This window comes from Panicum virgatum, chromosome 5K (genome assembly GCF_016808335.1).
Source record: "Panicum virgatum strain AP13 chromosome 5K, P.virgatum_v5, whole genome shotgun sequence".
Taxonomy (NCBI): Eukaryota; Viridiplantae; Streptophyta; class Magnoliopsida; order Poales; family Poaceae; genus Panicum; species Panicum virgatum.
Window position 1 is genome coordinate 52,617,915 of NC_053140.1, and position 70,382 is coordinate 52,688,296.

The 70,382-nt window shown below is 48.1% G+C and overlaps 5 protein-coding genes and 1 pseudogene across 37 annotated transcripts in view; 5 read left to right on the forward strand and 1 right to left on the reverse strand.

Annotated features, from left to right (window-relative positions):
• Positions 1 to 253: 253 nt before the first annotated feature.
• On the forward strand, positions 254 to 6,680 carry LOC120708464 (translation initiation factor IF-2-like). Of its 32 annotated transcripts, XM_039993713.1 has the most exons (8): positions 254 to 1,087; positions 1,166 to 1,290; positions 1,366 to 1,425; positions 1,941 to 2,764; positions 3,660 to 3,726; positions 3,806 to 3,894; positions 4,136 to 5,127; positions 5,786 to 6,674. In XM_039993713.1, the coding sequence occupies exons 1-4, from the start codon at positions 355 to 357 to the stop codon at positions 2,289 to 2,291; spliced, it is 1,269 nt and encodes a 422-aa protein (XP_039849647.1). In that variant the 5' UTR covers positions 254 to 354; the 3' UTR covers positions 2,292 to 2,764; positions 3,660 to 3,726; positions 3,806 to 3,894; positions 4,136 to 5,127; positions 5,786 to 6,674. The 32 variants fall into 32 exon arrangements, with proteins under 32 accessions (XP_039849647.1, XP_039849652.1, XP_039849648.1 ...); XM_039993718.1 differs by having other exon boundaries at positions 1,941 to 3,726; positions 4,906 to 5,151; positions 5,786 to 6,680; XM_039993714.1 differs by having other exon boundaries at positions 1,941 to 3,726; positions 4,906 to 5,127; positions 5,786 to 6,680.
• On the reverse strand, positions 6,037 to 11,047 carry LOC120708467 (annotated as a pseudogene).
• A 2,149-nt stretch (positions 11,048 to 13,196) lies between these two features.
• On the forward strand, positions 13,197 to 15,670 carry LOC120710232. The gene is made up of 3 exons (XM_039995881.1): positions 13,197 to 13,215; positions 14,839 to 15,402; positions 15,498 to 15,670. Exons 1-3 carry the CDS (start codon positions 13,197 to 13,199, stop codon positions 15,668 to 15,670), a joined length of 756 nt encoding a protein of 251 aa, XP_039851815.1.
• Positions 15,671 to 25,343: 9,673 nt separating this feature from the next.
• On the forward strand, positions 25,344 to 28,697 carry LOC120708468 (cation/H(+) antiporter 15-like). Its single transcript, XM_039993741.1, has 4 exons — positions 25,344 to 25,885; positions 25,968 to 26,966; positions 27,050 to 27,461; positions 27,630 to 28,697. The coding sequence occupies exons 1-4, from the start codon at positions 25,355 to 25,357 to the stop codon at positions 28,568 to 28,570; spliced, it is 2,883 nt and encodes a 960-aa protein (XP_039849675.1). The 5' UTR covers positions 25,344 to 25,354; the 3' UTR covers positions 28,571 to 28,697.
• A 23,690-nt stretch (positions 28,698 to 52,387) lies between these two features.
• Positions 52,388 to 53,777, forward strand: LOC120708470 (protein LURP-one-related 8-like). Its single transcript, XM_039993742.1, has one exon. It carries the CDS (start codon positions 52,797 to 52,799, stop codon positions 53,412 to 53,414), a length of 618 nt encoding a protein of 205 aa, XP_039849676.1. The 5' UTR covers positions 52,388 to 52,796; the 3' UTR covers positions 53,415 to 53,777.
• Positions 53,778 to 68,729: 14,952 nt separating this feature from the next.
• Positions 68,730 to 70,382, forward strand: part of LOC120708471 (2,3-bisphosphoglycerate-independent phosphoglycerate mutase-like) — a 5,146-nt gene continuing 3,493 nt past the window's right edge. Inside the window, exons 1-3 of one of the 2 annotated variants that reach the window (XM_039993743.1) lie at positions 68,730 to 68,895; positions 69,228 to 69,401; positions 69,930 to 70,057. In XM_039993743.1, coding sequence (XP_039849677.1) covers positions 69,240 to 69,401; positions 69,930 to 70,057 — 290 coding nt within the window. In that variant the 5' untranslated portion in view covers positions 68,730 to 68,895; positions 69,228 to 69,239. Of the gene's footprint in view, positions 68,912 to 69,227; positions 69,402 to 69,929; positions 70,058 to 70,382 lie in introns of both variants that reach the window. The other variant, XM_039993744.1, reaches the window with a different exon arrangement.

The following is a 70,382-nucleotide window of genomic DNA, read 5'->3' on the forward strand; positions in this document are numbered from 1 at the left end:
CGCCAAATTTACCAAATAACCCCCGCAGTCTACCAATTTTATGAAAATCCCCCCGGACTTTTTACAGTTCAATTTCTTAAAATAAACCTGAACTGGAGGGCATATTTCTGCGCGGCAACGCCGCGCAATGTTCTAGTGCAGTCTTTGACCGCAGGCTGTGAGAAAAATAATAGTGAAAAAGTACCCTTCTCTAGTACGTGCAGATAAATAACTGTAGATCTAGAAAGAAAAGGAATCACTTATACGAATCTCTAACTTACGAAAACACTGTGATTCCCGGGCCGTGGAGCGGGTCCACGTCGCCCGTAACCCGTTAACCGTCCGATCCACCTAACTCGCTGCCTCGACCGTCCGATGCGGCTCGGGCCGGGTCTGTCGCCCGTTATTCCACGCATCCGGGCACTCGGGAACCTTCGCGAACCCGCTCCCAGGCCGGCCTATCCCCTCCACGGCCGCCGCCTGCGCCTCCCCACACCTGCCACGCCGGCGCAGCGGGCCCCAACGCTGGCCCTCGCCCACACTGTCGTCGTCTTCCACCGCGGCCGCGACGCTTTGCTTCGAGTTTCGCCGACGCAACGACAACCTCCCCTACCTCTCCTACTGCGTCCTGTTTCTCGCCTGGGTCGCGGCCATCCTCCCCGTCGTCGGTCGGCTCCTCGCGCTGGCGGCGGCCCGTGGCCGTGGACCCCCTTGCGGCCGCGCCTCCTCGCACCGGGTGGCCGAGGCCAGGGCAGCGCGCCACCTCCGGCCGGCCCCCAGCCACTGGCCACCGCGAGGGGAGGGGTCGCGCGCCGCCACCGGCCAGGAGATAAAGGTGAGAGAGGGGGGGAGGTGCCTCGGCCAGGGGCCAGCCCCTCGCGGCAGCGGCCGAGGGACCCGCAGAGCTCGCGCCCCGTTCGCTGGCGTCGCCGCTCCGCGCCGCTTGCCCCTCCCCTGCTGCGGCGGGCGACGTTCCGTGGCAGCGCCTACCGCCTCCTCCCCGTGAAGCAAGCAGGCGACATAGCACGGCTTCCCAGCCAGGCGGCAGCGCGGGGATGGCTGGCTTGGCTTGGCGCGGCGGTCGGGGGCCCAACCTCCACGGATTCAGGTTTCTGCAAGTTTGACAGCGGCCCCCCTCCCCAACCCCTCCATCGGCTCTCTCAAAATTATTCCATTTTTCTTGTAGATCAAGAGGCCGATGATTGCAGATACAACCGATGCGAGCAGGCTCCTCCACACCTACCATCTAGAGTCACGCCTAAGAGAAGAGCGGGAACAACGGAATCGTTTTATGCTTGTCTGAATCTCACGGTGAGAGGAAAAACTCATTCATTCATGTGACTAATACTGGTGGGTGCGTTTCATCTTTGTTTTTCTTTTTTGCAGATCGATTTCTACCTCCAGGCTGGGCATAGTGGATCTCTTCAGGCTGCTATCTCCATGCAGGTAATCCGTTTGATGAAATGCTTCTGAACACTAAGCATCCGCTGGCTGTGCACTACTGCGCGTGTGTGTGAGGAAAGCAGGAGCTACTGCTTTGGGCTTCAAAAATTTCAATTTTATACCATGAATGTCTAGCACACCTCACGAATTTGATGCATGAACCTTACGCTGGCAAGTTATAGTTCAGAGTGAGGCTTTTTAGTTTGATTTTTATGCATACTCTATTTTGATTCTATGCCATTTTGTTTAGCGTAAAAAATCACCATGATTCAGACTCTTGCAGTGTTGTATAGCATGGAGCCATGGACTATGCTAATCATGTGAAGATAGCTGTTCTAGAGTTGGCATACAACTATGGAGCCACAAAATGTAACAAAGGAAACACATATGCTCATGTCAAATTTAAATAAAGAACAATCAATCTGATCTTGGCCTTGATTTTGCATGCTTTGGGAATATGAATTCAAGAATCATTCTAACTGTTCTGCACCTTCTCCTCCTGCGCCAAACACTGTCAGAGACGCCTCCTCGTCCTCAGTAACATTGCTCACCAAATTATTGAGGATTTGGCTTGTGTTCATGCGAATTTCCTGTTGCTTCTATATTATTTTAGCATCTGCTGGGGCGACAAGCCAGCACAGAGCACATTTGGTGGCCGCCATGGCTCCTTTGGACGTGGCTTTGGAAGCCACCGGAGCAAAAGAAGAAGCCTTCTTGATGCCAGCCCCTACTACAACAAGAATTCCAGAATAACAAGAATTCCAGATGTCCGATTGTGCAGCATCTCTAACTTACGAAAACGCTGCGATTCCCGGGCCGTGGAGCGGGTCCACGTCGCCCGTAACCCGTTAACCGTCCGATCCACCTAACTCGCTACCTCGACCGTCCGATGCGGCTCGGGCCGGGTCTATCGCCCGTTATTCCACGCATCTGGGCACTCGGGAACCTTCGCGGACCCGCACCGAGGCCGGCCTATCCCCTCCACAGCCGCCGCCTGCGCCTCCCCACACCTGCCCCGCGGCTCGCCGCTCTCCCCCACTGGCTGGCCGAGGCCCCCCTGTGGCTGGCTCCTTGCGGCGACGGCCGAGGAACACGCAGCCGGCTCCTCCAGCAAAAAAGCAGCGAGCGCGAGGGGAGGCCCCCCCGCAGCTGACTCCTCGCGTCGGCGGCCCACGGCCACGCCACCAGCGGCTCCTCCAGCAGAGCGGCAGCAAGGTTGGGGGAGGGGACGCAGTCTCCCCTGCCTTTTTCTCTTGCCCAGATCTTCGCAAGGAACTCCGAAGGAACACCGTCGCAAGCTCTTCGCTGGGAGCCTGGTACCCAACCACCGCAAATTGTCCAGGTAATTTGTTTTCCTCTCTGCCGCCTAGCTGTTAGAGATCACTGCGGCTGCCCTCCGCTTAGTTTAATCTGTATAAATTAGTACTATTCAGTTAATGTGTAGTAATTTCGTAGCCTGACATGCAAATCGAATTTAGTGCTGCGGCCTCATCTCTGTTGTGTATCTTTGGTTAGATTTGTTCTATCCTGTAGCACTTCACTGGAAACCAATCACTAATTGTAATGCGTGTTTATCTATACTTACAATAACAATATAATAATTCAAATTTGCTTTGTACTTTCAGGAAGCCAAAAGAACAACCTATCCCGAATTAAAAAGAAATAATAGTTAACAGCTATGTAACATAAACAAGTTTGTTCTTGATGCATCATGAAAAGATAAACTGTTGAATTACTATCGGTAATCGTGTTGGTGCTGTCATTCAACTCAAACAGGACAAATGAAATATAACTTCCAAACACTCGAACTCGAAGTAGTATGCAATAGTCAACTTTGATCTTATCTTACTTGTGCTTCTGTTGTATGTTCCCTGCCACTCTTACCTCAGGCTAGGAATTATCGAGGAATTTAAGACTTCAGTCTATGTTGAAAATTATGACCAAGAGGAGGCTGAATTTCACAAGCCAACAACATATTTATCATACTTTTAAGTTTTAAGCACTTATTCTTTTAGTTAGATGCATCCATTACCAACTCTAGATGATTCATTGCCTCTGGTATAATGGCTCATACCCTATTGGATGAGGCTCACCACCTACCATGATCATTGAAGTTGTCTAAAGTATGTTGTTCAGTTATGTGCTTATCAAAATCTTTGTAAGATATCTTTCCTATATCCAGCAATGAAATGTTTGCGTAGTAGTATCTGACACTAAGAAGACAAGTCTTTTGACAGTATATTTAGGTTCCTGGAATTGTCTTTGCAAGAGGACCTGCATTGCTGTGTTGATTCTACTGAGCAGGTATAATATCATGATTTAGGGCACATAGATGATGTTCAGTTAGTAAATTCTTCCATTGACACAGCTCCTAAATTTCTAGGTTAGAGTTATTGGAAATTTTGTTTGGAACCTCCAACTGGAATGCTAGATGATGAAAAAGGTGATTTGGTTGGCACCGCAGTCTGTGAGGTTAGCAACTTTTCTTATCCTAATCTAACGAGTATTTAAGTTCAGGTATTATTTTTAGGGAATAAGTCAGGCTTGTTGGTCCTGCCTGATATTGGTTCACATTTGACATACCACAATATATCATTGTTGCTGTCATATTTCCTACTTGAACCTGCAAAGCATGATCTGTAACTGCTGACTGGTTAAAGAAAAAACTGGTAACCTTTTTTTCAGTTTGCTAACATCTGATGCAATCATGCAGCTTCTATTCCAGAAAAGAATTGTCCGAGTAGGCCGGGTAACTCAGTTTTGCCGGAGATTAGGCAACATTGAGTAGGTAATCTTTATTTGGAATCTTACATGAGCATAATTTAGTCCTCTTGAGAGGCTAGCCCTGCAAGATCGGTGCTGGACTTGGGAGCGTCGGCGACGCCACAATCTTCAGCAGTCAGTGGAGTGCGCCCTCTGCGCGCAGGAGGACGAGTCCATCGACCACCTCCTGCTTAGTTGCGTCTTTAGCAGGGAGGTTTGGTTCAGGACTCTAAACCCGCTGGGTTTGGCCGCTCTAGCTCCCTTGCCGGTAGATTCACTTGCAGATTGGTAGCTTGCAGCTCGGAAGCAGGTCCCAAAGGCGCATCGGAAAGGGTTTGACTCCCTTGTCACCCTCGTCTGCTGGTCGCTTTGGAAGGAGCGTAATAGTCGTGTCTTTGAGGGTAGATCGGAGCAGCCGTCTGTGGTTTGCTCCAAGGTAGCGAGCGAGATCTCAGTGTGGGTCTTAGCTGGTTTTGTGTCCCTTAGGTCGCTCAGCGTTGTTGTGTAATTAAACCTTAAAGATAGGGGGCGGTGCTCGGCACCGTGTAATACTCTTAAGTGCCAGGATCACTTAGGTGATCTTAGTACTTGGTCGCTCTCTTTCCGCTTAATGAAATAACGTGCTTCGTCACGTTCGTGAAAAAAAAGATATGAAAAATGTGACCAACTGTGATATGGAGCATCAACCGAATTACAAGTTGCTGATTTTTGCAAATTCAGTCTGTAGCTGCATCTGCCAACATTCCTGCAAAGCTTTTGATTTCGTGGTAAAGTTGGAAGGGTTAAAGCATCATGCTACTTGGCATTTCTGAGAAGTTCGCTTGTAGCGGCAGCCATGTGGTTTTTAGAAGTGCCGGGAAGCTTTTCCGAGCTTGACGGGAGCCACCGACCACCAGGATGCCAGCAACATCGACGTCCACTTGCCCAAGCTAAAGCCCCAAGGTGAGAGAGGGTGTGGACAACACGGTTAGTCGATCGACTGCAACGTCTGTGTATTATTTGCTTACAATACAAATAAGTATGGGGTCTCCTGCGAGAAACATCTAGAGTACTTAGCTAATATTATATATGTTTGGTTTATTCTTTCCGGCAATCTAATTATTGGATCATCCACTACAGAATACACAACTCTCGATAATTCGTTGTCATTATTATAATTCTTTCGATCAAGTGGATGTTAGTGAACAAGCATGGTAAATAGCCATTCATAATACTGACCTCCATAAAGAAGATCAGATGTTAATAACATCCTTGTCTGTTGAAATGTCCTTTTTATTTGTTTATTAAACTTTGTGAGACACATTCAGTAGGACTTTTTATATCATGGGGGCAAGGCCTCAACTACACAACTAAATACAATCAGCTTCCGTAAATATACTATGTCTCTACTGCCTGTATAGAGTGAATCTATCTTTCTTAAACTCAATTCCTATGTATATGTTGGTTAATTTGGGAATAGCAGATAGGACATAGCAACTACAATGCATAGCAGTTTATGTAGGCAATATGTTCAACCAAATGCCTTAAGCTAAAAAGATTTCCTCTTCTCCATAAGCTTGCCGATGCCCTCTATCTAAAACAATGATCTTTTGCATGACAGGGGACTGCTCCACTTCCTTGCCGTGCGCAGGGACAAGGCAATGCTGTGACAATTTCCCCTGCGCGAGCCATGCCAGGAAGATATTTGTCGATATGGATAAAAGAGGTTTATATATGACAACTGTATGCACATTTCGTAGTAATGAATTTTGTTCTCTGTTGGACTCTTCAGTTTTATACAGTATTGGTGGTCAACAAGATATATGTTGTTAGTAACATAGCTGTTGTTTGAACAAATATGACTACTGAATATGCATGAAACTCACTTAAGAATCTCAAACTTGAGCCTTCATATTTGGTTTCTCTATGACTTGGTTGTGTCAGCTATATCTATTGTATCGTGCTCTGCTATACAAATGAAAGTTTGGTTTCAGGAGCTGCGCCTCCGTAAATTCACTCTTTATTTTCCCTCAAGGTTACACACGGCTTAAATATTGGTCCATGCGGCAAGGCCGCTTGGTCTTTCTAGTATAAGAACCGTGCTTCCTTCTAATCTGTTTTCCCGTTTTCACTGTGCTTCCTCCTCCTGGACAGGGTTTTCACCATCCCCTTGAGTATCTTCCAGAACCAAAACACGTTCATTACTGCCACGGCTGATGGAACTGCCACCAAGCTGTAGAATCCTAAGGTGAAGATGGACCTCGCCTGTGACACAAGAATGCCAGAAGCATTATGATAAGAGGATGAAAAAATTAACAAATTTCTGTACAGTTTAAACATAACGCATTTGCTCTTTCTGTTTTTTGTTTTAAGAAAACACCAGTAAAATGGCAAGGGCAGTGGAAAATTCACACTTTGTTGTGTTAACAACAAACTTCCTGTAACCAGATAACTAAAGTTCGGCACAGCAGTACCTGATGATATAATGATATAATGATTACTGGTATAAATAGTAATTTTGCATGTTTTCTGTGGCATGCCATCATTGATAAACAGATAATTCTATAACCGCAAACATTTTCAGCGGAGTAGTAAATCAAATTCTCCGAATCTGAATCCCATAAATAACTACAAATTCCTCAAATTTCAGAGTGACCTTTTCACCTTTTCACTGAAAAGTCTGCAAATTTATCAATATTTTTTTGTGTCATAAGAAATACCGATGGCACAAATATAGTTCTGGAATAAATGGACTTACATTTCTGCCCTGCCTAACTTGTTAGTACAAAAACTCATAACGAAAATACATATGGGTGAACAAGTACGCAAATAAGATAATCCGAGCAACCTGCAAGCAAATAAAAGATGCGTTAATAATTGCATATTCACCAGAGCTAATCAAATTCAAATAAAATGGTATTTGGAAAGGGGGAGTCAGCATCTAAATCTGATTTGAGCTGGATAATAAAAGTCCTAGACCCTTCCCTTTAAAAAAAAGCCAAACAGGCCCTTGTTAGATTCAAATCCAAGTCATCAATAAGGCAATAACCATTGTCTCCCTGGCTATATTAAAGTTTCAAAACAATTCAGATGCATAGCATGGAAGTTGCAGGTTGCTCAAAAAAAAAAGCATGGAAGTTGCAGTAGCTCCTCCAGCACACATTTGAGAATGCCAATTGATTTGTAATAATGAAAAGCATATAAATTCCTCTTTCCACCAGAAAGGAAGACACAAGAAAGGGGGAAAAGGTAACATATTTCCACCAAATCTGGTTCAAACCCCCAAAACTAAGATATGTGATTAACAGGGCTATTTTTTTGAGATATGTTGTGTGTGCAGACAAAAGAGTAAAAAGAGTGAATACAGCTGACGAGGAACCTAACTATACAATGTTCTAACATTTAGATAAAACTTCGTGAATTATATGCATTATGACTGTATAGAAAACTGGTTTAAATAAAATGATTGTACAAAAAAGGTCATCAGTCATGAGCGCAGCTTCTATACCAGCCATCCAATAAATAAAGCCACGCCATTGTATAAGTAAAGGTTACAATTCTTCTGGCCAGAAACATCCAGATACCTGCACAGATCTTTACAATTTTAGAAAACATGTATGGTAGTCTCAGTTCTTACTAAGCACGATCAACAGTAAAGGATGTTGCATTACCATCTGAGGTTCACAAACGGAGTGGTGACTTCGGTGAAGAGGACCATGAGTATGTACATGTGAGCTTTGCCACTCAACAAAGCAAGACCAATTGCATACATGGAAAGTCCATGATGCAACAGCTGAAACATCAATGTTACAAAAATAATTCCTGATCTAGAGGAAATCACAACAGGGTAATTCCACTTACAGCAAGAACGTGTGCTACAACAGAGTGATACTTACATACTCCTTTCCACCCAAAGAAGGAAAATACCAGAGGATCATCGCCAAGTCTATCAAAAAATAACCAATCGAAGCCTGTAGAATCATATGGGAGGTCAATGCAATGTGTTCTACAAATATGCACGCAACAGCTGTTATCATTAGTATGTCATGCAGTCATGGAGTAAAGAAGCAGAACCTAGAGAAATCAAACACTTCTTATGATATTTCTTGCTAACAAATTAACAAATTGACTGTCAGCAAATACAAGGGAAAATGAAGTTGAATGCACAGCTTACCCCGAACATGGCATCAGATAACCATGACTTTCTATCAATTATTACGCCATTATTGACATCTTCATTAAAGAGGTCTGAGATCACGACCAAGTAAAAAAGAAATGGCTGTAGCAACCAATGCATGGAACGTAGAGAAACCCCTAACAGAAGGTGGCAACATGTGTAATCAGACTAAATAAAATGAAAACCAACAGCAACAGCCACGATAGCTAAAATAAGAAAGTTGTGCCACAAATATCTCACCTGTTATTCCACTCAACCTTTTGCATGTGACTTAACCTATTGTAGCCTTTGAAGCATCGAGAGCTAACCTTACGAGTCATCTCATATACCTATAAGGATTGGAGAACAGTCAGTGCAATTAAGTATTGCAAGAATCATCGGAATCAAAAACACACTCTTCTTTAAGCTGAAAACGTTAGAAGTAGAGCAACATTTTCAATTCAAAGATAGATGGGAACATATCTAGTGAAAACTTGTGTAAACCATGGCAAAAAAGTCATCTAAATTCACCAAAAAAATCACACATGTAGATGATATGATGATACACAAGCTTGAAAAAAAATCACACAAGGTTGTGTATCATCATATCATCTACTCCCTCCATACTCAAAAAACCTGACGTTTAGGACAAGGTTTGAGTCAAACCTTGAGAATATAAATCATGAATAACTCTCAAGTTGTTGAGTTTGAAAATATAAAAATTATATGAATAGATTTGTTTTGAAAAATACTTTTATAAAAGTATACATATATCACTTTTTGATAAATATTTTTAGAGGAATAAGAAGTCAAAGTTGTGTTTTGGAGACCGTGTCGCTGTCCTAAACGTCAGGTTTTTTGGATATGGAGGGAGTACATGTGTGATTTTTTTAGTAAATTTAGACGACTTTTTTGCCGTGGTTTGCACGGGTTTTCGTGAAGATTGTAGTTTCCGCCAGATATGTTCCCAAGATGGTAGTTGACAAAGCAAGAGCAAAAATAGTCAAGACTAATTGTTCGAAAAAAATATTCAAGATTATTATGTGGGATGTGACCTAGACCACTCCCTCTGTAATCAACAGAAATTTAATTCTTTTCCATACTCCTTTGGTCTGAAGGAAGGATTATGCTCTTCGTGCAGAAGGGACTGCCTAATTGTACCACCCAGTATTTTTTTAAAAAAAATACTAGCACTTAATCTTAACAATAAAGTGCAAATTTAATGAGCTTAGACTTAGGGGCTCATTTTCATCTTTTGCTGATTTCAGGCAGTTTATTTTCCTCCTGGAACCTCCATCAAGCTTTTTTTTTGTGTGTGTAAATTCCAGCAAGTCATCTGAAATCTCCCTCTTCTTCTTGTGGAATTTTCTTATAATCAATAAATGCCTAGAAACATTAGGGGAGGAAAATGCGTTTACACACCACAAGTAATCTCCACATTCGAGTATTTGTCTATTTAAGGAATTTACTACCTTGCTTTTATAACTGTCGTTGCAAGTTTGTATAATATTGATCGTTCATAACTATCGTAACCAGAAAAGTTTATCTTGACACCCACCTTTTTTTATATAAAAAATAAATACTTTTTTGCGCGCCAACATAGAACACGACAAACAAAACAAAAGATAACCGGCGAGTTGCAATGCTACACAACAAGGTCGACATCAAAGTTATTGCCAAGTGTCGACGAGCCTTACCCCTGACACTAACGGCTCACTTCTGAACTCAGTAGATGAATCTGTAGTGACTAGCACATTTCCGCACAAAACTAGATACAGAGTTTTCTCCGAAGCTTCTCATCCTGTTTAAAAAGTTGAAATAATAGCTCTTCTAGAGAACCATTCAACGCTACATTTTCCACGAACTTGTATTGCGCCTATCGTCTGCCATTGTACAGGAAGGCGACTGGCACCTAGATGCATCATCATTGACCAGCGCTGATACGACCGACATTGACCTTTACCCGAAAAAGATAATGCCGCTGATCAATTCTGTTCACCTACCAAGACGGGGTTGGGGGACCCCGGATTACACAAGAGCAGCAGGCACAACCAATAATATCGCAAATTGATGAGATTGAGGAAAGCAAGCTAAGAGAGTTGCGGGTTTGAAATTCAGCTAAGAGAGAAAATGAAAGAGGAGGGGCCAAGTGACAGCAGAGCTTACAGCGCCGCACATGACGGCGCCGGCAAGAACCGACGCCGGCCACAGAATCCGCTCCTGGGGCCCGAAATTCTCGTCCATCCCTCCTCTATCCGCTCCAATCGACCAGCGCGCCGGGGAGAAGTGGAAGAAGCAGCAGCAGCTCCGAGACTAGGCACCACCAGGCCCGCGACACGCCTCCGCCCTCCAGAGACCTTGCAACTCCCAGCCTCGCCGTCTTCAACCTTCCTTCTCTTAGCTAGTTAGCTTGCAGAGCTCGACAGAGGTTCACGAAACAGAGGTCGTGATAAGCTTCGAGATTCAGTACCTGGGTGGCTGGATGAGACGACGGATTGGGTCGATGGGTCGGGACTTGGCGCGAAATCGTCGCCGCTGTTGCTCGCGCGATGCGCTCCTCTCCTTCGGGGTTTTCTCTGATCTCTGCGGCTCGGCCTCGCTCCAGCCTCCAACCTCCAAGGCCCGCCTCCGGGTTTTATAAAAGAGAAATTTGGCTACAGCACACCTCGAAAACGTGATTTTGTGCGCGGTACACCGCACTCTCCAAATTAGTGTGTAGTACATCTTGAATGTTTGATTTTGTGTGTGGCACATTGACTCCATTAAACAACTCTTTTACAATCTGAATGGTGGGAGAATATGAAAGAGAAAGACCAAAATGCCCTCAGAACCCGTGCCCGTGCTAGTGGCCGCGCCGGCCGCCATTGCCAATGGGACGGAGTCTCCTCTAATAGGCAGCTCAGAGTTCTACCACTTCCACTAAGCCGAAGACCTACTCGACCACCACCGCTTCAGCACGAGCTCCCTCGTCGAGGACTTCTCCGCCAGCCTTGACGCCGCGTTCCACGGCCCCACGAAGAAACCGCGGCGGTGGCGCAAGGCGTGGAGCCTCTGGGCCTGATCCACCGCCGTGCCGCCGGGCGCCACTCCGATGCGGCAGACCGCGCATTCTCGGAGCCCTGGCCGGAGCTGCGGGACCGCGGGTACAACTGCCGGATGTAGCGGTGCAACAGCAACGTGAGCGCGCGGAGCTCGTTCAGCAGCAACAGCGGCGGGCTTGGCAGCTCGCGGTGCAGCTGCGGGGACGCCCACGGCAACGTGAAGCGGCGACTCGAGGAGTGCGCGACGCTGGAGCGGAACCGCGTGCGACCGCCCCATCCTCCGCGCGCGACGGCGGCGCTCCGCCAGCCGCGCGTCCGCCCCAGCCCCCGCGCGCGCAGGCGGTGCCCCGCCGGCAGCGCGTCCGCGCCATCCTCCGGCGCGACGGCGGCGCACCACCAGCAGCGCGTCCGTGCCATCCTCCGGCACTCCGCCGGCCGCACGTCCGGCCCAGCCCCCGCGCGCGAAGGCGGCGGCCCGCCAGCAGCGCGTCCGCGCCACCCTCGGCGCACGACGGCGGCGCTTCGCCGGCCGCGCGTCCGAGACCGCGTCGCCCCCCGCTCCGCCGCGCGGAGTTTCGGGGCGGCGTCGCCCCCCCCTGGCCCGCGGCTCGCCGCCGGTCTGCGTCGCCGCTGACCCGCGCTTCGCGGCAGACCCTCGCCGCCGCTGCGTCTCCTCTGCCGCTGGCCCGCCCTCGCGCCGGACCCTCACTGCCGCTGGCCCGCCCTCGCGCCGACGTCCCACACCGCCGCCGACTGCGCCGATCGCAAGGGTCCACCGGAGGCCCGGTCGCGCGCTCTGTGCAAAATGTTTAGTTTATTCAGTGTGGTGTGCAGCAGACCAAAACACTCTTTTACAGTGTACTGGATACTAAATCGAGTTTGGCGATGTGTGATATACAAAATCACGTTTCGTTGTGAACAAATTTCCCTTTATAAAAAACGGGGGTGGCCGGTGGGTACTCTGCTTCTTCGGTTCGTCCCCGCACGAGGGGGCGACGGGTGGAGTGGACCAGGCGAAGGTCCTCTGGAGGGCCTCGGGCTCGGCTGGTTGGGAGACGGGACCGCGGCCAGTTGTGTCCGCCCGCCAGCCGGTCGGGTTTGGCTGCCCTGCACGTGTGCGGTAGGGGAAAAAAACAGAGAAGGTTCCATGATCCGTATGTCAAGAACGGCGCGCGCTTACGATCAGACGTTTCGTGAACATCTAATAACGTTCACGAAAACGGGCGGTGCGTCACGTGATTTTCCCCCCCTCCAGCCAGCAAGCTTCACGGCATATCCGATGCGTTCCGTAGATCGTTTCGTTGCAGGGAGGGGACAGCACCGGGGGCCGATGGGGCGAAGCGATGAATTCCTGCCTGCCTAGAGCATGCGACGTGGTAAGACGTGCCAGTGTAACAGTGTTGTAGTCGCATGTGATCGTGTCGAGTGTTGGATTTGTTAATTTGACCTCCACCAACCTATAACCAACGCAATCAGAGGGATTATCTATTCCCCATATCTCGGACTCGGGAAACAAATCCCGAGTCCGGTTTTGCCGTGATCGGGAGGCAAAACCCTAAGGCCATTGGGCTCGGCCCCGGGCCTACAGCGTGACTATAAGTAGAGGGTCAACCCCATAGGGTTTCCCCATTCCAAACTCTTGTGATTCTCACGTAGTCCACCCTAACCGATCGCTAAGCACGCTGGAAGGCTCGGAAGCACGAGCACCACGTCCGGGGCAGTGCTAGTGGCGCCCTGAAGGACGCCGCTACCCCGAGAGATCCCTCAAGGAACAACTACGTTATGTCCCCGACTCCGCTCTCATCGTCAACGACATCACTACTGCACCGACGACCATGGACGCCACGGCCGCCGGTACAAGACCGAATCTTTATGTTAATCCGCATTAGTGAAGTCAATGTGATCTACTGTGTAGACTAGATGATCTTGTTAGAATGTTCTAAGTTAATGTTTTACTAATATTTGGTATCAGTTAGCCTAGATCTAGTCTACTTAGATTCATTTCATGGTTCGGTCAGTTAAGCAAAGGTGATGCCTAGATCTAGTTCTTCATGTTTTAGTTACTTTTAATTAAGTCAGTATGATTAGCACACTAGATCTATCGGTTTTTAGTTAGTCAGTAAGTTTCGAATGCCTAGATCTATAAGTTCATTAAGCTTTCTAGGTGTTCATCATTTTTTTTAGATTAGATCCGTTAAGCTAGGGTTAAGAGTAAGCTCAGAAAAGGGAAAAGGATTGCACGAAACACCGAATCACTCACTCACACACACACGCAAATCATCCAAACCCTAACCCTAAGTTAAGCACTCTACCTGAGAGCCAGCCGTAAGTGGGCTCACACGGGCCGCGCGCGCGCAGATCCGGCCATCAGTTTGGCCGGCCTCGCACGCGACCCGTCGCATCCGGTCGCCGGCAATCCATGAGCATCAGGGGACCGCCGTGGAGGTCCTCGACGGCCGCGCGCTCACCGCGAGGGGAGCGCGCGCCGGCGAGAGCCTCCGTGACAGTCCCATCGCCCCGAGCCGCTGCATCGCCATGCGCGCCGGCGAGCGAGCTCGAGCCGCGGCTGTGTTGTGTGTTCGTCTCTCTCCCTCACTCAGATAAGCACGGGGGAGGGGAAAGAGTGGCACGGCGATGCGCGGCAGCGCACGCGTCGCCGGTCGCTGTGGCCGACTGCTGCTCGCGGTCGGAGAAGATGAGAACGACGGCCGCGTGGAGGGAGAAAATGATTAGGGTTTTCAGCCCTCCCCCGTCGATTTCGGTCTTTTAAGGCCGCGGCGGTGAACGCTGGCCGTCGATTGAGATCGACGGCTGCGAGCGCCCGGCGCTTCCGCCTCCGTGCGCGGCGTCCGCGTGGGCCGGTTTGGCGGCCCGCTCGTTCGCCCTCAGGCCGACTTTCGGCTGGGCCGCCGCCTCCGCGTTGCGCGCGCACGCGTTACGAGCCGCGCTGGGCCGCGTCCGCGTAAGTTAGCTGGGCCGTGCTGCCGCTGCTGCTGCTGTGATGAGTCGGGCCGCCGCGTGATTTTGGGCTGCGCATTTAGGTTTCCAGATCAGCACGCGATAAGAATTTTTCTTTTAAGTTTTCAGTGTATTTTGCTCCATCTTAAGCACAAATTTAATTAAGTCTTTTGATTCAGTTTTTTTAAAGTTCCTGTTTTCAGTAAGTTTATCATTATTTCAGTACATTTATTTTCAGATGTTGGTGTTGTATTTAAATCAATCACTATACCTTGAGATGCCTCTAAATAAATGGAACCAACGAGAAGTTTGTTTAGAGTAAACTTGTGATTATTTCTGACCAACGTTGTTTTAATCATGAGTATTAAGATGAATTTCGATTGCTTTCCCCAATGGTGATGCACTTTAAAATTTAATTGCATGCTTTTAATCAGACCAACGTAGGGTTATTATCATGCTTTTAATTTGCATTTCATTGTATATGCTTACTAAGTTAAGTTTAATTGATCTTATTTTCAGCTACTAATGTCAATGTTGTGGCCTCCTATCTGAACAACATTGAGCCGCTCAACGGTGCAAACTTTCATGAGTGGAAGGGCAAGGTCATCACATGTTTGGCTTGGAATGATCTTGATGTTGTTCTGAGGGAGGATAAGCCTGCTGCGCCTGCTGCTGGAGCTAGTACAGCTCCAAATGAGAAGTGGGACAGATCTGATCGCATGGCTCTCATGGTTATGATGCAGACCATCAGTGCTGGCATCAAGGGCGTCATCCCCACTAAGAATGCTCAGGGGGTTGATCTGAAAGCTAAGGAGTACCTGGCCAAGATTGAGGAGAACTTTAAGAGCTCATCTAAGACTTATGCTAGTACACTTATCATGAAGTTGGTGGGTTCTCAGTACAATGGTCAGTCTGGCATAAGGGAGCACATCCTCAATATGTGTGATATGGCTAACAGGCTTAAGGAAATGCAGATGGAGATCTCTGAGGGTTTTCTTGTGCATTTCATCATGACATCACTGCCTCCACAGTATGCTACTTTTAAGATTAATTACAACACCAACAAGACTGTTTGGTCTATCAGTGAGTTGATCAGCTACTGTGTTGAAGAAGAAGAAAGGTTTAAGACTGAAAAGATGAAGGATGTTATGAACATGGTTGCAATCTCAACATTTCAGGCACTCCTAAGAATCAGCATGAGTCAGGTAGCAGTAAGCAAGGCCAAAGAAAATATAAGAAGACTGGGAACAAGAACTTTGGGCCCAAGAACAACAACAACAAGTTCAAGCGTCATCAGACCAAGGGCGGCAAGATGTTGTGCTCTTTCTGTGACTCGCCCAAGCATCTTTAGAAAGCCTGTCCTGGATTCAAGGAATGGCTAAAAGAACAAGGTAAGTGTGATGTTGTTTCGTTCATTGATGAGTTATTCTTAGCGGATTTTTCTCCTAATACTTGGTGGATTGACTCAGGTGCCACTGTGCACATCTCTAATTCATTACAGGTATTCCGCACGATCCGAACTATAAGAAGGGGGGAGCAAAACCTAAGAGTGGCTGATGGGACTCCAGTTGAAGTTGAAGGCGTTGGAAGCTTCCACTTAGAGTTGCCGGGCGGCTTCCAGCTTAATTTAGATGATGTCCTTTATGCTCCTAGTTTAAAGAGAAACTTAATTTTTGTTTCAGCATTAGATGATTTTGGTCATTTTTGTGAGTTTGGAAACAATCAGTGTGTGATAAAGATAATTCAATAAATGTGGGTCTTGCTGTCAGGCAAGGCAAACTTTATATGCTCTCTCTTAATCATGATTCTGTAATGAATGTTAGTAATATTTCGCATAAGCACAAGCGATTTAATGAGACATCTTCGAAATTGTGGCATTATCGTTTAGGCCACATTTCGAGGGGGAGAATGGAACGGCTCATTAAAGATGAAATACTTGATAAATTAGATTTCTCCGATTCAGACCGCTGCATTGACTGCATTAAGGGAAAATACGCTAAGACTATTAAGAAAGGCACCACTAGAAGTTCGGGCGTGTTAGAATTAATTCACACAGATATCTGTGGTCCGCTCTCAGTGACATCAGTAGATGGCTATGATTCTTTTATAACGTTTACTGATGATTATTCTCGCTATGGACATATCTACCCCATTCGTAAGCGTTCAGATGCGTTAGAAATTTTTAAAGTCTATAAACAAGAAGTTGAGAAACAGCACAACACTTCCATTAAAATTGTAAGATCAGATAGGGGTGGAGAATATTATGGTAAACTTGGACAATATGGTCATATTAAGGGACCATTCGCCAAGTACTTAAAAGAAAATGGCATAAGAGCACAATACTCCATGCCGGTAGAACCACAGCAAAATGGAGTTGCTGAACATCGCAACCGTACGCTAATGGATATGGTACGGAGCATGCTCAGTTATTCTAGCTTGCCTGTGGAATTGTGGATGGAAGCATTAAAAACAGCAACTCATATAATTAACCGGGTTCCATCTAATTCAGTTCCCAAGACGCCATTTGAATTATGGAGTGGGAGGAAACCGTCTCTGAATTATCTAAAAGTATAGGGCTGTCCTAATGAGGCTAAGTTATTTGATCCACATCATAAGAAATTAGATTCTAAGACTGTGAGCTGTCACTTTATTGGTTATCCTAATAAGTTTAAAGGGTACCGATTCTACTGTCCTGGTCGCTCCACTAAGTTCATTGAGACCAGACAGGCTGAATTCTTAGAAGATTTGAGAATTAATGAAGAGTTTCCAAAGAGAGATATCAGTCTCGAAGAACTGCGAGTTGAGCTTCCCGATCCAGTAGTTCCAGAGCCTACGATGGTATATCAGTTTGTACCACCAGTTATTCCTCAGATGAGCAGCACCGTGGCAGCTGCGGGGGAGCAGGCGCCACCTCCAGAGGCTCAGGCGCCACCTCCAGAGGTGCAGGCGCCAGTCGCGCCAGTGGTGCAGCCTCATCCCGCTCCTCAGCCAGTTGATCAACAACCATTAAGAAGGTCAACTCGGCCGAGGAAACCAGCTCTTCCTGACTGCTATGAGACATACTTAAGCAAAGATTTGTATGATGTTGGGAAGATTAATGACCCTGCCACATTCAGAGAGGCAGTTGAAAGTGAGAATTCCACTAAATGGGTTGAAGCCATGGAAGAGGAACTAAAGTCTATGAGTTCTAATCAGGTCTGGGATTTAATAGAAATTCCTGATGGAGTCAAAACAATAGGCTGCAAGTGGGTCTACAAAACCAAATGTGATTCCAAAGGGAAGATCGAAAAATTCAAGGCAAGGCTCGTAGCTAAAGGGTTTACACAGAAAGAAGAAAGAAGGGATCGATTATAACGAAACCTTCTCTCCTGTGTCCACCAAAGATTCATTCAGAGTTGTCATGGCACTTGTAGCTCATTTTGATATGGAGTTACATCAGATGGATGTTAAGACTGTGTTCCTAAATGGAGACTTAGATGAGACAATTTATATGGCGCAACCGGAAGGTTTTGCCATTAAAGGTAAAGAACACATGGGATGCATATTAAAGAAATCCATTTATGGACTTAAGCAAGCGTCCAGACAGTGGAACCTCAAATTCGATGAAGTTATTAAGAAATTCGGATTTGTGGAAAATGATGCAGATAGATGCATCTACATTAAAGCTAAGGGTGGAAAACTAATAATTCTAGTATTGTATGTGGATGACATACTGTTAGCCTGCAACAATAAAAACATGTTGCTTGAGACTAAGAATTTCCTCTCATCTCATTTTGATATGAAGGGTCTTGGTGAAGCCTCGTATGTACTTGGCATTGAGATACACCGAGACAGAGCCCAAGGCGTACTAGGATTATCTCAGAAAACTTATATTGAGAAAATACTTAAGAGATATAATCTTGATAAGTGCAATACGTCACCTGTTCCATTGCAGAAGGGCGATAAGCTAAATGGAAGTCAATGCCCTAAGAATGATTTTGAAAGAAGTAAGATGAGTAATATTCCATATGCATCAGCTGTTGGAAGCTTGATGTATGCGCAGGTCTGTACGCGTCCAGACTTAGCATTTACAGCCGGAGTACTTAGCAGATATCAGTCTAATCCAGGATGGACTCACTGGGTAGGCGTTAAGAAGGCATTAAGATATTGTCAAGGCACAAAACATCATATGTTAACATATAAGAGATCAGATAACCTTGAGGTTGAATGTTACACCGACGATGACTTTGCTGGTGATGAAGTTGACAGGAAGTCTACTTCCGGTTATATTTATACACTAGCAGGGGGAGCGATATCATGGAGAAGTTGTAAGCATGGTGTAACGGCTGCATCTACAATGCAAACTGAATTTGTGTCATGTTATGATGCCACGGGACAGGCAGTGTGGCTTAAGAACTTTATACCGACATTAAGACTTGTTGATAGCATCTCGAGACCTATCACAATGTACTGCGACAATCAGTCTGCAGTTTTCTTTTGCGCAAACGATAAACTAAGTGGTGCTTCTAAGCACATAGATCTTAAATATCGTGTCGTGAAAGACAGAAACCGGGACAATACACTTAAGATTAAGCATATAAGTACTAAAGAAAATATTGCGGATCTGCTCACAAAAGGCCTACCACCAATCCTCTTTCAGAAGCATGTCCTAGGCATGGGTCTGGTGGGTAGCCTGGATCAAGTCCTGGTTCAGGGCCATTAAATTTCCCCAATTAAGAATAAGAGTTCTGACAAGGTTTCTTAGTGAGACTATGAGTAATATTGTCCCAGTATGCCATTGTGATGCTGATGACGCATTGGTCTGGTACTTACTGATTTACTAAGGAAGGACGTTAGTTTAGATTAGATTAAGTCATTGACCGAATAGTCATTAGTTTAAGTTTAAGTTGTTGACCTTCGGTCAAGGGGGAGAATGTTGGATTTGTTAATTTGACCTCGGCCAACCTATAACCAACGCAATCAGAGGGGCTATCCATTCCCCAGATCTCGGACTCGGGAAACAAATCCCGAGTCCAGTTTTGCCGTGATCGGGAGGCAAAACCCTAAGCCTATTGGGCTCGGCCCCGGTCCTACAGCGTGCCTATAAGTAGAGGGTCAACTCTATAGGGTTTCCCCATTCCAAACTCTCGTGATTCTCACGTAGTCCACCCTAACCGATCGCTAAGTACGCTGGAAGGCTCGGAAGCACGAGCACCACGTCCGGGGCAGTGCCGGTGGCGCCCTGAAGGACACCGCTACCCCGAGAGATCCCTCAAGGAACGACCACGCTACGTCCCCGACTCCGCTCTCGTCGTCAACGACATCACTACTGCACAGACGACCATGGACGCTATGGCCGCCGATACAAGACCGAATCTTTATGTTAATCCGCATTAGTGAAGTCAATGTGATCTACTATGTAGACTAGATGATCCTATTAGAATGTTCTATACTAACATCGAGTAGGCACGAATGGGCGTCACATTTTAGCTGATTGCATTGGAAGTCGACCATACAGTAGGCACGCATCATCTCTCTTTCTCGGGTAATGCCCGGCCCACTCATCAGTCCAGTAGTCACTAGTCCGCGGGAAAACATTATCTGTTTAGTTAGATGGATCGGGCAACGTTGATAGTGAGAATGTGAGATCTTGCGAATCCAAACTTTGAACCAGCATCGTAAATTGTTTATTGTCCTTTCGTTCGTCCTTGTGATTTCGATGATTGTTGAGAGAACCGAGCGCTGAAATAATAATTTTCCCGCAATAATTAGTAGTGTCCGACTAGGAGGTTGGTTGTCTGGCCTGTCCCATACTACTCCCATTACAGCATTACTTCACGATCGGTTCCTTCGTCGCAAAATCAAAATCAAACAACACGATCGTAATTAGCCTGCCGTGTCGCGGCGGTTGTCAGTTTCCGTCAAGAACGGATAGATGGACCTCGACTTCCTCCCCTCTGGTCGCTCTCCCTCATAAATAAACCACGCTTGCGCTGATGCCGACGGTAATCTGTAGTCGCCCAATTAAGGAGCGAAACAGAACGTTGCACGTTCCGCTCCCAACCACGTTCTTATTTTCTTGCCCGCACGTAAGCCTCCAAGGGGTTTGGATCGACCCTCTTGCGAAATCGCTCCGCCCCTTGAATCAGACCGTGGATCGAAGCGGGCTGACCCCAAAATGGAGAGGAGTCGCAGGGTCGTGACCCTATTGACCCTTGGAGACCCTAGGATCGACCCTCGCATCGCTGCTCATTGCCGCTGCCTGGCCTCGAGAACGATTCCTGCTCCTTGCCGCACGTGGATCAACGTGTTCTGGGCAACGATCCTATTGACACGTAGCTCTCCAGACTCTTACACTTGCACACGTGGATCAACGAGATTGAGCACGTAGCTCTCCAGACTCTTGCACACGTGGATCAACGTGTTCTGGGCAACGATCCTATTGACACGATCAACGTGTCCAGAGATTCCTTCTCCTTGCCGTCATGTGGCTACTACTGCAGTCTTGTCCATGTTGATCGTGCGACCTGCAGCATCGCACTTTGCGCCGCGCAGTAAGGAGGTTCGGTTCGGGGTGCCCCTTGGATTGTTCTGGGCAGATGAGAACAAGGGCGGGCCGATCCTTGATCCTGTTTTTGTGCAAGCGGAGCAGCGGGGCGCGTGCAGGGGCACTCTGATGGGCGCGATTAGCTATCGCTTCAGGTGACGGTCCCGCCAACCGTCGCCTGAAGGCGTCGAAAATTATTTCTACACGGTCATCGTCAAACCTCCATCAATCTACTACGGTCCAATCAAATTTTAACCCAATCAAAACTCAACATGCAAGAAACATCTATATACAGTGAGCTCATGGACATAGACATGCACATGCAAAAGAAACAGATTTCTTTACGTCACTTGCATGCAAACATGTTGAAGATTTAAAAATTAATAAGTCTTAAACCGTCTATCTAAATAAAATTCTGATTGCACCAGTATTTTTCTTATGACAAGATCTTCAAAACAAGACCACACTTGACTATATTTGCAGAATATTTTTGGAAAAAAATTTAACACTAAATAATTATTTTCGAATACTAGGAAAAAATATTTTAAAACCACGAACAAATAATATTTTTTGCGAACAAAAAATTAAACATAGAGAACAAATAATAATGTACAACAAACAAAATAATAATCATCACGAACATTTGATTGTATAGGATAAATAACGGAAAATAAATGTTGCGAACAAATTGATCAACGTCTTGGAACAATTTAATATACAAAGGGAACAAATAATTTGGCATTGCGAACAAATTAGTTACACGCAGACAAATAATTTTGTATGAAGATAAATACATCTACTATACAATCAAATATATATAACATTCAATTTATGAATCAATTCACATATGAACAATTATTTTTACATGTATATATATACGTGGTAAAACAAGTTAGCATACAAAAGAAACAAATCATTTCACACACCAATTTAGGAATCTAAAATACAAAGAAATAAATCTTCATACGGAAAGAAATGTACTAAGTAAACAATAATAAATATACTAAGTATCGTAGTGATAAGATACATAATTTTATAAATCTGCATGCTAAAAAATTAATCTAAAAATATCAACATAAAATACAAGGAAAAATTTGAAAGCAAAAAGGGAAAAGGAAATAGAAGAAAAAACGTGTTAAATGAGTGAAAGCAAATAACAGAAGGAAAAATAAAAGAAAACATATGGAAGGAAAAATGAATAAAATGAAAAACAAATATGAAATAGAATGAAAAATAACGAACATGTGAGGTACACTCCTTTCCCAAAGAATTATTTGTAAATTTATGTAGATACAGAAAATAAAGAAGAATGAAATGGATTATAAAATAGAGAAAACATCTACGTAGGAATAGAAGAAAAGAATAAGTAAGTAAATAAAAGAAAAAGAAATAAGACCCAAAAGATTTGTAGAATGGATAAAAGAGAAAGTGTAACCGAAGAAAAAAAATGGACGGTCGAATGAAACTAGTAACATAGTAAACAAAAGCAGAAAAGAAAGCAAAATAAGGAATAGCAAGCCGCCTAACTGCAACGCTAGTAATGAAACGCTAATAACGCAGGAAAAAAAGCAGAAACGAAAAAAATAAGCTCCGGCCTAACTACATCACCGAGTGGCAGCAACACAACACATGGAGCAATTTTATAGCGCACAAATATCGAAGTCTAGTAATTCAGCATATGGAGTTGCAGTATAATATGGAGACTTGAGGCTCGGATTCGTATTGGGCTCTAATAAATAAAAGAAAAAAACGTACGGCAACAGATCAGAATTTGATAATGGGTCGAATTCATGCTAGTTTCCTTCATACCATGGATCAACTTTTTTAGCACGCGCGACATATAGCTGCTGCGCACTCCGATCCGCTCCCTTTGCAGGCTGACCCGCACGGCACAACAGCAACGTGTCAACAAAATCGCAATCACAGGTTAACGTTACGTACGTAATAGGCGAAATCCTCCTGTACTAGCAGTCTGGGCCACAAACAAATTACAAAAGGACGTTCAAAAAAAAAAGGCAGGTTTCGAACACTGCAGCCTTGCAGGGAAGCCATGCACGCATCGGCCTGCCGGGTTTCTGGCGACGGGCCAGCCTGATGGGCTGAAACCCGGGCTCGACAATAAATATGACCGATCCTCCAAGTTTCCTCTTTGCTTTCCCGTCCCCCTTCCCCCTCGCCCTCCGTCCATCCTTTCTAGAGTTTGTGCGGCCCCGATCCCAAATCCAGAAGAGCGAGATGGCCGACGCGATCCCCGGCTCGCCGAAGCCGGAGGTGTTTGCCGACTGGATGCTCCTGTTCCCGTTGGGCCGCCTCCACTGCTACGACGACCCCGACGCCGCGGCCGACGCCGTGGCAGACGACGCCACCGCCGTCGCAGTTGATACTTCCACCGGCGAGTCCGGCTTCTTGTCCTTCACACTGAGGCATCCGTCGAAGGTATCCTACCTCGACCTGCACTGGCCGTACGGCATACCCGAGTCCCTGGTCGCCATTCCCGCGACTTCCTCGGCCGTGAGCTCCCACGAGAACCTCGTTCTCCTCAACATCTACTCGCCCAGGATGGAATACAGGGTCTGCGCCCCCGATCTGTTCGTCTACACGTTCGGCCCCTCGTCTCCCCCGCCGTCGCTGCGGCGCCTCCCCGCGTGCACGGCGACGACGAAGGGCTTTGCTGGCGGGAGAGTGTTCTTGATGGCGAACACCAGTGTGGGGATCCTGTGTCGCGGCGGCGACCCAAACAACTACGTGGTGGCAGACCTCTTCGTGTCCTGGAAAAGTAGCAGCTTCCATGATGAACGCGACTTCACCACCAACCTGCCTCAGATGTTCGCCGTGCTCGGCACATTCTCCCCCAAGAAGGGGGATTGGACGGTCAGAGAGATGCTTGCTCCGCAGCCGCATGGCCAAGGCCAATTCCCTTACCTCTGGTACTGCGACAGGGTGCTCCCCTTCGCCGGTCGTTTCCTGTGCTGGGTCGACCACTACAGCGGTATAGTGTTTTGTGATTTCTCCGATGAGGACTCACCTGTGCTCAGTTACACGCCTGTCCCTGGCAACCAGCAATTTCCCACCAAGTGGCTGATCGAGAGGTATTGCCCAGAGTCATTCCGGAATGTGTCTGTCAGCCAAGGCATGATGCGTTTCGTTCACATCGACACCGACAGGCAGGGCCTCCAAACAAGTGACCGGGCGATCACTGTTTGGAATCTGATGATGATGGGTGATTGCTGGAGCTGGGAGATTCATCGTAAGATCAACCTTGAAGACCTATGGGTGCAACATAGCTACAGGGTTCTTGGTCTGCCGCCCCTCGTGCCTGAGTTCCCTTTTGTGACCAAGAATGACCCGGACGTCCTGTGTGGTGTGCTGAGGGAAGACAGGTTTTCTGGGAAGGTGTGGTGTGGATAATTTATGTTGACCTGAAGCAGCTGGTGGTTCTCTCATGTGTCCATTATATCAATGAACAGATTGTCTGCCATAGAGATGCTTTTGATAATGAGGAATATAATAACTTCTTGCCTCCGGAGCCCTGGCTTCCCAGTTATATCCCAAGATACCTGAACAGACCACAAGGTAATTAGAAGGTCATAGTGTTCATACAACACCGGCCTCTGTTTAATTTTTTGTCCTCCATTTAACTGTTGCTTTGCTCGTCTGCCTTGCTTCGTTAGGCAATATATATAAATGCTGCCAGTCTAGGGAATATGATTTGAAGAGGTGTGGTTCACTTTAAATAGCTAGTGTATACTGTGTGCTGGCTGTTGGGATCTCTTCAACATATTTCCATTTGAAAAATCTGTTAGCAGCGGCCTCCAGACTAGTCATATTATCATGTACTATTAACTGATTTACTATTTTTTCTCAGTGTCTCATATTCTTTGAGTTCTCTATTGCATCACATGATTGTTGAGTACCGAGCGCTCAAATAAAAATTTATCCGTATCAGTAGTATCGTACTAGCTAGGATGGTGGTTGTCCCATACTACTCCCATTTCTTCACGATCGTCGGTTCCTTCGTTCCGAAAGCGAAATCAAACAATACGATCGTGACTAGCCAGGAGCCTGCCATGTCCGTGTCGCGGCGGTTCTCAGTTTCCGTCAGGAACGGATGGATGGTTCTCTTCTCCAGGCTGCGTCTGACGTCGGCGGTAGCCGTATGCTACCCGCCGACCTCTTGTTCCTCCCCTCCGGTCACTCTCCTCATAAATAAGCGACACCTGCGCTGATGCCGAAGGAAATCCGAAGTCGCCCAATTAAAGAGCGAACGGGACGCTGCACATTCCGAATTTCCGATCCCAACCAGTTCTTGTCAGTTTTCTTCTCCGCACGGAAATCCTGATTCCTGTAGTACTCTGGCAGTCTGGGCCACAAACAAAAGGACGTTCAGAGTCGAAGACTTCTTCCGGAAACCTGGATGCCGCCCATGTGTTGCGATAGATTCTGCTGGATGCTGGTGATAATGGGCCGCGTGCGAACATCTCTGGCCCGCTAACTTTGGTGCATCATGGCATGCAGCTCACCCGGATGCGGACCAATCACGAGCAGACACGCTTCAGTTCTCCCAAAGTCCCCGGGCAGCCGGTCAAACGACGATACAACGCCGCGCGCGATCCGTCGCCTCTGTTTCTGCCGTTTGACCCATTCCCCCCCACCGTCCGGGAGCGTCCACGCGCGCGCCCCCAGCGGTCAGGCCTCGCCCTCGCTGCCACCACCGCCCCCCGGAACCGCAGCTCCGGTGACCGGCGAGGGAGGGCCACCGTGCCATGCGCCAGCAGGATGGACGCCATGCCGATCTCCGACGGGCTGCCGGGCAACGTCACGGCGCAGCTGCACAACGTGACGCGGCCCAAGGCGTCGAGCACCGTGGTGTGCTACTCGCCCATGATGATCACCACCAACGGCATCTGGCAGGGGCTCAACCCGCTCGAGTTCTCCCTCCCGCTCTTCATCCTCCAGACGGCCATCATCGTCGCCACCACCCGCTTCCTCGTCCTCGTCCTCAGGCCCTTCCGCCAGCCCCGCGTCATCGCTGAGATTCTCGTAATACTCGCGCGCTGACCGTGCCTCTGCAAGCTAGCGATCGAGCTTCTCGTATTGATGCATGTCTGCTGCTTGCGCGCAGGCCGGCGTGCTGCTGGGGCCCTCGGTGATGGGGCAGATCGAGACCTGGGCGACCATGGTGTTCCCGCAGCGCAGCCTGCTGACTCTCGAGACCGTGGCGCACCTCGGCCTGCTCTACTTCCTCTTCCTGGTCGGCCTGGAGATGGACATCGACGTCATCCGGCGCTCGGGGAAGAAGGCGCTGTTCGTCGCCATGGCCGGCATGGCGCTGCCCTTCTGCATGGGCATCGCCACGTCCTTCATCTTCCGCCACCAGGTATCGCGGAACGTGCACCAGACCTCCTTCCTGCTCTTCCTCGGCGTCGCGCTCTCCGTCACGGCGTTCCCGGTGCTCGCCCGCATCCTCGCCGAGATCAAGCTGCTCAGCACCGAGCTCGGCCGGATCGCCATGTCCGCCGCCATCGTCAACGACATGTGCGCGTGGGTCCTGCTCGCGCTCGCCATCGCCATCTCCGAGGTGGACAGCGCCGCCATCTCCTCCCTGTGGGTGCTCCTGTCCGGGGTGCTCTTCGTGCTCCTCTGCTTCTACGCCGTGCGCCCCGCCATGTTCTGGCTCATCCGCCGCACCCCCGAGGGCGAGGTCGTCAGCGACACGGAGGTCACCCTCATCCTCACCGGCGTCATGCTCGCCGGCGTCTGCACCGACGCCATCGGCATACACTCGGTCTTCGGCGCCTTCGTCTACGGGCTGGTCATCCCCACCGGGACGCTCGGCGTGGCGCTGATCGAGAAGATCGAGGACTTCGTCACCGGCCTGCTCCTGCCACTCTTCTTCGCCATCAGCGGCCTGCGCACCAACATCCGGAGGGTGAGCGACCCCGTCACCGTCGGCCTTCTCGTGCTCGTGTTCGTCATGGCCAGCTTCGCCAAGATCATGGGCACCATCATCATCGCCGCGCTCTACACCATGCCGTTCCGCGAGGGCATCGCCCTCGGCTTCCTCATGAACACCAGGGGGCTCGTGGAAATGATCGTGCTCAACATTGGAAGAGACAAAGAGGTCAATACATTAATGATTAATGATTATCAGCACCCTGCTGTCAATCGAACCATAATTATTAACGCCATGTCTGCTGTATATAGGTGTTGGATGACGAGTCGTTCGCGGTGATGGTGCTGGTGTCGGTGGCGATGACGACGCTGGTGACGCCGGTGGTGACGGGGGTGTACCGGCCGTCGCGGCGCCTCGTCGGGTACAAGCGGCGGAACCTGCAGCGCATCCGGCACGACAGCGAGCTCCGGATGCTGGCCTGCGTGCACATCACCCGCAACGTGCCGTCCGTGCTCTCGCTGCTGGAGCTCTCCAACCCGAGCAAGCGCTCCCCGATCTTCATCTACGCTCTCCACCTCGTCGAGCTCACGGGCCGCGCCTCCAACATGCTCGCCGCCGCCGCGGCCTCCGCCTCCAAGCAGAGCCGGAGCGGCACGGGGTCCTCACTGCCCCCAGTGACCGAGCACATCTTCAACGCCTTCGAGAACTACGAGAGGCACACAGGTACGGTCAGTGCACTGTGTGACGATGCGATTGTATGGACACGCCTCCTCTTAATATAGCATCATTTTCACAAGGATATATATGATCAAAGGGGAAATTAATATATAATTTCGTTCTATGTGAAGCTGACGCGTTGTTTGCATTGCATTGTGTGACACACACGTACAGGAGGCGTGTCCATCCAGACGCTCGCGGCGGTCTCGCCGTACCAAACCATGCACGAGGACGTGTCCGTGCTGGCCGAGGACAAGCACGTATCGCTCATCGTGGTCCCGTTCCACAAGCAGCAGACGGTGGACGGGGGCATGGAGCCCATCAACCCGCACGTCCGCGGCTTCAACGAGAGCCTCCTCTCCGCCTCCCCGTGCTCCGTCGCCATCCTCGTCGACCGCGGCCTCAGCGCCGCCGCGGCGCGGATGGCCACCGAGCACCACGTCGCGCTCTTCTTCTTCGGCGGGCCCGACGACCGCGAGGCGCTCGCCTACGCGTGGAGGATGGTCGAGACCCCCGGCGTCACCCTCGCCATCGTGCGGTTCCTCCCGCCGGACTACAGGGCTCGGTCCGTCTCGTCCTCGACCTACCGCCCGTCGGCCGTCGGCTCGGACGCCCGCGCCATCACCATCAGCACGGAGGGCAGGAGCGAGCTGGAGATGGACGAGGACTACCTCAACGACTTCCGGTCGCGCAACCACGGCAACGGAGCCATCTCCTACTCCACCAGGACCGTGGCCAACGGCGAGGAGACGGTGGCCGCCATCCGGGGCATGGACACCAGCCTGCACGAGCTGTACATCGTGGGGCGGCGCCCCGGCGAGGCCGGGTCGCCGATGACGGCGGCGCTGGAGGACTGGATGGAGAACCCGGAGCTGGGGCCCATCGGGGACATGCTCGTGTCGTCCGACTTCTCGATGACGGTGTCCGTGCTGGTGGTGCAGCAGTACGTGGTGGCCGAGGCGCCCGACCCCGTCCCCGCGCCGGCCGCGGGCAGCGACCCGGTGCGCCAGTACGTGAGCAACGCCAACCAGCGGCCGGCGTCCGGGGCGTACCGGCCGACCGCGACGGCGGCCAATAGCAGGTGGTCTGGCTCCGGCGGCGCCGTAGTCTACTGAGCAGGATTAATGTACGTTCCTATAGATTTTTTAAGGCATAAAGTAGCTAGGTCCTTGGCCGTTTTGATTCAGGAGGTTTATTGTTTGTGTAGTGTGTACTGCTGTATTTTCGTTCGTTTGATTCAGGAGGATTTGTATCTCATCAGTTCTGACAGTGATCAACTAGTAGCTCTGAAGTCTAAACCACATAAATCCCTCGGGTTATACGTTGTTAACGTTTTCTCTACTGCAGCTCGACCGAAAGCTCATGATGATTTGATCCACTCAAAATGTCATAGAATTCCCCACGTAGCAAAGGAATTTGACTCGAAATAGAGACGTAGCATTTGACTCGAAACTTGTGGAGACTGGAGAGGGAAAACTTGGCAACTGTTTGTAGTTGGAAAAAGTCTGCTTTACCTCCCTCAACTTTCACGAAAGTCTGATTTTCCTCCTCTAACTACAAAACCGGATATATTTACTCCTCGAACTATCAAAACCGGTTCAAATGTCCTCCCTGACAGGTTCTGACCCCGGTTTCATCCTTAAAAAATCATAGTAAATTATAAAAAAAATCATTCAATGGAAAATTTAATTTTGTTGGACTCCAGATAAGTAGATCTATACAGTGAACATATGATATGGTATATTTTAGTACAAAGTTTTTGCTATACTAAAAATTTCATGCTCATTGGATCATGTATGCCTGAGTTATAGATTGGACCATGTAAACTATAGCTATGAATTAATTATAAAATAGTATATATCTAAAGTATAGCAAAAATTTTGTACTAAAGTATATTATATAATATATTTACTGATCTACTCATGTGGAGTCGCATAAAATTGGATTTTCTATTTTATGAATTTTTTATAATTTACTATGATTTTTTTAAAATATTCAGCCGAAATAAATATTAAAAGAAAAATAGAAAAACCGCCGGCACGCCAATCCCAAACCACTCAGGGAGGACATTTGAACCGGTTTGGATAGTTCAAGGAGTAAACATACCCGATTTTGTAGTTAGAGGAGGAAAATCAGATTTTTGTGAAAGTTGAGGGAGGTAAAGCAGACTTTTTCCTTTGTAGTTGGTCAAACGAGGCCGGCCCGATCAGTCTCTTGGTGGCCCATTATCTATTGGGCTATTTTGTCAGGGCTGGAACTGGAACCCTGGGACCCCAGCCTATTTTAATTTGTCGCTGCCGTTAAGCGTATTATGCTCCGTCCGTCCGTCACGCTTAAACAGAACATCTTCTCATCACCAATCCTGCGGAGTCACAATGTTTGATGCATTGTTTTGTGTTATGCCTATGATGCCGCAGTCTTTATGCACGTTGCGAGCTTTGTGTCAACCCTTTATAATTTGTTAATTAAACCAAACTCCACAAGATTCAACAGCACATGTACACTGAAAACCTCCTTTTTGTGTCCATTTCAAAGGGAATCAAATAAAGTCACCTTGGTAATAACTAGTGCTTTAGCACTTTTTGTTTTATCGAGCCCCGCAAGATTAACCCCGACATCACGCTCGCACGTCGTCCCAACGATTAGTGTTATAAATAAAACTGACAGCAAAAGATCTCACAAACACCATCACAAAGCAAGAGCTACATTACATGCCCCGAGCAGCAGCTACCCTACCACAGCCCAGAAAAAAAAATCCCCAGCAAGAGATGCTCTGCTCCTATCCATCCCTGCGGCAGTGCGGCGTCGCTACTGCAATCTTTCTCGGATCGCCAACCCCCCCCGGTCGCATCATTGCCCGGCTCCCACATGGCGTGTCCTTCTCCTCCCCGAGCTGGGCCCAGCCAGCCGCAGCGGCTGCAGCAGCATCAGCAGCCTGCCCGCGCTGTGTGTGATGCGCAGGGCCGCAATGTGCTGCAATGTGCGACCGCCCAGCCGAACGGCCGATGGGCCGTCTCCCGCGCCGCGCTCGGTTCGGTCGCGGAGGGCGACGGTGTCGGGGCGGAGGCCGAGCCGCTGGGGACACCCTGCCTGGTTGTCCGCGCCGATTGGAGGCGGCGAGCTGCACTGGCGGGGATTGGTGGGCACGCACTTGATTAGCTAGGGCCTTTGGGCGGGGGGAGGGGGGCCTGCCACTGCCAGACAGGCTCGGAGGACACCATGATTAGCGGTGATGATGCGAGTTAAGCTGTGCGCATTAATCCCCGTGTCCCCTCCCCGTCCCCCATGTCAGCTTCGAGCGACGTAGTACGGGCGACGGATCGGCAACCTATCACTGCGAGTGCGAGGGTGAGGGCGAGAGAGCGACCTTCTTGTGGCGTCTTGCAGCTTCGCGTGCCATCATGGTGTCGGGTACATGGCAGCGCGCCTATGGTCCTGCATGCCCTGGCCGGGAGGGCGCCCGCCGGTATACCCAACGCTCGCTGGTCCTGACTCCTGAGCAAAAAAAAAAAACACTTAGGATGGGGTGTTCATGATTCGTGAACGTACCGTACCGAGCGTGATCAGCAAAGGCGCGGGCTTGAAAACTAGTACATGCATCTTTCCGGAAAGGTTAAAGCCATGAAAGGGGACACCGGTGTGTGCTACCGATACTCGAGCAGAGGGTCTACATGCTCCGATAATGGCCAGCAAGGGATGATTTTTGTAATGTAGTGTGCATCATGCATGGGAGCTGTGCTATTTTAGGACCTGACTTTGCGCTTAAAAAAACAAGGTTAGTGGGTAGATGTGTCTCCTTAAGTTCAAGCAGGCAGTTGTTTCAAAACCAGGGCGACCTTTGTTAGGGCTACACAGCCGGCATCTGTAAATTATAGAATCTGTATAACTTTAATATTGCGTTGTGCAACATCAACTTCCATCTTCAAGACACCACATACAGCATGTGTTTAAGTTTTCTCAGCTCGCGCAACATACTACTTTGGGGAAAAAACAATTGAGTTGTACATAGCAAGTAAATTTTTCGGCTGTGGAAAAAAAGAGCCTCATCAATTTCGGATATAATCACCCCGAATTAGGGATGAAAGTGGGACGGAAAATTTGCGTACCGACCGATCGGGAACGGTATCATCTTTGTATTATATATGATACCGTTCCCGACCGTTTCCATTTTTTAAAATATAAAAGTTAACATTTGCAATTAATTTTATAGTTATTTTTTTTACCATATTGATTTTTATAAATTTCATAAATACGGGATTTTCCCGACCCGACCGCTTTCATTTTTCGTGTTGTAATACCGCTTCAGACCATTCCTGATCCTTTTCATCCCTACCCTGGATAGATCATCAAACTAGCTAGCTAGGTCCCAGTAAACAATCAGCTATAATGGCGTGTTTGTGTATATTCTCCATCTAGTCAGACAACAAAAAAACTTTTCAATCATATTCTCCATCCGGTCAGACAACAAAAACAACCATGAAACAATAATGTTTCCCTCAGGTGAAACGAAAGACCGGAGGCCGGAGGGAGTACATGCTTATGCTGCAAGTAAAACTGCAGAAATGGAAAAATAAATATTTTGTGAAAAGTTAGTTAGCTACAATTCTATATAGGCAACGTATCTAGTGCAAACCAAGGACTTTGTGCAAACCTGTGCAAACCTACTAAACAAAGTTTCAAAAAATTCTGAAAAAAATCATGAATGTGCTTCTCAGATTACATCATCTATATATAAAATTTCATGGTCAAATTCGTCTTACTCTAGAAGTTACAAAAAAGACAAATTTGAGATGCATTTGAACCATTATTGTTGTCAGAATTTTTGTCTTTTTTGTAACTTTTAGAGTAAGATGAATTTGACCATAAAATTTTGTATATAGATGAGGTAAGTTGAGAAGCACATTCATGATTTTTTTCAGAATTTTTTGAAACTTTGTTTAGTAGGTTTGCACAGGTTTGCACAAAGTCCTTGGTTTGCACTAGATACGTTGCCTTCTATATAAGGTCAATAATTATCTGCCACAAAAAAAATCAAATAGACCTTTGTACTTCCAACTCTATTTCTTGCGTCAGCCTTATTGATATCTTGAAATACGGTAGTTTGATTAGATTCTTCCAACACACCCTCTTACATCATATGGCCCTTATAATTCGACTAATCGTATGCCTGAAATTGTGGACAAAAAATATTGTGCAAGCTAGCTGTGGGCACGAACTGAACTACACCAACACTGTTGGCTCATGTCCATCGTCAAGCATCCTGAGCTACTAGCAGAGGACTGCTCAACCTTTCGATGGATGGGTGGCACGTCATTATACGCCGTCTACCTGCTGATGCTGGCATGATTTGGTAGTCCTCTCCTGTTGCAAACACTAGACGCTGCGATGGACATATATGCATGGGTTGAGAGAAGAACCAGTTCATCAGAACAGACTCCTGAGCTAATTAAATTAATCGTCATGTATAAAGGACAAGCGCAGAAACGTGATATCCGGACCTTGGATCGCGCAACGTGAGTTTAAACAATGCACGATGTCGATGGCAATTTCTTCTCTTGGTTCCTTTTGTTTTGGCCTTGGATGTAATTTCTTTTCTTGGAGGACGGATCGGAGCTAGCATACATGCATACGGAGGAAGAGTAGTTGTAACGAACATATCATTATTTATGTCATTTCGAGTGATTTTGGTGATCGATTAATAAAGCAATCAATGGGATTAATATTTTTGTTCAGTGAACATTTCTAGATCCCGGGGATCAAGTAGAAAGGCCATGCAAAGCAAAACACGAAGAAAGAACTCAAAGAAATGCTGAATTGAACCGATGCCTAAGCATCGGTGCATCCGATGGTTGTCGGAAGATCCGACGCCCTGGTGTTTGATGCAAGTCTGAGCGTCTCTGAAGCTCAAGTAAAGATCATGCGAGGCACCGGTTGAACCGACGGCATCACGACAGGCATCGGTGCATTGGGCATATGAAGCGTCCCCTCATAAGAGAAGACTAAAATGTGTTACAAACATCAATCCCAGGAGGCTGATGACACATTTATTACATCAGATGGTTCATTACCGTACAACTCTACGCGGTAGTGAGCAGAGAAGCGCCACTATCGCGAGGATTACAATCCACACACACGCAACGATATTAAATATAAAAAGAAAGTCATCAGAGTCTTGCGCCATGCGGTAGCTCCTGCGGGTGAACCTAATCCACAAGCAAGGCTGGGTGCAGGACGGTACCCCTACTCAACGTCGTCGGGTACAAAGTTTGGATCTTCTTCTGTAAAAATAAAGAATGGGGTGAGTACAAACATACTCAGCAAGTCCAACCACACCCACGGAGGGGGTATAAACAGAGTAATATGCACAGGGTAATTCAAGGATAAGGTTAGGGTTTACTTTTGCGGAAAGCAATATTTTATGCAAGGGTTCATTTGAAAACAAGTATTTCTAAAACCAGTTTTCTTGTACCGAGTAACATGAGGGGTTGATCCACACATGATCCAAGTTTTAAGCTGCTACCGGACTCCTCATCCGCCGTAGCACACGGCACAACTGCCGGACACTTTTCCAAAACAACTCACGCCAACCCATCCGTTCCCAGATGAAACACTAGTTGTGAGACCACACCGTAACTCGCCCTGTACCGTGGGCACGGACTAATCGAATATGTTTCAACTCTGCAGAGGTGTGCAACTTTACCCACAAGTGGGGTACCACAACACGATCACCTTATTGTCAGTGCAGATCCCAACAAAGCCCTTACCCACCTTAGCTAGACCTGACTAGCCACCACGGGATCCACCAAGGGTCCATTGACCTATCTCTGAGGTTTAACCGGGGCCTAAGTCACACAGAACATATCCCTCCTCCTTGGTCACCTGTTGCTCTCAGCTCTCCTGATGGCTATCAGACTAACTAGTGGGGTTTATGCTAAGCTGTTGCCCATACAACGGTCGAGTGGTTTGCACGAAAGTGGAGTTAGGTGAGATGTAACACCAACTCGGTCCTTAGTGGTGACAAGATGGATATCTCCCTTCCTTGCTCTGCCACACAGGCACGAGCACACCAATCGGCAAATCACACAAAAATGCCATCTATCCCGTCTAAACTCATCTTTCGAAAATTCCACTTTTATCCCTTCCCACACACACCCACATTTTCTTTATAAAAACATGTTGTATTGTGTATAAGATCCTAAGCGTTCTAGCAGCGATTAACGTCCAAACAAAACACATTCAGACATTAATCTAGGTGGTCAAGGAATGGTTATAACAAATCAAGGGGTGGCTATCCAACCGTGTTTTCAGCAGGCAAAACATATGCAATTTTATAAAACAGGCCAATAGGTGGTGTTTATAAAAACTAGGACAAAAGCATGCATCAAAGGATGGGATTGAACTTGCCGTCTTCGAAGCCTTCGGGGAGGTCCTGGTCGAAGCACTATCCTTCGGGCTCGAGGTCGTGGAACTGGTCCTCGTTTGCGGGCTCGCAGTACTGCTCGTCAACGGGCTCTCCTTCGTTCTCACCGTGGTCTACGACGCACACAAACAAACACACAATCAAGAAAAAGAAATAAAAGATTTATCGTTGAGCTCGATTCGGAAATAATTAAGATGTGGAGATGGGAGCAATATTTTTGGGCTATTTCTTAATGGCATGGCCAACACTATAATAGGAAAGGCGTGGCAAAGTTTCAGGTTGGTCAGAGTTGTTTTGGCGCATGAAATGATAGGTTTTATAAAGGTTCAGGGGCTAGATAAGGGATCAGTGACCTAGTTGTAATAAATCTTGAGAAGGCAGGGGCCTGTTTGTAATTTTTTGGAAATATTTGGGCCTACTAGGAAGGTGTAGGGGTTTATTTATTATAAAGTTTATAAGCTGGAGGGCTTGTTTGTAATTTAAGACAACAGGAAGGGCTTTTGTTACAAGGGTGGGGGTTTCTTTAGTAAATAGACTTGAGGGGAGGGGGCTTTGGGCTAAATTCCCTATCCTCTTCCTCCCCCCCCCCGCGCTGGGAAACAGGGGAGGGGGCGGCGCTCGTCGGAGCTCGCGGGCTCGCGGCCTGGGAGCACGACGACGGCCCGGAGTAGAGGGAAAAGGAGGCGGGCGTCGTGGGAGATCGATCCCTCCCATCGATTTGGGAAATGGTGGCTCGTAGGGGGCGGTTCTACGGCGGCGGGTGGTGGCTAACCCTGGCCGGTGCGGCGGCGGCGCCGCAGAGCACGACGGCGGCCCAGACTCGGGAAAAAAAAGAGGAGTGGAGCTCGGGGACCCCAATGCCTACCTCGGCTCGGGCTGCGGTGCTGCGGGGAGGGGACTCCGCAGTGGCCTTTAACTTCTCACGAATTTCTGCTACTCTTTCCTCAGCTTCCTTTATGAGTGCGGGCCCGACCAGGGCACGTTCTCCAACTTCTGACCACATCAGCGGTGTTCTGCACTTCCTTCCGTAGAGAGCTTCGAACGGTGACATGCCCAAGCTTGCTTGGTACCCGTTGTTGTATGAGAACTCGGCATAGGGTAAACTCTGCTCCAAATCCTTGCCATAGGTAAGGGCACATGCCCTCAACATATCCTCCATAATCTGATTTGCTCTTTCTGTTTGGCCATCCGTCTGTGGGTGATAAGCGGAGCTGAAATCTAGCTTGGTGCCCATGGCTTTATGCAGACTTTTCCAAAATCTAGAGGTGAACTGGGTCCCTCTATCTGAAACAATGCGGCTGGGCACACCATGCAACTTCATAATGTTCTCCACATAGAGCTTGGCTAGCTTTTCTCCACCGTAGTTGGTTCGTACGGGTATGAAGTGAGCCGTTTTAGTGAGTCGGTCCACTATTACCCATATGGAGTCATGTCCCTTCTGGGTCCTAGGCAAACCCACTACAAAATCCATTCCTATCTCGTCCCACTTCCAAACCGGGATAGGTAGGGGTTGCAACAGCCCTGCTGGTTTCTGATGTTTGGTCTTGATCCTTTGACAAGTATCACAACAGGCGACAAACCGCACAATATCCGCCTTCATCCCATTCCACCAGTATTTTTGTTTTAAGTCCATATACATTTTGGTGGATCCTGGGTGGATGGAATATGCCAAGTTGTGAGCTTCTTCCATGATTATTTGCCTGAAGTCTCCTTTCTGGGGCACACAAATTCTATCTTTATACCATAAGGTTCCCTTATTATCTACTCTAAAATCTGGTGCTTTATTTTCTCCAGTCTGCCTCCGGATTTCCATCAGCCCCTTGTCCGAACTTTGTGCCTTTCGGATTATGTCTTCTAGCGTGGATTGGACGTTCAGCACTTGGCTGGAACCTCGAGGAACAATGTGCACATTTAATCGTGCCATTTCCTCTCGTAGATGATCATCCTTGGGTCCATAGGATTTCCGGCTTAGCGCATCGGCTACTACGTTTGCTTTCCCCGGGTGGTAATGGATTTCCAAGTTATAATCCTTAACCAATTCCAGCCATCTTCTCTGCCTTAGGTTCAGATCCGGCTGGGTGAAGATGTACTTCAGGCTCTTATGGTCAATATAAATCTCACACTTATTTCCAATCAAATAATGCCTCCAAATTTTAAGAGCGTGCACTACGGCTGCAAGTTCTAAATCATGGGTTGGGTAGTTCTGCTCATGAGGCCTGAGCTGGCGGGAAGCATATGCAACGACTTTCCCGTCTTGCATCAGTACACAACCCAATCCTTGTCGGGATGCATCACAATAGATGACAAAATCCCGATGAATATCTGGTAGGGTTAGTACTGGAGCGGTCGTCAGTCTTCGCTTCAATTCCTGGAAACTCCTTTCACATGACTCCGTCCAGGTGAATTTCTTCTCCTTCTTGAGTAGCTCTGTCATGGGCCGGGCTATCTTGGAAAATCCTTCAATGAACCTCCGATAATATCCAGCTAACCCGAGAAAACTTCTGATCTCACTGACGTTGGTCGGTTGCTGCCAGTTGGAGACTGCTTCGACCTTCTCGGGGGTCCACTGCTACTCCTTCCGCGGTCAGAATATGACCAAGGAAGGCTACTTTCTCCAGCCAGAACTCACACTTGCTGAACTTGGCGTATAGCCTATGCACTCTCAGCTTTTCCAAAACTACCCTCAGGTGCTGCTCGTGCTCCTGAATACTCTTCGAGTAAATAAGTATGTCGTCGATGAAGACTACCACAAACTTATCTAACTTGTCCATAAACACCTTGTTCATGAGGTTCATGAAGTAAGCAGGTGCATTTGTCAGTCCAAAAGACATCACTGTGAACTCAAACTGCCCGTATCGGGTGACAAAGGCTGTCTTCGGGATATCGCTCTCCCTAATCTTGAGCTGAAAATATCCGGACCTCAGATCAATCTTGGAGAAGTACTTGGCCCCTTTTAACTGATCAAAAAGGTCATTGATCCTGGGAAGGGGGTACTTGTTCTTGATAGTGACTTCGTTCAGTGCCCGGTAATCTACACACAACCTCATACTTCCATCCTTCTTTTTGACAAATAGAACCGGGGCTCCCCACGGCAACGAGCTTGGTCTGATGAAACCAATTCATTGTAATTCTTCTAACTGCTTCTTTAGTTTTGCCATTCGGAGGCTGCCATCCTATAGGGTCTCTTGGCTATAGGGGTAGTCCCAGGGACAAGGTCAATAACAAACTCTACATCCATATCTGGTGGCATACCGGGAAGTTCTTCAGGAAAGACATCTGGGTATTCATTCACTACTGGGACTTCTTCCAAGGACTTGGCTTCCATGTTAAACACCGCCGGGTTCGATCCACTCTCCCGGGTATGACAGGTCACTTGGACTCCTTCCGGGTTCGTGAGGTGTACCACCTTGTCAGTACATCCTATGAAGCCATTGTGTCGACTTAACCAGTCCATTCCAAGGATCACGTCTATTCCCTTGGACTTTAGTACGACTAAGTCTGCTAAAAATTCTACCCCACTTAAATTGATCCTTACCCGTAGACAACCTAGTTGACACTTGATGTCACCTCTAGGCGTCCGGGTTAATAGGGGTGTTTTTAGTAGTACTGTAGGTATTTTGTGCTTTTCCACAAAACTCGAGGATATGAATGGGTGTGATGCTCCAGAATCAAATAACACTGTTGCAAGGGCTGAGCTGACTAGGTACTCACCGAGTACTACGCCCTGAGCTCCTTGAGCCTCCTGTGCGTTGATGTGGTTGATGCGGGCTCGTCCAAATGACTGCTGGGGCTGCCTCATCTGCTGACTGTTGTTGTTGGCGTTGTTGTTGTTGCGGATGGGCACTCGGTTGGCACCTGACAGGACTGGCCTTGGTCCATTCACTGTATTGGAGAAGGCTGATGTAGCTGGCTTGTTCTTGGCATAGGAGCAGTCGGCGATGAAATGTCCCGTCTCACGGCAATTGAAGCAGGACCTCACATTGCTGTTGTTGGTGGTGACCTGGCTTGCATTACTCTGCGGGGCCCTCATGGTGTTCTGGCTTCTGGGCTGGGTGTTAGGGGCCCGTGGTCCTGTCACTTGAGACTGGGTTCTGTACTATATTGGGGCTTGGGACCTTGGTGCGTTGTAGGTGAAGCTTCTGGGCTTCTGGGAACGATCCTGCTGGCGAGACTTGCTTTCCAGGAACTTGCGCTTGTTATCTTTCCTTTCATCAATTTTGGCCTTCTCTGTGAGGATTGCCTTGTTCATCAAAGTGTTGAAATCAGGATAGATCTGAGGGGTGAGCAGGGTCCTGAGTTCTGGGTTTAGTCCCTTCTTGAACATATCTTGCTTCTTCTCGTCGTCATTCGCTTCTTCTGGTGCATAGCGAGCCAGCTCCATAAACTGGTGGGTATACTCTTCCACCAACATATTCCCTTGCTGAAGTGCACGGAACTCATCCCCCTTGCGCTTCATGGTGGCCGAGGGGATATGGTAGCGGCGGAACTCCTTCACGAATTCCTTCCAAGTGATGGTGGAGGCATCTTTGGCAGCAGTGCAGTAATTCTCCCATCAGGCTAAGGCAGACCCGGTGAGTTGGTGGGCTGCTAGAAGAACCTTGTCTCGGTCCTGGCATTCAAACGGCTCGAGCTTCCTCTGGATCACATGCAGCCAATCATCTGCATCTAAGGGGTTGCTGGATCCAGCAAAGGTGGGCGGCTTGGTCCTCAGAAAAGCCGTCAGCTTGTCATTCAGGGTTTGCTCTCGGGGCTGCCTGTTGACAAGGGCATTGGCCAGTGTTTCTAGGATGAGGGTCTGATTGTGGATTATTTGTGCCACGTCTCTGAGGGGTGGAGGTGGTGGCAGTGGCACTTCTCCTTGATTCTCCCCTCGGTTCTGACTCACTTCATGTTCATCCTGGGGAGGGTTCTGTCCATTCGGCTGCACTCCCGTGCCAGCGACTGCAGGGTTCCGGATGCAGGAGGCCCTCGTAATGCTTCGGGAAGCCATCTGTAAATTGGGTAGAGTTTTTGTGAGATTGGGATTAAGTGATGTTTAAGTTGTTTAAATCGTATTTTTGAAAAGGCAGAATCCACCTTCTGCCGATAAGCACACAAACAACAAGCACACACACATAGCAACAAGCACAAATAACTTTATTACTAACAGACAGGGTACAACACAGGGACACGACTAAGACGCGTACTACTCGTCCGGGTACAGGATACAACTTAAACCGAAAGGGCTGGAAGGGTACAACACTAGGATGGCATCGGACACTCTACTCGTGGGGCGAGCCTTCTTCTGGGGCGGAACGTGCTTCCAGGGGAACAGACGACTCGCCATCTTCTAGGTTCCCGTTCTCCAGGGGTTGCGCAGCGGCTACTCTTGCGGCGGCGGTGGTAGATCCTTCGGGGTTCTTGGGTGGGGCTTGCGGGGTTACCACGAGTGGTCCCCATCCTATGACGGGTGTTCCGAGTAGAACTTGGTCTTCCCCGATTGCCGGGACCGGGGTTCCACTTCTGGTCCATTCTTGCATACGCCAGTCTCGGGCTTGCCTGAGGCTCTCCTGAGCGACTGCTTCACTGCTGATCGCGGCTGCGGCTCTTGCCTCGGCCTGGGCTGCTCATACCTGTTGCAGTCTCACCACGAGCTCTGCTTGCTCGGCTCGATGGATCTGCTCCCTCAGAATGTTGGCTTGCTCATCAAAGAGCTGGTCCAAGGCGGCTAGGTAAGTAGCCACTTGGTACAGAGGATCTTCTTCATGGCGGCGCCGTTCCAGACTTCTCATGCGTGCTTCCCAAACTGGGGTTCTGATGGTCGGCGAAAAGAACCTCATTGGCGTGGGGGCTAGGTGTTCTTCGAAAATCCGGCATAGGTAACGGAGCGCCTTTCTGATGGCCAAGGGATAGGTGTCTTGGTGCCTAAATCCCGTAGCAGTCACTCGCCACGGCTGGATGTCGGGGTAGCGATCACTCCTGGCGATGACCAGGATCACCCTGCAGCGTAGGGTACCATGGTGCTCGTACTCTCTGATGTAGTACCTTGGGCGTTCCGTAACGCCAAGGCTTTCTAGGGCGTTGATCAAGAGGCTGGGGAAGCCAGGTGCACCTTGGCAGTCGCCCTGGGTCCATCCTTCCTCAGCCATCTGAAAACAATGACAAGGTGAATAAACTTGCACAATTATTTGGGGTACACAAAGGGAGTAGATGATATTTATTATTGCAACATGGTGGGGTACAAGCTTCATGGTTACACGATTATTAGGGCAAATGTTCTAGCTTGGGGTGCTACTCCTATCATGGGGACTCTTCCTCGATCCTAAGAGGGCGCTTCTTCAGTGGAAAATACTGATCCATCACGTCATCCTCGGTCTGAGTACCTTTATCCCAGTGGGTTTCTTCGGGTTCTTCTTCGGTCTGAGTACCTACATCTCAATGGGTTTCCATGGGTTCTTCTTCTTTTTCTTCCTCTATCCACCCACCTATTCCTCTGTGAGCCTCGTATTCTTGCATTCGGGCTTGGAGAGCGGCTAGAGAATTCTCGGCGCGTGCGGTCCTTGTCCGTTGTTCTTCCAGTTCTGCTTCACATTCTTGCATTTGGACTTGGAGAGCGGCTAGGGAATACTCGGCGTGTACGGCTCTTGTCCGTTGTTCATCCAGTTCTTGGGTTGCCTTCTCTGCTCTGTGGACTTGTTGCTTCAGTTGTGCCGCTTGTTCGCGGTAGAGCTCATCTAGGCCGGTGAGATAGATAGATAGGTGAGAGACTGTGTCTTCTAGGTCTTCTTCTTCTCTTCCAAGTCCTCTCATCCGGGCAATCCATGTGCGCCCTCTTCCTTCAGTCGGCGGGAAATATCCCATAGGAGTCCGCTGAAGGTGATGCCTGTATATCACGCGTAGGCGTTGCAGGGCTTTACGGGCGGCTTTTCGATAGGTGTCCGGGAAGCGGAAACATGTGGTGGAGATGAACCAAGGGTCCACATCTGGGTAGCGGGTGCTCTTTCCCACGAAGATCATCAGATCGCACCGAAGAGTGCCCTTGGAGTCGTACTCCCGGTAGATAAACTCTGGTGGGTCCATAACTCCAATGTGTTCCAGGCTGATTATCAGTAACTTGGGAAGGCCGAGCACTGCGTGGCAGATTCCGTCAATCCAACCATTGTCAGCCATATGGAACAGGACAAGAACCAGTGGTGAGTGTTTGTGTGAAAGTAGGATTAAGGAAAGAAAAGTCCTAGTGAAAAAGGGCCAGAAAAAGGGTTTCTCTCATAGGGTCACGTCCTACGGCCAACCTACGGCTCTGATACCACCTGAAGCGTCCCCTCATAAGAGAAGACTAAAATGTGTTACAAACATCAGTCCCAGGAGGCTGATGACACATTTATTACATCATATGGTTCATTACCGTACAACTCTACGCGGTAGTGAGCAGAGAAGCGCCACTATCGCGAGGATTACAATCCACACACACGCAATGATATTAAATATAAAAAGAAAGTCATCAGAGTCTTGCGCCATGCGGTAGCTCCTGCGGGTGAACCTAATCCACAGGCAAGGCTGGGTGCAGGACGGTACCCCTACTCAACGTCGTCGGGTACAAAGTCTGGATCTTCTTCTATAAAAATAAAGAATGGGGTGAGTACAAACATACTCAGCAAGTCCAACCACACCCACGGAGGGGGTATAAGTAGAGTAATATGCACAGGGTAATTCAAGGATAAGCTTAGGGTTTACTTTTGCGGAAAGCAATATTTTATGCAAGGGTTCATTTGAAAACAAGTATTTCTAAAACCAGTTTTCTTGTACCGAGTAACACGAAGGGTTGATCCACACATGATCCAAGTTTTAAACTGCTACCGGACTCCTCATCCGCCGTAGCACACAGCACAACTGCCAGACACTTTTCCAAAACAACTCACGCCAACCCATCCGTTCCAAGATGAAACACTAGTTGTGAGACCACACCGTAACTCGCCCAGTACCGTGGGCACAGACTAATCGAATAGGTTTCAACTCTGCAGAGGTGTGCAACTTTACCCACAAGTGGGGTACCACAACACGATCACCTTTTTGTCGGTGCAGATCCCAACAAAGCCCTTACCCACCTTAGCTAGACCTGACTAGCCACCACGGGATCCACCAAGGGGCCATTGACCTATCTCTGAGGTTTAACCGGGGCCTAAGTCACACAGAACATATCGTTGAACTCGATTCGGAAATAATAAAGATGTGGATATGGGAGCAATATTTTCGGGCTATTTCTTAATGGCATGGCCAACACTATAATAGGAAAGGCGTGGCAAAGTTTCGGGTTGGTCGGAGTTGTTTTGGCGCATGAAATGATAGGTTTTATAAAGGTTCAGGGGCTAGATAAGGGATCAGGGACCTAGTTGTAATAAATCTTGAGAAGGCAGGGGCCTATTTGTAATTTTTTGGAAATATTTGGGCCTACTAGGAAGGTGTAGGGGTTTATTTATTATAAAGTTTATAAGCTGGAGGGCTTGTTTGTAATTTAAGAAAACAGGAAGGGCTTTTGTTACAAGGGTGGGGGTTTCTTTAGTAAATAGACTTGAGGGGAGGGGGCTTTGGGCTAAATTCCCTGTCCTCTTCCTCCCCCCCCCCCCGTGCTGGGAAATAGGGGAGGGGCGGCGCTCGTCGGAGCTCGCGGGCTCACGGCCTGGGAGCACGGCGACGGCCCGGAGTAGAGGGAAAAGGAGGCGGGCGTCGTGGGAGATCGATCCCTCCCCTCGATTTGGGAAATGGTCGCTCGTAGGAGGCGGTTCTGCGGCGGCGGGTGGTGGCTAACCCTGGCCGGTGCGGCGGCGGCGGCACAGAGCACGACGACGGCCCGGTCCTGGGAAAAAAAAGAGGAGGGGAGCTCGGGGACCCCAATGCCTACCTCGGCTTGGGCTGTGGTGCTGCGGGGAGGGGACTCCGCGGTGGCCTGCGTTCGAGGCGGTGACAATGGCGGGTGGTGGTGCTAGGAGGCAATGGGCGGTGGCAGCCGGGGATGCGGGGTTCAGGGGCGACGCCGAGCCCCTTTTATAGCGGGAGTATGGCGGTGGAGTGGTGCGGGTAGGTGGGGTGCGGTGGCCGCGGCGTGTTCAGCCGGCGAGCTCCGCGGGCGCCATTAATGGCGATTGGCAGCTCGATTCGCGTCGCACAGTGGTGACAAGACCACTCAGCTGCGGCGAGCAGCGCGCCGGCCACTGTGGCACGCGGGGGTGGCTGGGCACTTGTGCTTGTCGTCAAACGGTGTGAGCGGCGAGGCGGCGGCCTTGCGGTGGCGCGAACGGCGAGCGGCGCGGCGGCTGGCCCGGCCGCGTGGAGCACGCGTGGTACGGGCGTGCGCGCGTACGGGGAGCAGCCGAGCGGGGCGTGTTGCGGCATGCGTGGGCGAGCGGCGTGGCCTGGGCGCGCACACAGCTCGGTGTGCCGGGGCGCAGTGCGCGCGTGCGCGCATAGCGGCGCTCGCTCAGCGAGGCAGGCGAGCTGGGGCCGGGGCGCGCGCGGTGGCGAGCTGCCCAGCAGCGCGTGCAGGAAGGAGAGGGGGAGGGGCGCGCGCGGGAGGGGCGGTCGGGAGCGCGGTGCTCGTGCGGAGCAGGGCAGGCTGGGGGCGGGGAGGGGTGGCGCGGCCGAGTCACGCGGTAGAGGAGGAAGGAAGGAGAGAGGAAAGGAGAGGAATAAAAGAAAATGGGGAAAAAAAGAAAAGGAGGGGGGGAGAGAGAGATTCGTGCCACAATCACGGCGCCCGGTCGGCCACGCGTGGCGCCGTGCACGCGTGCGCGGTCGGGCACGACGCGCGGGTCGAGGGTGAACAGGGTGGTGGATTCGGATGTTGGGGTCGGGTCTTTCAGGGATCGGGAGATCGGGAGGAAAAGTTTTGAATGAATTGATCTCAACGATTGAAAAGCGGTTTAGCGTACGATTTGATTTGGTAAATTTTGGGATGTCACAGCATACTATATTCCAGTGACGATGTCAAGCGCCCAGAAGAAGATCCTTCAGCACCGGTCGAACCGGTGATGCATCGGAGCAAAGCACCGGTGTAATGACGTCAGCAAACAGTGCGTCAGAAAGCTCAACGGCTACTTCGGATCTGAGAGTGACTGGATGAACCGACGCTACCCCAGGTAGAGGCATCGGTTCATCCGATGGTACGCAGATTTCTGCTGACCGTTGGAGCAACGGCTCCACGACTTGGAGGCCTATATATATGGCATCCCCCGGCCATTTGAAGTTTGCTGGAGTTGCTAGAAGTTACACACACACCCAAGATCATCTCCAAGCCATACAAGATCTCATTGATCATATCCTTAGCCTTGCGCACTTGCCTTGTAAAGTGTGAGTGCTAGATTAGCTCTTAGTGAGTGAGATTGCAAGGCCTTAAGTCTTTGTGCTGTGGTTCTTTAGTGAACCAAAAGAAGAGCTTGGTGCGCCGGCCCCTTGGAGCTGTGAAACTCGCCGGCAACGTCATCGACCCTCCAACTTGGTGTGGAGCGGCGACGACACTTTGTGCGGGGGACGTGGAGACCCCCATCCTTTGTGGAGAAGCTCCTTAGTGGAACCCGGGGCCAAGGTGACCGTGATTGTGATCACGGAAGAGACTTGGTGGCCGAGTAGCAATAATCTTAGTGAGTGCTACAACAACGTGGATGTAGGTGTGCCTTTGTGGCTAACTGAACCACGGGATAAACACCCGCGTCAAGAGTTTGCTTTCTTCTATCCCGCTCTTTACGCTTCCACATTCCATACTAGCAATTTGTGTGTCTTTACTTTCATAGAGTAGTTTTTTTATAGGAAAGGCTATAGGTTGCTAAACTCTTTTGGGATAGGAGTTTCACACTAGAACAAACATAGTTGCACATCTAGATAGTTTGTTTTAGTTTATGTTTTATGCAAACTAGTTGGAGCCATAGGTCTAAGTTTTTTAAAGTGCCTAATTCACCCCCTCCCCCTCTTAGACTAGGGCACCCGATCCTTACAAGTGGTATCAGAGCCGGGACTCACTTCTATCACAGAGAAATCCAATTCCATTGGCAATTTGTGTTTTACCGACTCACTTGATTGGTTAGGCTTCACCGTCTAGTGAGTTAACCCTTTTAGGGGAAGGGATGGATTCTCTAGGACCTCCTCCACATTTCGATGGCACATGCTTTCAACGATGGAAGATTTTGATGCAATCACACCTCCAAGCTAAGGGCCTAAATGTTTGGAGAGTAACTAGTGAAGGAACTAAGAGCAATAGTCAACAAGAGAAGCAATATGATGCTATAGCCAAGTGTGCTATTTTAAACTCTCTTGGTGAAAATGTATTCAACCGTGTGTTTGCTTGCGAAAATGCTAAAGTTTTATGGAAAACTATTAGTGAGAACCATGAAGGCACAAAAGATTTTGCAAATGAAAGATAAAATGTTCTCATTGATAAACTTAATAGCTTCAAGCAACTTGATCATGAGAATGCCGAAACTATGTACTCACAGTTGAATATTCTTGTGAATGAGATTAACTCTTTAAATGTGAAGAAAATTAAAGATTTGGAACTCATTCGCAAGACCCTTCACTCACTCCGAAGGCCGGACTATGATTTGGTGACCACAATTCTATATGAGAAAGATATCAACACAATGACACCAAATCAAGTCCTCAACAAGGTGATTGCCCATGAGCTACGTCATGATATCAAACCAAGAGCGCCACCTTCTTCACCAACACATAGTGCACTTGCATGCAAGCAAGTCAAAAAGTTGAAGAAGATGTCCATCAAAAGTAGCTCAAGTGAAGAGGAAGAAGAGGAGGCATGCCAAAGCTCCTCAAGTGATGATCAAGAGACAATGAACTCCTACCTTTACAAGCAAGTAAAGAAGATGAACAAATGCTTGAAGAAAATCAACTCCATGGGGTATGTGATCTTCCTCAAAGATGGGCCTCACCATCAACGTATGAAGGTTGAGAAGAAGTTCAAGAAGAACAAGCAAAAGAAGGAGAAGACGCCCAAGCATGAATCATATGCCGTATTTGGTGAATGGGTAAGCGGTGGTGAAGAATCAAGTGCAAGTTCAAGTGATGAATCAAACAAGAAATTCACTACCCGCATGGGATCATCATCCAACACTTGCTTCATGGCAAAAGGTATGGATAGCGATGTAAGTGATGATGACTCCGACTCTCTTTCAATTGATGAACTTCTCGACCTTGTTCATGAGCGCCAAAAAGTCATTAAGAAGCAATCAAAATAAATTAAAAATCTTAGTGCTCTCAAAGATCTAAATGCTTCTCTTGCTACAAATTTTGAAGATTTAATGTGCAAATTCAAATTGATTAGTAAGGAGCATGAAGAACTCAAATTAAAATTTGAGAGCATTAATGATACTAATGACTCTTTGGAAATAAAGCAAACTATCCCTTGTGCAATTCCTATCTCTAGGGTAGATGCTTCAACTTGTTGCATTGATTTAATTGATGATTCTTGCTCTAATCCTTGCAATGAGAAATGCAATGAGAATGTTGTTGTAGAATCATGTGATAATCTCATTGCCAAGGAGAATGATGAGCTCAAGCAAGAAGTGGAAAGACTCATGAAGGACTTGTATAGATTGAAGGGCAAAGGCATAGAGAGCAATGTCCAACCTTCTCAAGATAACCGTGAAAACATGGTGAAGAAGCTTGAGAAGGGGTCCACCATGACTTGCTCAAAGTGCCACAAAGAAGGCCACAAGTCCAACAAGTGTCCTCAACCAAGGAAGAAGCTTTCGGATGAAAAGAACAAGAAGAAGCTTACAATCAAAAGTTCTCTCATCTGCACCAAGCCCAACCGGAGGAACAAAAGCAAAAGCACCTCCTATGTGATCAAGAAGAAAACCAATGGCAAGGTGGTTGCTCACAAGGTTGGGAAGCAAGAGAGGGTTTGGAATCGCTCCATTTGGGTTCCCAAGGATGTCATAACCAATATGAAGGGGCCTCAAATGGTGTGGGTTCCAAAGGAGACTTAAAGCCAAGGAAGGCTATGGGGGATTTGGAGGCTTAGCTCACAAGTTAAAGTGAAGGTTCAAGCCAAAAGTAACTAAGCTCACAACTTGGACATACGTTGCCCAAGTCCCCCATGTTAAGATAATGGTAGCTAGATTTAAATTCAAGCATCATGTAGCTCCATTGCGCTTGCTAGGTTGTTTGCATTGCATCACCTAGTATTATATATGGTGGGTTGCTTGTGCCATGACTCTAACCCATGAGCAACCTACAAGGTTTGATAAGTGTGTAGAAAGCTACACAATATTATCCTTCATGTTACATGGACTTCATGAGGTATGTATTTCATATGTGTACCATGAGCACAAGCTATAGGGTAAACTTTCCAATTGTGTCAAAATCAATGTGTATATATTTGCTTGATGATTCAAACACTAAATGCACACATTTAGGGGGAGTTCATCCTATGGCTTGTGATTTTGAGACTAACATGTTTGCTAGTTTATCTTTTGTAGTCTCATGTGAAGTTAACACTCTAAGAGAATGTTATTCACGATCAAATGTGAACAAACAACTCTATAAGATTGATTAGATAAATTATGCTTTCATGCATATTGAGCCATGATTTATTGAACTTAAATGCTCATATCTAAGTTCATAGGCTATGTGCTCATACATTTGCTTAACCTTGGTGTACCAAGTGCTCTTTGTTTAAAAGACTTTCAATTGATTGCAAATCACTTTCAATTTGGTACATGCAAGGTAAACAATGCCCCCCCGGGAGGTATGCAAGGTTCTAAACTCATTCAATTGGTATAATTGTCATCTTCTTATCCTTTTTAGAGCTACCTCCGTGCATGATATGATCTAAACTTTCTAGTTATAACATCTAGTTGTGCACTTGATTTTCACATTATCATTTTGTGCACATACTTGTGGAGAGCTTAGCTCATATCATGCTAGTTTCGTGATTTTGTGATCCACCGCAATGATTTTTTTCAATTGGTATCTTCATTGATATCATATCATTGGATCATGAGTCATGGAATTAACTCCCTAGGCTACTAATCTTCTTTTGAGCTATATTATCTTGCAAGATTTTTTTTAGATGCAAGACCTTTAAGGTGATTTGATTCCAATGGGGGAGAAATTTGGATCAAAACAAGGCATTTTCTCAAAGAGAAGAAGCATATCCCAAAGGGGGAGAAATGTCAAGTGAATCAAGTCACGAGGGAGAAGCAGCGAGAAAGGGGGAGGATCAAAGAGGGATCATGGTTTTAGGGGGAGGCCGAGCCATCATTGGATGATGATAAACATCCAAGCAAGCGTAAGCGGTTTTCAATTGATTTCAAGTGGTATCAAGTGGTTAAATTTGTCAATTTTTGCAAATTTATGCTTGGTTTGATTGTGTTGTCATCAATCACCAAAAAGGGGAGACTGTAACAAACATGGCATCATTTATGCCATTTCGAGTGATTTTGGTGATCGATTAACAACACAATCAATGGGATTAATACTTTTGTTAAGTGAACATTTCTAGATCCCAGGGATGAAGTAGAAAGGCCATGCAACACAAAACACGAAGAAAGAACTCAAAGAAATGCTGAATTGGACGAGTTCTACAGAAATCAGAAGCACCGGAAGAACCGATGCCTAAGCATCGGTGCATCCGATGGTTGTCGGAAGATCCGACGCCCTGGTGTTTGATGCAAGTCTGAGCGTCTCTGAAGCTCAAGTAAAGATCATGTGAGGCACCGGTTGAACCGACGGCATCACGACAGGCATCGGTGCATTGGGCATACTATGTTCCAGTGACGATGTCAAGCGCCCAGAAGAAGATCTTTCAGCACCGGTTGAACCGGTGATGCATCGGAGCAAAGCACCGGTGTAATGACGTCAGCAAACAGTGCGTCAGAAAGCTCAATGGCTACTTCGGATCTGAGAGTGACCGGATGAACCGACGCTACCCCAGGCAGAGGCATCGGTCCATTCGATGGTACGCAGATTTCTGCTGACCGTTGGAGCAACGGCTCCACGACTTGGAGGCCTATATATATGGCATCCCCCGGCCATTTGAAGTTTGCTGGAGTTGCTAGAAGTCACACACACCCAAGATCATCTCCAAGCCATACAAGATCCCATTGATCATATCCTTAGCCTTTCGCACTTGCCTTGTAAAGTGTGAGTGCTAGATTAGCTCTTAGTGAGTGAGATTGCAAGGCCTTAAGCCTTTGTGCTGTGGTTCTTTAGTGAACCAAAAGAAGAGCTTGGTGCGCCGGGCCCTTGGAGCTGTGAAACTCGCCGGCAACGTCATCGACCCTCCGACTTGGTGTGGAGCGCCGACGACACTTTGTGCGGGGGACGTGGAGACCCCCATCCTTTGTGGAGAAGCTCCTTAGTGGAACCCGGGGCCAAGGTGACCGTGATTGTGATCACGGAAGAGACTTGGTAGCCGAGTAGCAATAATCTTAGTGAGTGCTACAACAACGTGGATGTTGGTGTGCCTTTGTGGCTAACCGAACCACGGGATAAACAACCGCGTCAAGAGTTTGCTTTCTTCTACCCGCTCTTTAAGCTTCCGCATTCCATACTAGCAATTTGTGTGCCTTTACTTTCATAGAGTGGTTTCTTGATAGGAAAGGCTATAGGTTGCTAAAATCTTTTGGAATAGGGGTTTCACACTAGAACAATCATAGTTGCACATCTAGATAGATTGTTTTAGTTTAAGTTTTGTGCAAACTAGTTGGAGCCATAGGTCTAAATTTTTTAAAGTGCCTAATTCACCCCCTCCCCCTCTTAGACTAGAGCACCCGATCCTTACAGTAGTACGTACTAGTGAATAAGAAAACTTAGCATTATTTGGGTCAATCCACAGCTCCATACCACATGTTGATGAGCCGCCTCCAGAGCCAGGTGTAGAGGAAGATATCCTAGAATACTGGCAGAACAATATACTGCGGAAATCTTGTCTCTGGACGCGGTCTTGTTGACTGAAAACAGTGATTTTCTGAGTTTTTATTTATATAAACCAAATAACAGCCCTGGCTCCTGCTCCAATCCCCCAACTCCATGTGTTGCTTAGTTGCGCTGAACATGTTTTGATCACGTAAGCTTTAGCATTTGTTTACACGTCCATCTAGCCTAATGACAAGAGTATCTAATAATTGGTACGAAGACAAGGCAGCCTGAACGAACTAGCTTAGCACGGACGCAACCAGCCAATAGAGTAGGAGCAGCAGGTGGCTCCGAATTGAACCTAGTTGAAAACTTCGTTAATTTATTAGTTCCCCTCGAATCAAGACATGAAGAAACTAATCAGGACGGACTAAAAGAATGGTAAAACTAAATTAACAAACTGACCTGCTCCCACGTAGGCCGGCTGCAGATGGTCAGCGACGTTTCGAGTGCAGCCGAAACCAAATGCAATATTGTTCGGTATCCGGTCCTCGTCCATAGCCATACGCCCATACCACATATAGAAATCGGCGCCCGATCAACTTCTATGCTGGATCTATCATAATTGGATAGCAAGGACGATTCTAAATTTTGGCCTAGAAAATCTAAGGGCTGGCTCTAAAAAGAATTGGACTCTAATCTTATATTCCCTCCGTTTCAAAATGTAGGTCGTTTTAGCTTTTCTAAATTCATAATGTTTGCCAAACATCTAGATATAATATATATGTAGATACATAGCAAAATATATGATCTAAAAAAATCAAAACGACCTACATTTTGGAATGGGGGAGTACAATTTTGAGCTAAAAAAATTAAGAGTCTTTTTGGTCTGTGAAGTGGCCACTAGGGCCATTGCCCATTACCACCCCTAATTACACTGCGCTTATCCATTTCCCAGATTAATTTGTACTCACCGCGCTCTAATCCGTTGGGAATTAATTAAGCAACGTGTGTAAAATTGAATCTTACTACAATGATAATCCTTATCGAAGCATCTCCGCGATAGAATCCAGCCCACCATTCACTTAGATCGCGTAGGAGCAGCGTAGGGCTAGGAAGTTGCATTATAGCTCCAACTCCTCATCAGCCATTCATCAGTCGGTCAAGGAGAAAATTAACTAAAATGAGAGCGTCTCCATCAGCCAGCCGCCTCGCTCCAAGCCTCCAAAGCCTCTCTGCAGTTGCACTAGCCAACTTCTACCCGCCCAAAGCCTGGCCAGCCGCCGCGTGTCCCCAATCCCAACTCCGGAGCTATCCAGTCCAATCGATTTCTTAAAATTTTCTACTACGGCGCAACCGCAATCTGCCAAGCTTACCGATGAATGATTAACGTCCAAATCGAGCCGGTAACGCGTCGACGTTCGGCGCGTAATCGCATGCATTATCTCCCAAGATAAACTGCAAACCAAAACAAAAAAAAAACAACTCCTCATCGGCGCAATTAATCCACCGCACATGTAGCACGCAGGAAACGTTTCGCACCGGCTAGATCGAATTTCGTTCGGATCGGTCGAACTGTTCCCAATTGGTGTGCTCGCGTCCACAGAAATTTAGAATTCTTATCATGTCGCGTCGTTTTAAGCTGCACACAGTGGCTCGTGTGCCCTACCGGGATCATGGGATCCGCGCGCGGCAGGGTACGCGAATCATGCGCGCACCGGCCGGGCTGCTTTGGCTAAAGCGACGCGAGGCCATAATTCGGTGAGGCCGTTATGAGGAGTCGAGCTTCACCGGCATCCCATGTCGTCACCCTGCCCCACGCACGCCAGGGGCAACATGCCTTTGCTTGCTCGCCGCCTGCCTCTGTATATATACAGCAGCATCTCTCCCACCTTCTACCAGCCTCATTAGCCACCAAGACCTAGCTGCTGCCTAGCTAACTAAGCCTGACCGCAGCTCAGCAACCACCTGACCTGAGGGCCAGTTCCAGCAGCGGATCCTCAGCCTTGATCTGCGCCGGATCGGAGCGACGGTTGATCGGCCGAGCTAGCAGCCAGTAGCTAGCTAGCCAGCGCGCGATGGCGAGGGTCCACCCCAACGTGCTGCCGTCGCCGGCTGCTGAGAAAGCCGCGGCGGGGCCGCCGGCGGCGGGCGAGGAGGAGCCGACGACGCTGACGGTGTGGCGCAAGTCGCTGCTGTTCAACTGCAGGGGGTTCACGGTGTTCGACGCCAAGGGCGACCTCGCCTACCGCGTCGACAGCTACGACGACGCCGAGGCCGAGGTCGTGCTCATGGACCCCGCCGGCCGGCCGGCCTTCACCGTGCGCCGCAAGCGCCTGAGCCTGTCCGGCGAGCAGTGGCTCATCTTCGCGGGCGAGGAGGCGCGGCGCCCCGTGTACGCCGTCAAGCGCGGCGGCGGCAAGTCCATGGCACGAGTGGCGCACGGCGCCGCGGGATCAGGCGCCGGCGGCGGGGCGCCCTTCGAGGTGGAGGGTTCCTACGCGCGGCGGCGCTGCGTGGTGTACGACGGCGAGCGCCGGGTCGTCGCCGAGGTGCAGCCCAAGGAGGCCGTCGGCACGGACGTGTTCCGGCTGGTGGTGCAGCCGGGCGTCGACGTGTCGCTCGCCATGGCCATGGTGGTGGCGCTCGACCAGATGTTTGCGAGGCCGTCGCTCCTCAGGAGCTGGTCCTCGTAGATTCCGATTTTGCTTGTTCAATCTAGACAGATTTTTGCCCCTCGTCTTGGGGATTGCGGATTATCACTGGAAGCTGATAATTCGATTATTGATCTGCCTGCTCCACCTCCACCACCCTGCTGGTCGAGCCTATTGAGATTTTTTTTTTCTCCTTCTCTGTAGTTGTAGCTCTTTGGGCGCATCACATGAAATCCCTCTCGATTCTCTTTGGTTGTCGCCAATCCAACCAAAAGCCATGAATGAATCATGTAAAGAGGGACGGAGATGTAAATATTAAAATGTGTATACCGAGAAAGAAAAATAAAAGGATCACCAGAAAATTCTTTTTTGGTTATTATTACACTGCAATATACCCGATTTTCTGAAGGTGAAATCTTGTCCCTTGTGTGATTGTGCTAGTATCTTCGTCGACGGCCCTTACGTCTTGCTCCACTCGACTCGAGAGCTATTTTTGGGCACGTCAGGCTGTCGAAGCCAAAAGCAACACTGACAGCTCCGCGCGCGTCGTCTTCCGCTCCGGCGGTAAACACGGGCACGGAGGATCTCACGCTTGGGCGGCAACAATTTTGTTGGCTTTTGCATGTGGGCTGGCACGAGAGGACATTCCCGTCGTCGTCGCCTCGTCCGGGGACCCTGCCGTTATAGTTTTCCATCAGGCCCGTGGGCCGTGGGCCGTGGGCCGGCCCGAAGCACGAGAATTGGGCCCGGTACACGGCCCGGCCCGGCACGGAGGTAAACGGACCCGGGCTGGCCCGGCACGGGCGTCGTGCCGTGCCTGGGCCGCGCCGCAGGCACGTGGGCCGGCCCGGCACGGCACGGTTAGCGTCCGGCCCGACTCGGCACGTGGGCCGGCCCGTGAGCACGAACCCCACGAAGCCCGCCAGCCCGAGCCGGCCGGCCACATAAGGGGGAGGGGGCGGCCGCGGGCGTTGGTAACCCTAGCCCCCCTCCATTCTCCGCCCTGGCTCCTCCGTGGCTCCGCCTCGTCTCCTCCGCGCTCCACCTCCCCCGCTCCTCGCCAGATCCGCTCCACCCCGAGTCCCCGACCTCCACCGTCCACCCCACCGCTCCGGCGTAGATCTGTCGCGCTCCGACCCCCTCGTGTCGCGCGGATCGCCGGTAACCCTAGGCCCCTCCATTCCCCGCCCGCCTGGCCGCCGCCTCGTCTCCTCCTCCTCTCCGCCTCCCCCGCTCCTCGCCAGATCCGCTCCACCCCGACCTGCACCCCACCTCTCCCGCGTAGATCCGCTGCTCTCCGACCTCCTCCGCCTCTCCTCGGACAGATCCGCCGCTCCAGTGGACCTCCTCCGACTCTGCTCGGTCAGATCCGCCGCTCCCCTCAGGCCCTCACCTCCTCCCCTCTCCTTTCTTCTACTTCTTCCTCACGAATCCTCCTCTCCCCTCTTTGTGAGTCTGTGTGGCCTGCAACTCCGGTGAGGGCGTCGACGGCAACTTCGGTCTTCGGTGCTCCGGCAAAAGGTAAGTCAGAACTCGCCTTTCTTCTCATTCTTCCTCACGAATCCCCCTCACAGTCTCTCCTCCTTGTGCAGGCCGTGAGGGACCGAAGACCGGCGATGGCCGCCGATGACTCCTACAACAATGAGTTGTGGTCGATGGGCTTTCGCGGAGATGATGAGGATGACCTGTCTGCGGATGCCGTTGAGTTGTTTGGGAGCAATGCTGCCATCGACCTGGATCCAGAAGGCCTTCCTCAGGGGACGGCCGCTGGATCTGGCACTGGCAGCGCGAGCACCGCCGCTGCCACTGAGTCTGGCTCGACCAGGAAGAGGAGGGCGTCCACCTCCAAGGTCTGGAAAGACTTTGATGAGATCTATGAGGTAATTGATGGTAAGGAACGTCGAACTGGTGCTAGATGCAAGCATTGCAAGAAAAACCTCACTGGTAAATCAACCCATGGTACTGGTCACTTGAAGCGGCACATTCCTATATGCCCTGTTTTGAAATCTCGTAATGCCATGACTCAAACTCAACTTAAGTTTAATCCTGATGGCTCTGTGCACCTTTGGGAGTACAAACCAGAAGTAGCTCGTACTGAGTTGTGTAGGTTAATTGCTCGTCTTGACCTGCCTATTTGCATTGGTGAGCCTGATGCTTTTGAAGAGTACATTACTACTGCTCATAATCCTAAATTTGCTAAGGTGTCTAGGCAAACAACCACTAGAGATTTTGCCAAGTACTTCACTGAACGTCGTGCTCAGCTTGTTGAGTGCTTGAAGTGTGTATCCTCTGTTGCTCTTACTTCTGATATCTGGTCTGGCAATGCTAAGGAGGATTACCTTAGTGTGGTTGCTCATTTTGTGAATGCTGATTGGCAACTAGAGAAAAGGATCTTAGGTCTCAGGTTGATTGATGTGTCTCACAATGCTGAGAATATTGCTGAGCGTATTACTTCTGTTATTGCTGATTATGGGTTAACTGATAAAATCTTTGCTGTTACACTGGACAATGCTGTTGCTAACACTAGGGCTATTAATCAACTTAATCCTGTTTTGTCTGGTTATGTTGGTAGCTTGTTCCTGCATCAAAGATGTGCTTGTCATATCATAAATCTTATTGTTAAGGCTGGTCTTGAAGTGTTTAAGCCAATGCTTGGTGCATTTAGATCTGATATATCATTTCTAAACTCATCTAACCAGCGCATTGCTGCATATAAGTCATATTGCATTGCTGTTGGTGAAAGACCTCGCAAGTTTGGCTTGGATATGGATGTGAGATGGAATTCTACCTATCTTATGTTAAAACATCTCCTGCCCCATAAGGCCACATTCTCTGTTTTTATCACTACTCAGCATCCTTTGGTTGATGGTCAGCCACTCCTGACAGACCAGCACTGGTATGTTGCTGAAAATTTTTTTGAATTCCTTGAACAGTTCTATGATTCCACTGTTGTTATGTCTGGTGTTTATTACCCCACATCTCCATTAATATTGCATCATGTTCTTGAGATAACTAGCCATCTAAATAATTATGAAAATGATAGAGACTTAAGATCAGTTGTGGTTCCTATGAAAGATAAGTTCTTGCAATACTGGTGTGACGTACCCATGCTCTACTCCTTTGCATTTATACTAGACCCTAGGGCTAAGCTGAAAGGTTTCCCAATGTTCTTAGACTTCTATCTCAGCTTAATGGTAATGATTACTCATGCTACTTGACTGAGGTAAGGGCTGAGTTGTCTGTTATTTTTGCTAAGTATGATGAGAAGTTTGGTGGTGTAAGGTTGCAAAGAGCTGCCCAACCAGGCCCTACAGGTAAGAGAAAAACTGCTTGGGGAAGAATCTTTGGTGGTGAGTCTTCTTCTTCTGGTTCTAGTTTGTCTGGTACTACTCTTGGTTCTGTTACTAGTCTTGGTTCTGGTTCTACTTCCTCCTTGCATAGAAGAACCTCTGCTAGTGCTCTGTTGCAAGCTGCAACTTCTGGTGCTTCTCTATCATCTGGTTCTGAATTGTCTGCCTACCTGGACAGTGATACTGTTAACCAGTATGATGATGATTTCAATATCTTGAACTGGTGGCATGAGCATAAACTATCATATCTTGTTCTTTCAATTCTAGCTAGAGATGTAATGACTGTTCCTGTTTCAACAATATCATCAGAATCTGCATTTAGTATGACTGGCAGGATTATCGAGGAGCGACGACGCCGTCTGGACCCTGAGGTCGTGGAGATGTTGGCTCTGATCAAGGACTGGGAGCAAGCCGATGCAAGACTTCAGCATCTCATAGAGGATGAAGAACTTGAAGAATCATTTGAAAACTTATATCTAGATGTTGAATCTGTATAACTATGTAGTGTGGACTGTGGACTTGAACTTGTGATGAACATTTGAACATTTAGAGCTGGCTGTACTCTTTTTCTTTGTAGGGTTTTGTCCTCACGAGGTGTGGGGTTTTACCTACAAAGGTTTTTAACGAGGCAGCACCCAAAACAGCCCAATAAATTTGTTATCATGAAATGTGCTTCTGTTTTGTGATCTTTTGTGAATTTGAATCTTAGATTTGAAATCTTGAAATCATTCTGAGTTGAGGGAGTGGCAGCCTGGTGCAGCACGAAGCCCGCCTGGCATATCGGGCCGGGCCGGCACGCCAAACAGGCCCCCGTGTCGTGCTCGTGCACAGAGCTGGGCACGTGGGCCGGGCCGGCCCGGCACGATTAGTTATCCGGGCTAATCGTGCCGGGCCAGATTGTGCCGGGCCGGATCGGACCCGTGCCGGGTCGGCCCGGGCTCGGCCCGTTGGACAACTATACCTGCCGTCCTGGTCCTGGAGAGGAGAGACGCACACCGCCTGGGGCCCAGATTCCGGTGGAAGTTCGGATCGGAGCTGCGAAAGGCGGGCAGGTCGGAGGAGACCTCTCTGCTATTAGCCCAGCCGAGGATGGCGATGCGTGCCGGACGCCGAAAGATGCACAGATAGGAACCCAATAACCGCGCCATGCGGAGATTGGAGACGTGGTGTTTTGCACCTCCTGTGCGTGTTTACGTGTAGTATTTGCGCAGTGCAGATCTTAATCCTGTTACAGTTCTTGCTTTCATCCGTGTCCAGTGTACACTGGGAGGTCTGCAGACAAAGATCAGGAATGGTATGGTGTGTCATCATGTTCTAATCACTCGGTTAACTCCTAAGATTTGAACGATGCCCTTCTTTTCGCTGAGCTTTCCAAGTGAAAACCTAAACCATATTGGTCGGACGATGAAGGCGTCTTTTGCATCGCTCCCTCTTTGGAGGCGTTGCCTTGGAAGCTCTTGCCGGTGGTGGTTGTTTGCTCTTCTCGGGAAGGATCCATTTCTGCGCCTACCTTCACTTAGTTTCCTCTACATCGTCCTGGTCGCGTTGGTCGTTGGTGGGCGGATGCTTTGCCACTGTGCTGCTCTGGCGGATGCTTTGTCGCCGTCGTTGTTGGTTGATTTCTATTTTGGGCGGATGCTTTGCCGTAGCTGTTGGTTGGTAGGGTGGATGCTTGCCATCTTGTTTGTGTTGCTGACCTTCACACCTTTGATGGTGTAGTTTCTTTTAGCAGGTCCAGTTGTTGGTTGGCGTTTGGTTGGCTTCGGTTAGGGTTGGAGGTGTTCTCCACCGTCTTACTTCTGCTGCTGGGTGTCTGTTGTGGTCGTTGTGTGTTTCTTTGTGTTTTTTAGTTTTTTCTCTCTATTTTTAGTCTTTTGTGATTTTATGTTGGTCAAACTCTGTTTAGCCGCATCAAGAATTGTCTGTAAACTATTTTCTTTTTAATGAAATACGGCTTAGTTACTATTGCGAAAAAAGTGAAGTATCACACTATTTGTTGAAGGACTTGAGAAATCGCATGAACAAAAACACAGCATAAGCGATGAGCAGGCCGGCCATGTATTGGGCCAGAGATGATGATGGATGATGGGTGCGTGCGAGTTTAGGCCCAGTAAATTCCATCCAACAGAACAACTTTAGGCCTAGTGGATTCCTGGGCCCTCATGCCTGTCTGTTTCAGAATACAGCTACATTAGGCCTAACAGACTATTTTTCACAGGCGGTTTTTTCTTTTTTATATTTTAAAAAAATAAAATTTCAAAAATATATGTCCGTTTTGAAATATTTCAAAAATATACCCCGGTCGCCCTCCCATAAGGCGACAGGCCCAATGTGTAATTTTTTTTTTCAAATTTGCAACGAAGTCCCTGGAGAAAAGAAAAAAAACATGCCCTGTCGCCCGTTGGGGGGGCGACAGGGGCCTGTCGCCCGGCCCACGGGCGACCGCCGCTGGGCCCGGCCCACAGTCGCGGCAGGGGGCCTGTCGCCCCCCCGGGCGACAGGGGGGCCTGTCGCACCCCCCCCCCCCCCCGCGGGCGACCGGGGTCTCCCCCCTTATAAAAGCCCCAGCCCTCCCCTTCCCTCCTCATTTGAGCCCGAAAATTCCACCAAAAATCCAGAAAAAAAAGAGAGGAGTGAGGAGAAGGAAAGCGGCGAAGCCCTGCCGGATTCAGCACTTGTGATCTGCAGGTTAGTACATTTAGTTTAAATATTGTTATATTTAAGTACTACGTATTTAAATATGAGTAATTTAATTTAATTAGTGCTATAGTAGATCCATTTAAGTAGGAGTTCAATGATACTTTAGTTTGTAGTTACGTAGTAGTAAATTAGTTTAGAAAATTAGTTCTACGCATTTATTATTACAATTGCAGTGCTATTAGAGACATGTTTATAAATTAATTATGATTTAGAATAGAATTTGGCATATGTAGTATAGAATTCGAGAGTCATCACGTAGTTATGAATACTTATACGTTGTAGTTGAATTCCATACTTAGTTTTTACGGATTATTGAATAAGGTAGTGAAGTAAAGAGTATAACTCGATAAGTATTATGTGATATACAGATATGTCGAGCAAATGCAGTTTCAAGTATTTTATGGTGAATACAATGTTATGTATGGGCCAAATGGAGTAGATCTTTCTGCCTTTAAGCGCACATCTAGCGGCATAGATAAACCTCTGGAAAAGAGTTTTGGTTCCATATGTAAGTGGCTGCAGCGTGGGTTCCATGTTGATCCGTTGACACATGTGATCACTGTCCAGTCTCTTGTTAATTGGGAGGTAGAAAGTGAATTATGGGAATTAATGATGATACACAGCACTGATGACTGGCAGAAGTACATGCAAGCAGCTCTAGAGCGTGAGTGGCCTCTGGCCATTCTTGTTCAAATCCGGGAGAAGACACAAAATGAAATCCAACATTGTGCAGATCAAGGAACTCCGAGTATTCGAAGAGAGACCAATTATGTTGAGCAAGATGAGTCAGAAGAGACAGAGAACCAAAACATGGGACCACAGGGCCTTGCTGATGAGGGAGAGAGGATACATAGCATTGTGGACGAGATGGAGGCAGAAGACCAAACCGCAATAGAGATGGAAGAATATGAGGACTCATCTGATGACGAGCAGTACTCATTGCCAAAAGAGTGGAAAGAGCATGGTTTTGGCAGTCATATCGCAGAAGATGTACGAAATCAGGAGTGGGAGTACAGAGGGAATGAGGTAGTGCAAGATGCAACATATCCAAACATTGAAGCCGTAAAGATGCTGTGAGACTATGGGCAATCTCATTGAAACGAGAATTCAGAGTCGTGAAGTCTGGCAGTAAAGAATATGTGGTGAAGTGTGTGAATGCTGGATGTCCATGGCGAGTACATGCATTCAAGGGAAAATGGAAGTCAAACTGGAAATGTTCCATTGTCACAGAGCACACTTGTTTGCTGTCAGAAGTTATTCCCTCGCATCGCAATATATCATGCGACTTTGTTGCAAAGCAAATGTATGGGTTTATTATGGACAACCTAAATTATGAGCCAAAAATGATTATTCGACACATTGAGCAGACTTACCAGTACACCATCAGTTATTTGAAGGCATGGCGGGCTAAACAAAAGGTGTTCGAGATGCGGTTCGGCACATACGAGGCATCATATGATAACCTACCTCGTATGTTATCTCAGTTTGCTGCTAGAAATCCTGGAAGCTTTTATGACACATACCTTTTACCAGCCGTGACTAGGGGACAAAGAATTATGCAACGAGCCTTCTTTTGCATAGGTGCTTCTGTTAGAGCATTTCAGTTTTGTCTTCCGGTGATCTGCATTGATGGCACATTTTTGACTGGAAGGTATAAAGGTCAGATACTCACCGCAATCGGTGTAGATTGCAACAACCAAATTGTTCCGCTCGCATTTGCATTTGTTGAGAATGAGAACATAGACAGTTGGTATTGGTTCCTTGAACGAGTGAAGAATCATGTTGTTGCTGCACGTCCAGATGTGTGCCTTATTAGTGATATGCATGCAGGTATCCTGCAATCAATACTGAAATTGCAACGTGGAACTGCGACAACGCCTCCATTATGGCCTGATGTCCAAAACAGGTGGTGCATTAGGCATATGGGTGCAAACTTCTATGAACACTTCAAGAACAAGGATCTTAAGAACCTGTTTAAGAGGTTGTGCACCCAAAATCAACAGAGAAAATTCAATGCATTATAGCAGATGCTTGATCAGTTGACTGCAGAGCTAGTGAAGGTAAGGGCATCAGGAGCAGGCACGAGTCAGGCTGCAGAGGCTAGGGATTCAATTGAGAAACCATTTTCACACTGGATTCGAGGTGCACCTAAGGAGAAATGGTCATTCCTTTATGATACCAACGGAATACGGTATGGTATTCAGATAACGAATCATGCAGAGTGTTTCAATATGGTTATGCGTTCTTGTCATGCCTTTCCACTTGTGGGAATTGTTGAGTTCATCATGTATGGGTGCATGAAGTATTTCAGAGAGCGTTACACGGCTGCAAGCATAAACATCAGCAACCCCTAAATTCAGTTTTGCAAAAGAGTGACACAATATATGCAAGAGAAGATTGAAAAGGCAAAACTGCACCGCGTCATATCCACAGGTACAATGGAGCATAGATTTGAGGTTCTATGTAAGGATAGAAGTGGTCGTGGTATCTGTAGAGATAGAGTGGTACAGGAGAGTTTGATTACAGTTGATGGCAAAGCATTCTGCTCCTGCATGAAGCCTAAGTTATTGCATATGTCATGCTCCCATCTCATTGCGGCATGTGCAGAGTCTGCGTTACAGCCAGGACTATTTATTTCACCGTACTTCAGCAAGGAAGCAGCTGTATCCACATGAGGACATGAGGTATACGGGATTGGAATTGTGGGGCCTTTCACCCAGGATAATGAGAATAAGATGTTTATTCCTGATCCAGCCACTAAGAAAGGCAAAGGCCGCCGTCAGACACGTCGTATTCGGAATGGTATGGACGAGTCGGAAGCAAGCAAGGCACAAAAGCGTTGCAGCCAATGTGGATCATTGAGTCACAACTACAAGAAGTGTCCTCAGAATGCACTTCACGATGCTGCTGACGTCGGTCCTTCCGGAAATCCCAGAGATGGAGCACCTCCTACGTTCAGACGAGCATCGGCGAGAATTGCTCGTGGAAGGCATTCGGTGTCATGATCCACAATTGTATTTCATTATTTGTAATATGTAGTAATGAAATATGGCAGGTATGTAATGAAGTATTATTGTATTTATGTGTCCAGTTTGTATGAAATATATATTTACCTATGTGTTCTCATATATTTTTGAATGCAGGTATGGAGATGGACTCCTTGCAAGACCCAGTGATCGACTCGAGCCACAGGTCTTACTTTGCAGCTGTTGAGCACCGAGCCCTAGAGGTGCTACGTCCTCGTCCACCCGGCGAGGCGATCTCTATACACCACGATTGGTGTGACCGGTATGTAATGAAATATTATTGTTTATCACTTTTGTATTCGCCGGTATTCCTTTGTTTCGACATTTTTTGTTTTTTTGCAGGTTACGTGAGGCCGGCCTACTGACTCTGAGCCGTCTTGTTGAGGTTGGGCCTATTCAGCTCGACCGATCCCTCCTGACGGCGCTCGTTGACAGATGGAGGCCGGAGACACACACGTTCCACCTCCCGTGTGGGGAGATGACTCCTACACTGCAGGACGTGGCCTACCTCCTCGGCCTCCCTATCGTCGGGGAGGCTGTAGGTCCGCGTGTGGTGGCGGCCTCGTGGAAGGATGAGCTGGAGGCCCGTTTTGCCCTGGTTGACCGCGTGGACGAAGCAGGTCCGATCAACCCGCACCCGCGAGCAGCAGGTCCTTCGAAGACCTGGTTCATACAGTTTACAGTACATATTCATTGCATATATAAATTTAATTGTTACAATTCACATGTTCCATTGCCAGTTGAAACAATTAATCTTAATTGTTTATGCAGCCTGCCTTGTTGGCTGCGGATGCCGACGAGTACAGTGTGACCAGATCGCTGGAGGCGTACCTACTTTGGTTGTTTGGTTACATCATGTTCAACAACACTCATGGCAACTCGGTCGATAGGATTCTCCTTCCGTATGCACGGGAGATTGCGGATGGGGACGAGGACGTACCGCCCTACAGCTGGGGTGAGGCGGTACTTGCAACCACTTACCGTGGACTCTGCGATGGGTGCATGAAGACACATGAGAACGCTATCCTGTCAGGGTGCCCACTACTGCTACAGCTTTGGTCGTACGAGAGGCTAGCCGTTGGTCGCCCCTTGGTCAGCCACGAGCCTTACCACGAGGGCATGTACGGCGACGAGGAGGACGAGAGGCCCACTATGGGAACTATCTGGATCTGGCGTCAGGTATGTTCGCAACAAACCTAATTTTGTTATTCATTGTTACATGATATATTAGCGCAATTTTAATTTTACTTATTCGGAATGCAGAGGTTCTGGGCACGTGCGCGGGTTAAACGCGCATATCCTGAGTTTGTTTCGGAGCTCGACATGCTGACGCCCGAGTACGTTGTCTGGGAGCCTTATAGCCCAGAGGCTGTGGCTACCCGTGCACCAGCAGGCCTGTCTTCGCACTGCTCCGCGAATGCGAGCCTGTGGCTTACTTCCGCCGTCCTGGTTTATGACATCGCGGTTGAGGCATATTGCCCCTGGAGAGTCAGGAGACAGTTTGGGCAGCGCCAGGAGTTTCCGGTGCCCACCGCGTTGGAGCGTGTCAGTCGCCAGGACCACAGGTAATTATGATTGAACTTGGCTCATACATTCGTGTCGAATCTAACGATTCTTCGTGGTCCACTTTGTAGGTTGTCAAGGAGTGGCTTGCCGTGCTCTGATGATTGGCTCACCAAGATCCAGCCGTGGGTGGACCAATGGGAACAGGCAGACGAGCACTTGGTCCATCCAACAGGACCACACACAGATAGCTCCTTTAGGGCTTACCTCACCTGGTACTTACCCCGGACTCGGGCTCGTCTGGTTTTTGTTGACACTCACCCGCAGCCACACCAGGCGAGGCCTCAGGATGGCTATGCCCGGCACCACGTGGAGGCACTAGCTGGCGCGGTGAGTCTCTTGATCATATTTGCATATATATATATAATCATATTCATAAGATAATTCATGTGTTTGTAATTTTATTGAATTGATGCAGCTTCGCCTTTGCAACATGATGGAGACGGACTGCTCGACTTACCTGACGAGGGTACGTGCCGGATCCCCAATGACCCAGTTTGAGCAGACAGAGGCATGGTCGAGGCAGTGTGATCAGTTGCGTCAGGTAGCGCACAACTTCGGAAGCCGTGTGCAGTACGAAGACAGCCACGGGTCGTCTCAGGCCTCGTCGTCGTTCCCGTGTCCGTCGACCATGCACGGGCCGACGTCGCAGTTCTTCCCAAGTGCAGGTAACGTACATATCTCTTTAAAATTACATCAAGTGTTCCTACATATTTACTAATATCACATACAGGATACGATCCAGCTACTGCGTTCGGCCATACTGGAATGTTTAGAGGGACAGCACCAGTTGGCGGACCGTATCCAGGGATGGTACCGGGGCCACAGATACCGGCCTACACAGGTTAATTTATGTTTCGTATTTCGGTTTCTACATGTCATTACGAAATATATGAGTGTACGCTAACATCCACATTTTTTGCATAGGATTCTACCCCTGACCTTCTTTTTCCTCCTTTCGACCAGATAACGAGACATTCACCTTAGACGACTTCGACAGCTTGAGTCCAGAAGAGCCTGCCGCGCAAGGTGACCCCGATGTCTTGGGGTATTCACAGCTAGGAGGAGCACCACTTGGGATCTCTCAGCAGCAGACACCGCAGCCCCTTGCGCGTCCTGAGCGACAGGTGAGGTCTCCGGATGTTCTCACCTACTCCGAGGGACATGTCCGTGCCCAGCAGAGGGCTAAGAGGGTCCGACGCCCTAGGGGTGGTTAGATGTATATGATGTTTATTTGTAATGAGATAGCTGTGGACCGCTTATTTGTATCCGATGTTTATGATTGTGGTAGGTTACTTGTCATTTGTTTTTATAGATATTATTTATGTGAACTTATTATGTTTGTGGGTTCCATAATGCTCGTGAAATAAGGGAAGTTCTTGCGATTTTTTTTCGTGATTTAATGAAGGACAAGTTACGTGCGGTAGGAGTTAGCGGCCAAGATCTTGCCGACGATGATGACGAATACACGCTCGAATAGCTCAAAATAGGTCCCTGCAAAAATAAAAGTCCGAGAAAAAAAGGGGGCCTGTCGCCCCCCCAACGGGCGACAGAGCCCTGTCGCCCGAGGGGTGGGCGACAGGCCCCTGTCGCCCGTTGGGGGGGCGACAGGTCCCCCTTTTTTTTCTCCAGGGACTTCGTTGCAAATTTGAAAAAAAAAATTACACATTGGGCCTGTCGCCCTATGGGAGGGCGACCGGGGTATATTTTTGAAATATTTGAAAACGGACATATATTTTTGAAATTTTAATTTTTAAAAAATATAAAAATGAAAAAAGTTCTTTTCACAGGGAAGCCCCAAGTATTCTATAAACTGTGCCCAGGAACGCCGGGCCAAGGCCCACAGACCGAAGCTTAGAGGGCTGACACGCACGACGACTATTTTGTATGCTGACATGCAATTTTCTTTCGAACTTTGGCTGACATGCAATTGTTGAAACTCGAAACACTCCCCTGGAAGCCCCTCCCCAGGAAAGATCCTCCCCTGGAAGCTTGGGAGCAACGACCACGACCCCAGGTCACCAAGAACATTGGTGGCCAGGTCTGCAGCTCCTGTCCGTCGTCCAGTCGTCGTGCGTGTGGCAGAAGAGAGACGAGCAGTCCGATTATTTCCTCTGGCAATCAGGCCTACCGTGGGGTCACCTGGACGTGACCCGGTTCGCCTCTGCGGCCAGCCCCTCGAGATTGACCATCAGCGGCCGAGCGAGAGCCACCGGGAACAAAGTTCTGTGATCGGTCCCAGATTTTCCTCATTTTTTGTTTCTTCGAAACAACCGGCCCCTGACTTTGTTCGACTTTCATCCGCAGGTCCACAGCCTGTCGTTCAAATCAAACGGATAGTTCAGCATTTGGCGTGAAGCGGCACGTTTGAGGAAATCTGGATATCAAACGGACAGTTCAGCCTTCGGCGTGAAGCGGCACGTTTGAGGAAATCTGTTTCCAGACTACCAGATGATCACGAATTCCTTAGGTTTCCACGGCGCACAGGCTGGTCTGTTCCATGCTTTAGGCTTACTACTAATTGTCACAGAACGTACACTTAGCTCCATTTGGTATAACTTTTGGTTACAGTGGCGAATCAATAATTTGAGGTTAGAGTGGTCCATCAAAGTAAACTTTTTAAATATTATAAATAATTGATAAAGCATCTTACAAATGTATGCAAATTCACAATTAAATAAAAAAAATTGTATGACATGAAACTTACACACTTATGTTTTGACAATTCTAGTATTCTACAGTACAATTATGCAAGAAGTTACAAATTACAATATGAATCCTACCATAGTTGGAACTAGAAGCCTACAATATGCAGTACAACATCTCTTACTCCTACAAGACTAGTTAGCTCCTAATCTAGAATAAGAAGCTTCTAGTTGAAAAAAATTCGTAGTCATGTAGTGCGAGACTGCAGGCTAATTATCTTGCTGGCTTGCTCTAGCTTGTCGATTGGTGTCTTGATGCCTTTTCGGCTCTTCCTAATCGACTGGACGCTAATGAGGGAGCAAGACGAACAAGTGCACTGCAGCTTGAAAGCCCCAGTGCTGGTAGAGCCACCGAATGGCGAATGTGTCGCGCCACGCCGTCACTAGCCGCAGCGCCGGGCGAGATGCGAAGGGCGCCGCAGGCAGCCACCGTGCAAGCAAGTATAATAATAAGCTTAAAGTTATGTTAGTCAACATTTTTGCTGATGTAGAGGAGAGAAGAGAGAAAAAAGGAGAGAGATTGACTCTTGTTCTAGTACCAAATTTGGCATGAAAGCATAGATATTTGTGGGCTCAAATAGAAGTGTATGTGAGGAAGAGTAAAAAAGAGAAATGTGCCACATAATAATAAATTTTTTTATAAGAGATAAATATGAAACAACTATTGTATGACTTGGCTCTTGGCTGTGTTTAGTTCGTGAAAAGGTTTGGATTTTAGTACTGTAGCACATTCGTTGTTACTTGACACACAATGTCCAATTATGGACTAGTTAGACTTAAAAAATTCGTCTCGTGCTGATCAGTTAGACTGTGTAATTAATTATTTTTTCAACTATATTTAATACTCCATGCATGTATCCGAATATTCGATGTGATGGACACTGTAGAAATTTTTTTGAGAACTAAACAGGGCCATTTATAGCCAAATACTTGACTCTACTATTAACCATGCTCACCAATCTGCTGTTGAATCTCATGGCGGCGCTTCAAGTTTCCCTCCCTAGCTGGTTATGTTTTGCCTTGTCGGACTCGACTTGCTGCTGGCAGCTGTGCTCCGCGCCGCCGTCCCAAACCCTACGCGTTACAGCCTGGAGGGCCGGCTACCGAAGCCATGTCAAATAGATTTTACACCTATATGCACCATCGCTTATCAAACTACTAATAGTTTGAATGGAAATTGGTTTCACAAGACGAATGATTTGGTTTGGTTTGAAACACTAATAATATTGAGCGGTTGCTGTGCCCGTCCTTCTACTGGCTTGACTAGTCGTGCTCATTCTGCACTATCTGTGGATTTTCACCTTCCTCTTCACCTTTGGTGGGGCGCTGTTATTTTATTTTCATATACTATGTGATGGTCGGAATGGTTTATGTTGACATGTTAAATAAAAAATAGTTTGATGCGAATTTATTCTGGATCTCGTGCCATTAGCTGCTTATTCGATTAGTATTTTTTTTATTTTCAGAAATATCGATTGGTTGCTTGCCGCTCGAGCACAGCATCTGCCGGGAATATCCAATTCCAACCCCACCGGTGTGCCTGACGTCGTCACGCATGCGCGCCCCCACCCCCTCCGTCTCCAACGTCGAAAGTCCAAAGCTCACGTGAAAAATCTAGATCCCTGGCCAGCTGGCTGGGCCTCCGTGAGGTGGACCGCTGTTCCGTTGCACGAGCCCTAGCTCTGACAGGTAAGTGGACCCCACAGGGCGCGGCGGTAGCCGCCCACCATCGTGGCCGTCCAATACCAGGGGCATAAATATACAACTGGCGGATCTCCGCCGTCTGAATCCACACAAACCCGGCGGATGCCATTGCTTCCTAACTTGAACGAAAAGTTGCTCTCAAAAAAAAAACTTGAACGAAAAGTCTGTCTTTTCCTTTCCTTGTTAAAACAAAACATTTAAAGAAGAATATAAACTTTTAATACACACCAGCCGTTCGATGGCTCCACCCGTTCGCAGGGAGCGCCGATCCGGCCGTCCAGTTCTAATATCGCCGAATTAGGTCGAAGCACTACCATTAATAAATATAGCGTAATTATTAGTTTTTATATTCGCGCCCCCATGTCGCCGTCGCCTCTCCTTATTAATATCGCCGCGGCATCGCATCCTCGGTTCCATCGTCCCATTGCTCGCCCAGAGTTGTTCTTGTTAGGCAAGGCAAAAGCAGGAGCAAAAGGTGAGAACAATCTCAGGTTCCTCCCTCCCCCATTCGCGTGCCTTCGGTTTCTCGATGTTTGCCTGTTCGTTCGTCAGATCAACCAATCCTTCGCATCCGATTTGCGTCTCCTTTTCTATCTGGAATTGGGTCAAGAGATCTGGTTGCTTAAACACGATTAAGAATTAGATATAAGATATTTATAGGTTACCTGTTCCGATCTGATCTGTTATAGCGACGCCGTGTGGCGGATTCAGGAGGCGGGTGCAGATCTGTCTGGTTATGCTGCGGATTTGCTGCGCGTCTCCCCTAACCTGTTGCTGACTGTATGGCGCGGTGTGTGATTTTGACAGGTTTCGTTGGTGATGGCGAGCTCAGGGTTCTCGTGGACGCTGCCGGACCACCCGAAGCTCCCCAAGGGGAAGCCGGTGGCCGTCGTCGTGCTGGACGGATGGGGCGAGGCCAACGCCGACCAGTACAATTGCATCCATGTCGCTCAGACGCCCGTCATGGATTCCCTCAAGAATGTATGTATGGTTTACTTTGCACTTTATATTCGATATCATGGTTGTCAGGTTGTGGCTGTTGTTTAGTCGGCAGTTGGACTGGGGACCTTAGTTTTGTTCTTGGAAGCCTAGTGCTGAGAATTTGCGTTGCTCCAGTTGAGTGATGATGGATCTAACATGATTTTTTTTATACTTTTCACTGTAATGGCCATTTAGAATCCATATTGATTATGCATATGCAAATTCATAGCTGGCATGCCGTTTCCACTTGGTCTAAGCATCTGTACCCAATAATTAATGTTGAGTTTCATATAGAAGAACTGTCTGAAATGGTGACGAGCTGAAGTTACTGATGCTTTTTACAAATCATATCCGTTCAATTGATTGTTTGATCGCTGTCTCTGTCTGAACAATAAATAAGTTGGTGTAGCATGATACCTGCTTGTTTCTTTAGACAACTCTTAGATGAAAGATTGTGCTCTCTGTATAATTTAATTTGTAGGTGTACACTATTCATGCTTTAATTCACCCTTTTGTGCAATTTATCAGGGTGCTCCAGAGAGGTGGAGACTCGTGAAGGCTCATGGAACTGCTGTGGGTCTCCCATCTGATGATGATATGGGCAACAGTGAAGTTGGCCACAATGCTCTTGGAGCTGGTCGCATTTTCGCCCAAGGGTATGTTAGTTTTTATTATTTTGGATGTATGGTTGTAACTAATGTACAATGTGTTTGAATCTTTCATTGGGACATGAATGCCCACAACTTTATTTTGACCCACACATGGCAAGCCTCTACAAGTGATTAGTTGCCACAAATAATATTACGACGATAAGATTCATAGTATGTGTAGCATGGGTATAAGAGTGAACAGTACAGAGTTTGTCATCCTCCACTCCTTAACCAGAACAGAGCCTGTTAACTCTGTATTCTTGTTATCATTTGTTCTAGTTCAATTGATATATTAACAAATTTATTATTAGTATTTTACTTTCACCAACTG

Excerpts from the sequence above, each read along its gene's own strand:
- LOC120708464 (XM_039993718.1), top strand. The coding sequence starts at position 355 with ATGCGGCTCGGGCCGGGTCTGTCGCCCGTTATTCCACGCATCCGGGCA. Across the intron at positions 1,088-1,165 it reads CCCAACCTCCACGGATTCAG|ATCAAGAGGCCGATGATTGC; the intron begins GTTTCTGCAAGT and ends TTTTTCTTGTAG. Across the intron at positions 1,291-1,365 it reads ATGCTTGTCTGAATCTCACG|ATCGATTTCTACCTCCAGGC; the intron begins GTGAGAGGAAAA and ends TCTTTTTTGCAG.
- LOC120710232 (XM_039995881.1), top strand. Across the intron at positions 15,403-15,497 it reads CAAGACTGTTTGGTCTATCA|GCACTCCTAAGAATCAGCAT; the intron begins GTGAGTTGATCA and ends TCAACATTTCAG.
- LOC120708468 (XM_039993741.1), top strand. The coding sequence starts at position 25,355 with ATGCAGCTCACCCGGATGCGGACCAATCACGAGCAGACACGCTTCAGT. Across the intron at positions 25,886-25,967 it reads GCGTCATCGCTGAGATTCTC|GCCGGCGTGCTGCTGGGGCC; the intron begins GTAATACTCGCG and ends GCTTGCGCGCAG. Across the intron at positions 27,462-27,629 it reads GAACTACGAGAGGCACACAG|GAGGCGTGTCCATCCAGACG; the intron begins GTACGGTCAGTG and ends ACACACGTACAG.
- LOC120708470 (XM_039993742.1), top strand. The coding sequence starts at position 52,797 with ATGGCGAGGGTCCACCCCAACGTGCTGCCGTCGCCGGCTGCTGAGAAA.